This window comes from Emydura macquarii, unplaced genomic scaffold, assembly GCF_026122565.2.
Source record: "Emydura macquarii macquarii isolate MOO-44397 ecotype Brisbane River unplaced genomic scaffold, CSIRO-AGI_Emac_v2 contig_3603, whole genome shotgun sequence".
Lineage (NCBI taxonomy): Eukaryota > Metazoa > Chordata > Testudines > Chelidae > Emydura > Emydura macquarii.
The window spans coordinates 9,617,090-9,689,178 of record NW_027133740.1 but is presented as its reverse complement, the minus strand read 5'-3'; the positions used below and the strand labels follow the sequence as shown (position 1 = coordinate 9,689,178).

Here is a 72,089-nt window from a genome sequence, read left to right as displayed (position 1 = left end):
TGCAGCACATGTCCATTCAAACATCCCCTGAGAGCTAAAGGTATCTGCCAAGAACATATAAATAGATATGGGCTGTGGGAATACAGGATGCTCAGAGGAAGATGCAGGTATTCTCCAAATACCAACCTATAATACTAGAAGCCTTTCTAAAGCAGCAAGGGCTTATTAGAAGATAATTCAGTAGAAGATAGACTTCTGAAAAGTGGCACCTCTGGGAGTAAAGTGGCAGCAAACTATGCTTTTGAATCTGATAGGGAATTCATGTAATGTAATGGGGAGAATGTAAAATAAGGAGGATTGGGACAAGGCTGGGAAAGGGGTTACTCAGGTTCAGAGAAGCTTTTGCAAACACAAACAAAGCTTCCCCAAGTGTATGTGGAGATTTCCTCCTCTCACAGATTGAATCAGAGATAGCAGTGGGGATTGAATTCAGTATGTTTATACTGGGTCCCTTATGTACCTGACTACAAGGATAGACCAGGGGAAAAAAAAAAATCTCATGGCTGATCTGGAGAGGCTTATTTAGCATGCAAAACAGGATACAAATAAATAAAACTAATAGTTCCTTACCTGCAACACACCAGGAAGGTTCTCTTATGTTCCGAAGTCATCAAACTTGCACTGCCATCTACAGTATGGGAGATAGTAAATTGGAATTGCTACGCTGGGGCCTAATACAAAATGGGATATTTGCCATCATGCAATAGTCTCAAGAGCAAACACGGGCTATTACTCTACTACTGAGGGTTTTTTTTAAAGTAGTGTGCAGACCAGAGGGGTCCTGAGTGAGTCAGAGACAATGCAGACACTCAAACAGAGCTGGGCAAACAGAAAAACAAAACAAACAACTGTTCAGCAAAAATTTATCAAATTCAAGAGTTTACATGCTTTATTCGTTTCACACAAACAGTTGGGCAAATGTTGATTTGTGTACATGACTGAGGGAAGTTTTCTCAATCACGCACTAAAATAAATCCTCGATAGGAAATGAAATTTTCCCCACACACAAAAGCTTAATTCTTCAAAGAATTTAGTGCCCTTACTGTTAAATTGTTTCATTGCTGCTTATACAACCACTGACAAGCACCCTCAGTTTGGCCACAAAGGTTTTTGATGCACAAAATGCCCAAGTTACCCTGCCAAAAAATCTCAGGTATAGGATATTTCTTGTTATTTTGTTACTTGTGTTGAAACCCCAAAGAGCTCTGCTCTCCCTCCGGGACTGAATGTAGTGTGAAACTGACTAAGCTCACAGACTTACAGTACTTAATTTCACACTGTGGGCAGAACTGCAAATGAGGACATGATCTGAGTCCCGCAGAAGTTGCCATCACTTTCCTCTTTTGAAGACAGTGTTGCTGAGTTCAAAGGAGAGGAAAAAAAGAAGAGAGCTGGAAAGGAAAGAGCTAAGGGGTGGGGGAGAGTGGCAGACACGTACACAGAGAGGCGGCTAACATTACAGATAGGCTATTAATACAGATGAAATAAAAAACACCCCCAAACCAACATGAAAAACTGAAAGAGTTGTGCATTGAATAACTGTTGTATTTGCCTCACTTTGCAGTTCTGGGATCTTTCCAAGACAAAAGCAGAAGTCTTGATGAACTCCATGTGATAGGCTATTCTTGTAAAGTTTCCTGCTGAACTGTACCTATCCAAGAGACTTGGATTTTTCAATTAGCTACGGGTAAACTGGTGAACTTTGAGTACTTAGCCATGTCTAACCTGAGCTCGGAGTTTCAGGGGCATATATTAATACTTAACATAGGGACCACTGTAGAGATCAGCTTGGCACTGAAGTGGATGGATGAATTAGATACATACCAGAGCTAGGGGAAAGAGGTTTCTATGCCTCTCCTAAAATCTGAAACCAAATTTGGATCTCAATCCTGCAAATCTTCACTCACACGAGTAGCCCTAATCCAGCAATGAGGTCTGAGTTCACTGACAACAATTTAAATCAGGAATAACTCCTCTGAAGTCAGAGTTGCACTGGTCTAAGATCAGAATCAGGTCAATTAACTTAAGTGGGGCTACTGACTTAAGGCCTGTGTGTAAGGTCCTTTTAGTAGTGGCACCTTACCCTACTACTCCTTCCAGGTTGGCTGTTTCTTATCAGAATGGACAGGCTTCCTGCGGAAGGGCCAGTTAACATGGCTGCCCTTCCCATCTTTAATGCCTCTAAGGATATGTCTAGACTGTAATCATGTGGTATGATTGCCGCTTGAGTAGACATTCCCAAGCTAGCTTTAATAGAGCTTGCATAGGTACCGGAGCGATGAAGCCATGGCAGCGTGCACTTCACCATGGGCTACCCCTCAAAATAATGGCCTAGGGTTCCAGGTGGTCTTGGACGGCCCTCACAAAAGTGCACAATGCCACAGTTTCACAGCTCTAGTATCCAAGCTAGTTTTAATCTAACTAGGTCAGGTATGTCCGCTCAAGCTGCAGTTTCTCCTAGTGTTTCTAGTATAGAAATATCTTAAACCACACAGAGGATGAGGGAGGTAACATGTTGGCAAAAAGTGCAGCAAGGGGAGAGGATTATAAAACAAGATGAGCCACGGGCCCTAGAATTCATAAAGTTGCCTTTGCGTCATGGTCTTCAATTTACCTATCAACAGATTTATTGGTGCCTTGTTATTGTTTTTTCTATTGCCATGGTAACTGTTAAGCAGACAAAAAGGACAGAAACACAAAAAAGAAGGAAATAAGGCATAGAACAGATGGCTTATTTTTATTTAACAAGCCAAATTATTGTCCAGATAAAAATTCATTTCTACTTGGCTAAAAGGAATGGCTAAAATTTGGGAAGATTTTTGAGGTAACTTGCAAATGGAAAAAGTTACTTATTGTATAGGGATGATTTTACTCTGTGAGGGAATCAGTTGGAGGTTTGCTCTGAACTCCAAGCAAGGGGTAGCCTACTGTTGCAATGGAGCTGATCAGAAGACACATTGGGACTGACAGTCACCTCCTAGATCTGCCCCACTCCATTCTGCATGAGGAAGTACTCGGTGCCAGGCACAGCACACTCCCCCTGGCATGCTGGCAAGCTGTGCTTTACTCACTCACTTCCCTGGCCTGCTCACTCCCACACACGTGTGAAAGGGGCATGCAGCCCTACAGGGGCTGCCATCCTCCCACACTGATACCTGCAATCTAGATGGCCAGAGCAAGGAAATAAGGTGCCTTTTCAAACATTGATATTGTTAAAAGTGAAGAACTGTTTTAATATAAAGGATTTAAAAACACAAAGATGCTTTTTGATCCAGTAGAACCCCAACTGTTTGGATTCTCGTTAACTGAAGTTCTTATCCCAAGATTAGACATGTCCTCTGAGATCTGTAGGTTGGCTTAGCCAGGGTGGGGAGAAACAAAGTGAAGTTTCTGTACTGGCTGGATTTCCCAATGCCAGACATTTGACAAGAAGGAGAAGTCTTTGTATGCAAAGAGATTTCAATGCAGGAAGTAATACCTAGGTTGATTTTTAAATGGATAAATACTCCATTGACCCAGCAGCTTCCCTAGTCCAGTGAAAGTCTGGATTCCTGATGGTTTCAAGTGTCTTTCAAGATATCTGGAAAATCATTTCTCCTGCGTCTTGATACCTGTGATAATACCTAACAAAAACAAGGAGAGTTCTGTGGCACCTTAAAGATGTTTTAGTCTTTAAAGTGCCACAGAACTCTCCTTGTTTTTGCTGTATACAGACTAACACAGCTACCCCTCTGGAAAAATACCTAACAAGTATACAAATAGGTTGAGTATAGGAGACGAAAATGGAATCTAACCGAAGTGGCAGAAACGCCACCATTTGAGTCTCAACAATGCAGTGTTAGGATCAATCCTGTGTCTGAAGGGAAAGAAACAAATATTTTCTTTATCTCATTTCTCTGAGACTATGACTCAGCCATACCAGTTTTACCACCATCATGTTTGTTTGGATAATTCTGAATCTTTTCCCCACACCACACAATTCCTCCTCCAGTTCTCCCAAACTGACCATAAAAGATTAATCTAATAGTAAATACGACTATTTGGTAGGGTAACAGGGTAGCAATCCAGTAACATGTTATAAATATACTCAAAAAGTGGATTACTGGGTGAGAATAATCACAGCACCCATGACATGAAACATCTGAGTTCTTTGACTACTATTTCTTCCTATTTGTATTTCAAATGCACACACCAATGCATTTTACTCCCATTATAGTGCTTCTGGTAGGGAGAGGGGGAATAATTCTAAATCAAGTTAGTTCTTTTCTCTTTTTCCTTGCACTTCTCTTTGCTGAAGTAAAAAAATAATTAAAAAGTAACACTGCTTCCCATAAAGAGTCATTATTTCTCCTTTCATGTTACAATTCCTGAAGTTTGGTTGACCTTCTCCAGGTCACACTGCACATCGCACCATACATACGCATTATAGTTCAGAAATTGTATTATAGTGAAGGCAACTGAAAAGAATTAGGATGCATTTTTGCTTCAGTGGATGTGATAGACATAAAGGGAATCTTCTGAATGCTGCGTACTTCATACGTTCCAGGCTTTGGTTTGTTTCACAACTTAGAATTTCTACAGAGAAAAGTCAGCCAAAATAAAAATGACAGTTCTTAAATTTTGCATTATAGTTCTGTTAGATTTAAGGTTTGTCTTTTATTTTTGTGGCAGGAAAATAAAAGGAATAACATGCAGGAGAATTCTCTATATTATCATGAGTATACTTTGTGAGCTGGTTTTTATAGCATTGTGCTCGATGGATGTTATATTCTTTCCCCAAAGCAGAGCATACGAAATTCTGTAATGAGAGAAACTGCTGTTTTAAATAGTTTTAAGGTCACTGAATGGAAACCTACTGGCTTCAAATTTTTCTCAAAATCTCATCCTGGCAATATTATGCAACAGTGATGGGATGCATTATTTGATATGGATGCCTCAAGCGACTGAGAGGTAGCACACATTTGGAATTGTTTAAATGCCAGCCACAATTTTAATTGCTTAAATAAGTATCAATAACTGTAAAGGGTTAGAGCATAAGCACCTGAATGCCCAGCAGTATCCCAATCCAGGGGTTATGCATCATTGGCCATATAGAGCCACCAAACAAGGAGAAATATCTTTATCCCTACCAATCCAATCCTTGGGACACAGACAATTGACAGAATCCCCAATCCACTCTAACCTCATGAAAGAAGTGAAGGTGAAGATGTTCAGTCTGTACACAACCTTGAAGTCAACACCATGCATTGTACATGAGGTCCTGAATGAAGAATTCCACTGTTTTGGGGTTTTGTGACACACTTGCCTCTGCTACTACAATTTCCTCCTGAATACTCATAATATACCAATACAGCAATAAATCCCCATGTCAAACCTCCAAGGTGCCTTAGAGAAGCAAAAAACTCTATGCATGATAATCTGTCCTGTGGGAAAAAATTTTCCCCAGTTTGAACAGGAGACCAGCAGATAGCCAAAGCACTCAAGGGGACTCTGCACACATTCCAGAAAACCAGTGACCATAAACAAGCCACATTAAATAAATAGATAAAGGGGCAGATGGGAAGGAAGCACAGAGGCAATCTGAGTACTCTGCCGTGGTTTCTGCATAACCAATGTACCTTCCCGGGAGTAGGAGTGTGGACCAATAGCACTCATGTTTAACCAAACCAGGCCACAAAGGGGTGTGGTTAAAATTATCCTATTCTACCTCCTCCCTCCTTGAAGGGATAAGGAGTGCAGAGACAGGTGTTCCCTCCTTCTGGACATCAAGGGCCCCAGGGATATTTATTCTTCTATCAATCTCATTAAAGCCCCATCCCATTGAGCAATGGAATATTATCAAGTTATTACTTCCAGTCAGTCAACAGAATGACTTTTGATTGATGCTAATAAACTCAAAATTGCCTGCAAAAAGAGCTAAATGTGTAAAATTGTGAGCAATATGCTAATAACTAACTCAAATGATCAAATATTAAATGTATATTAGTACAGATTATGAACACTAGGCAAGATTCTTTTCTTAGTTACCTTAATACAAATCCAGATTAACTCCACGAAAGTCAATGGAATTGTTCATGATTTACAATGGTGTAAAAGAGCAGGATTTGGCCCCATGTTTTTAATTCTTTAGGGTAGTCCAATACTGGGACATCAGCTGATTTACCACATACCAAGATCACTGTAAGATGCTTTGATCTTGTTTTACCATAGGAAGGACCATACTGTGTAGCAATAATCTTCCCAGGTAATGGTAAGGTTGAAGAAAGTATTTAGGCCTTTGCAGAAGGCCAATACAAATAGCCCACGTAACCCAGACTTTACCTCTTCTGAATTAGTCTGACTTGCCTGGGAATTTTCTTTCTCCTCCTACTCCCTAAAATGTAACCACAGCTCTAATCATTAGCCATGATCCTTCTGCTAACACTAAGCCTTCAACTGATCAATCTTCTTACCCTCACATTATTGTACTTGACACAAGAAACCCATGATTACTTTCCCCATCAGATAAAAAGCATTATTTTAGAAGAGATGGGTGAAAACTGCAAGCAAGACAAGAACTAATTGGAGTAGTTTCCATCTCCTCCACAGCTTCTAGTTCTGCTTTAAACTGGATTTCCTTACCACGGCTCAAAGTGGTTCAATACAAACACACCACCCATGTCTCCCCCAACCCAGCCCTGGCCATATACCTATATTAGTAGAAGAGACCAATTCAGAAAGGAAAGATCAGTTTAAAAAAAAAAAAAAAAAAAAACTTTACTAACCACCATGTCAGCCTATTCTCAGGCAACAGTAACTCTATAATAAATTGGTTTATGACAGGTTTTCTGGCATTTTGCATATTCTGAGATTCATATTAGACATAGTTATTAATTCTGTAGTTGGAAAATCCAAATACCCATTCCCCAAAGAAGGTATTTGTATGTTAAATAAACATCAATTATACTTCCTTATATTTCTGAAAGTCAGCACTAATCAGATTAAAATTGTTAATCAACTTTTAATTGCACGCAATTAAAAAAGTTTCACAGCTGAGTTATAAATCCCTGAAAATAAAAAGTTATTTAATGGACATGCTAGCTGGCCCTTAATTGCAGTTGTGTAGTGGTATTACTACAGAGACAACTCACTCAAAGTTTTCAATATGGCCAGTTACCCAAGCTTAAACTCAATAAATAGGAACTTGCCACTTCAGGTATTAGTTTGAAGCCAATGTCAAACATAAATTATACATATACAAGTTTTTAAAATAAATTACCTCGTTTGTGTTCCTATGCTTCGAAAACCTTTGTTGGTACCACTTAAAATAATGTGGAATGAACAAAAAACAAATAAACCCAAAGAACCATTATACTCCTATGTTAGAAGGGTAGACTCACTGCTGGTTCCCCCTTCTGTTGGTGTTGTTTAGTAGGCTTCCCTCCTCAACGCCCCCTGCCAACAGTCACTCTGGTCCTGGGGTGATCTACCTGTTCTCATAACTCAATCCTTCATCCAAGTCACTAAAGTCTCTCCCATTTTGAGGTATTAGTGTCCCAAAGGGACAGCATCTCACATGGTACTAGTCTGCAGTCTAACAACTTCTGCCTCTTCAGGGCTCTTCTTCTATTCCACTCTTCTGTGGCCCCAGGCCTTTTCCCTGGAGTCTTTCAGTGAAACTCAAAAGTGAAACAAAAAACACAACAAAAGCAACTGCTGCCCGCCCTCCCTCCCTCCCTCAGACCTGAACTTTTAATCCATCCTGGGTTGACCCCAGCTCTCCATTTCCCACAGAACATTGACTCTAGTCTTGCTCTTAACCAGGATTCTAAACCCCATCTACCCCATTCAGCTGTCTGCTTGTGGGTTGACCTTCTCTCAGGCCCACTTCAGGAGTCACCTTGCACCTACTATGCAATCTCATCTGGGCCAGGAGATAACTCCCTCCTCTGTTCTCTACTACCGAGGGAGGAACTACAGAGTTCCTTATCCTCTCTTCTCACAGGCTCCTTCTAATTTGTGCTTTCTTTCTTGCTTTCTTTCTAGAAATCACCCAGTTCCTTCCCTAGCTAGGTTTCATCTTTAATTAAGCCTGACTCACCATCCAGGAGCAGCCAACTAATCTAATTGGGCTAGGGTTGACCTTAACCATTTCAATGCCATCATACCATATAAAGAGCAAACACATTTTCTATCCACATGACTTTATTTTAGATTAAAAAAACCCCACAAAATAATAAATAAAAGCAGATACTCCAGGAGGGAGCACAGTGTGTGTGTCCTTTGAAACATACTGCACCAGAATTGAAATCAAAATGACAGCTACCTGCATACTTTGAGAAAAGTAAAGGTGCTATCCACAGACAATCAAACTGTAATAATTAAATAGCTAAGGACATGGAGAAGGTGGTACTCCTTGGTGTCTAGCTGGTTGGCAGTTTAATTGTGTCCTTCCTGTTATGGATATTGTGTGCACTGTAGCTATTTGAGTAATATGTAATGTAGCAGGAACATTGAACAGAATTTATGAATAGACTCTTCTGTAAATTGCTGATAGTCCAATGGAATGTTAAGATTGAGAAGAACATCTCCATCAGACGGGAGACTCTGCTAATCAATGTACTAAGATTGTTAAAAATTAAATGAATGAAAAATAGGTCAAATCCACTTTAGTGTCCTGTCAGGGAGTAGAAATATCAATACCACCCACACATCCCTGCTGGAAGGCAATGTTTATATGGAAAACTTTCCAAAGTAGTGGAAGACACATATAGGTTGTAAATACAATCGTGCTTTGAAGACTGGTTGCTGCTGGCAAGAGCTCTTGTCCAGCTACATTTAGTAAACTGCTGTTTGCACTGAGAACAACTGTAATAGTGGCCAGCTTACTCACAGAACAGTGATTGCCAGAAAATAGCACTGCCACCACATCACATCACTGTTCACAGAGAGTATGAAAAAAATGGTTGCCCAGATTTTTTAAGTTATTTAGGTGTTGGTCTGGTTAGCATTACAAGGGCTCAGGGCCAGATTTTCAAAGTATGTAGGCATGCAAAAATGAAGATAGGCACCTAGTGGGATTTCTAAATATGTCTAGGCACTTTTGAAAATCCCACTAGGTGTCTATCTGCATTGTTAGGCATCTAAATACCTTGGAAAATCTGGCCCTACATGATTTAGATGAATAAATTCCATTTGCAAAAGTGACATAGGAACCTAAGTCAAGGGAGTTAGGTACATAACCTTTAAATGCTTTTAAAATGCCGGCTTTTAGGTGTTGCAATGCTGAGTGGAGAAATACCTAAATACCTTTACAAATCTAGGTCCAAATGACTGCACAATCCAGAGTTACAGCCATCCCAACTGTTTTCTTGATAATTAATGCCGATTTCACCAATGCTAGATTATGGCATCCCCCGAAAGAATCAAGGAGGAAGCAGACTGGAGGCGAGAAAACCTACAATAATAACTTGGTTAGCAGCAATACTGGAAAAGCAGTTACAGAACTAGAGCTGTACGTGATTATTCAATGGAGTTCAAATAAAATATAAAGTTTGCTTGAGTTTGCCAGTGGTGTTCTGAATATTACTAAATCTAACAAGAGCATCCTGAAACCTAAAGATAAATGAAAGACACTGAAGTGACAGGCTGAATTATTCATAATTAACTCTTTAGCCAACAGAATTGGCCCATTTTTTCTGTTCACAAAACACCTGTACCAAGAATGTACCTTAGAATGTATTCACTATTCTTAATTGTTATGACATCAAATCCTTCCCCATGAATACTTCATGCAATGTGCAATACAATGATTCACTATTTAAGCTATTTGTCATCTAAGTTACATGGCATTGTTCCTGCACAGATTGTTTTATAAATACGAGTTATTTGGGGAAAAAAATCATTTGGTCTTTGATTTTCAGAGGGTGAAAGTGGACTGCAAAAGGAAGCCCTTTAAGGGGGAGAGAAAAGGAGAGAGTAAAAATGAACAAAAAAGAAAAAAAATGTGTATACACATGAACCCCCATGTGTGTGTATATTGTGCTAGAATATAATCAGATCTAGGAAACTGTAGGACACTTTAAAACTCATCCTGTCCTTTTATACACATTAAAGATCATTATATTTTATTCTATGTAAATCTCAGAATAAATACCTGAGCTCCTGAATGACTGACAGCGTGAGAAAGCCAGAAGTTAGTTTTATTCCTTGTCTATCGGACTTTATATTTAATTTTCTTTTCTTATTTTGACACCAAATAATTACTCCTGTAGGTACATGGATAATGTTATTTAAAAGGTTGCGGCTAGCTCCTTTTTCTAACACATTTAATTGCCTGAAGCCTTTGGCTAGGAAGATCCTAGGGAGCCATGTAAAACTACATTGTTTCATATTTCTGTGAAATGCATTGATTGAAACCTCTGGTTTCCATTTTTCTTTTGTCACACTGTAATTCAGTATGGGCATTACTGCACATACACAGTGCTTATGTACCTTTGTCGGTCTCATTTTATTTACTGCATTAATGCCAGGTCTTTGGCATGGCTTAGAGAACCCATGCCTTACTGCTACATTGCTGCAACCCACCTATTCACACTCACCTGTAATTCGTATATCTACCAAATGCATTTTATGTCAGGCAGTCATTCACAAACTATACACCACAGTCAGCAAAGGTTTTTATGTTACTCCCATTGCATGAATTAATTTGCATGATGACCCCTGTACAACAGGAGGTTACGATGCAGGGGGCTCGAGGAGTGGGGGTAAAGGGGTCAAGGGCACTAGTTGCCTTCTAGTACATCCTCCTAATTGAGGGTAAGGGCCCAGGAAGGGACACATGCATCTTGGGGATGAACATATGGCTGCGCAGATGGTAGTGATGGGACAGCTTTCTCAACCTGGGATGCTGTTCCAGGAAGAAGGCCTTCTGGGAAGAGATGGGGAGGACCGGATAGCCCTCAACATAATTTACGACTGTAAGAGAGACAGCAGTGATGAATTTTCCATATCCCCTGTAGGTAGGACAAGAGGTAATGAGCTTAGTCTGCAGCAAGGGAGATTTAGGATAAATAAGGGGGGGGAAAAAAAATTTCTACCTCTCCAAGGGTAGTTAAAGTTCTAGAACAGGCTTCCAAGGGAGGTTGTAGAATCCTTGTCATTGGAGGTTTAAAAGAACAGGTTGGATAAACACCTGTCAGGGTAGTCTAGGTGTCACAGGCAGGTCATTGACAGCCAGACCTTATAGTCAGAGGCAGAGTTCACAGTCACAAGACAGGAGCCAGAGTCAGGCTGGGTTGGGATACCATGTGGTAAAAGGCAGGAGACAAACTGGAGGTCAGGAACGATGACTCAGATGCCAGGAGTCAAGCCAGCTTGGAATGCCAGGAAATCAATTTGGGGAAGCACAAGGCACACATGGTCCAGAACAGCATGAAGGCCAGCTGTTCAAATAGCTTCCTGTTTCTGCTGCTGGCTTAAATAGGACCAATGGGCCAATTAACTGCTCTAGGACTCCACCAATCAGCCATTGGAGCAAAGCCTCACACTGGAGCTGGGCTTTGTGATAAACTAGTGCCAGTCCATTGGCAAATGGAGGGTTAGAGCATAGCTGTCCTGTGAACCTCACAGGCCAGGGTTCAAGATCTGTGGGTCATGCCATCAGCTTTACTTTGTCCTGCCTCAGTGCAGGGGGATGGCTTGATGGCTTCTCAAGGTTCCTTCAAGCCCTCTGATATTAGTAATTGAATACACAACCTGAAAACAGAGGCTGGTTCAAGCCCAGGTATTGTACTACTAACCCTGCTGCACTATCCTCCCAAGTACAAAATTCTGATTTGAAGGTTCAGTTGGGCCTCACTGGAACATTTAAAAAGTGATATGTGGACCCTGCCTCATTCTAGTTATACCTTTATCAGAAAATGGATACATGTGTGCCTTTTTTCAGTTCTTGTAATTATTGCCACAAGAGCAAGGTATCTGAAGTTTAACACCCAGTATATTCAATGAAATACAATACCGTGCTTTATTGCATTGATCATTCAATATTTCTTACTGCAATCTACAGATTCCCCAAGGAAAATGGGGCTGTAAATGAGGAACATAGAAAAGAAAGAGCTAGAAGAGCAAAATAAAGAATTTTTAAAAGGTCAGAGTAGTCCAGTACAAAGAGTATATGAAACCTTCAGCTTCTATTAACTGAATCTTAAGTTGCTGTTAATAATCTTAATAGCCTATGGTCAAACTTCACCCATCATGAACAAGATTCAGCAGGCATAGACCCTAATGTAAAGAGACAGTGACAGAAAGGCTGCTTGTGCAGGAAAGTTTGCAATAAAAAGGAATATCCACAATTCCCCTTTCTTCTGATCCCAGAAGGTCCCAGGGGAGGTCAAAAGATGGGTGCCACTAGCCTCAAAGCCAGATGTGTGGCCAGAGAAGCCGTGGATGTCTAATGTATTTCCATCAGGGTCTTCCACTACCTTCTATAGTACTGTAGTCCCAGCAGTAACAATAGTGTTCTCTTTACAGAAAATCCCAAAGGCAATAATAACAATGCTGCCTGTGCTCCCTTGTGGTGAATCTGCTGGGGGATACGTGTAACACAGGAATTGCTATACTGGAACAGACCCATGGTTCATGTAATTCAGTATTCTGATTCTGACAGAGGCCAGGATCAGACACTTAAGAGGAAGAAGTTGCAAGAAACTCTAGAGTAGGCAGATGTGGGATAATCTGCCACCCATAAAAGACTTCACCTAACACCTACTAGAAATTGGTTAAAGCCCCGAAGCGTGAGGTTTCATAGCTCTATTCTAATTACAATATTCACTATAACAACTCTGGCTGTTCCTGATTGATGGGGGTGGTGACAAGTAGAAATGGATTTTAAAGATGCTTAGCACTGGCCTAGCTCTTCTCTCATTAAACTCAGTGGTGAAACTCCCAGAGATAGGCCAATGCTGCGTGCTTTGGAAAATCCCACCTGCTATGTAAATCTCCTTGTCAGCTTTGATGGTTCATGCCCCATCACTGCAGCTTTGAGTCCCACTAAGATGCTGTGGTTTATAGTCATACTGGTGTATTTTAGCTAAACAGCAACCACATATGTACTGAAATGGACTTTACACTGTAGGATATTTATTTCAGATTTTCAAATGAAAACTATGAAAACGTTTTGCAGGTAGTTTTGTTCTATGGTAGGATCCTGAGCATTATGCTTAGTCTTAAGTATTTACTGTAAGAAACAGTGTTGTCAGTTATATATATATCCTACATAATGCAGAAGGAATTAACTAGTGAATCTCTGTAAATGCCATATTTAAAAACCATTTTGAGTTATACTGAGGCAAATGTTCAGCAGACATTAACAGATTTATCATAGTCTTTTCAGAGATTCTTGAAAATGCCAGTGAAAGTTATATCATTCAATGATTAATGTAGCCCTTCAGATTTTCATCAGAGTTTACTTTACTATGGTTAGATTCAAAATTCTTTTTTATATATTATCAGACCACATGCCAGTATAGTAAGAACATGAGCATGTCAGAGCATGGTTTTGCATCTCTGCCAATCCTGGCTAATATTCTCCGTGAACTTATCTAGTTCTTTTTTGAAACCCTGCTATGGCAAAGAATGCCACAGGTTGACTGTGCATTGGGTGAAGAAATAATTCCTTTTGTTTGTTTTAAACCTGCTGCCTATTAATTTCATTTGGTAACCCCTAGTTCTTGTGTTATGAGAAGGAGTAAATAACACTTCCTTATTTACTTTCTCCACACCAGTTATTATTCTATAGATCTTTACCATATCACCCCTTAGTTATCTCTTTCCCAAGCTGAAAAGTCCCAATCTTTTTAATCTCTCCTCATATGGAAGCTGTTCCATACTCCTAATAATTTTTGTTACCCTTTTCTGTAGCTTTTCCAATTCCAATATATCTTTTTTTGAGATGGGGTGACCAGATCTGCACGCAAGTATTTAAGATATGGGCATACCATGGATTTATATAGAGGCAATATAATATTTTCTGTTTTATTATCTATCCCTTTCCTAATGATTCCCAACATTCTGTAAGCTTTCTCGACTGTCGTCATATATTAAGTGGGTGTTTTCAGAAAACTATCCAAAATGACTCCAAGGTCTCTTTCCTGAGTGGTAACAGCTAATTTAGACCCCATCATTTTACATGTATAGTTGGGATTATGTTTTTCAGTGTGCATTACATTGCATTTGTCAACACTGAATTTAATCTGCCGTTTTGCTGGCCAATCACCCACTTTTGGGAGATCCCTTTGTAACTCTTCGCAGTCTGCTTTGGACTTAACTATCTTGAGTAGTTTCATATGCAACCTTTGCCACCTCACTGTTCACCCCTTTTTCCATATAATTTATGAATATGCTGAACAGTACTGGTCTCAGTACAGACCCCTTTCACCTCTAAGATCATTAATTCAAGGTTGGTAGTGACAAAGATATCATCTGATGTTTGTTTGGTGATCTTTCTGTTTGATGATTCGGCCTTCATTTAGTTTCTCCATAATAGTTCCTTGTGTTCTCCTTTAGTATCTCAATCGTCCAGTGGTCCCACTGATTGTTTAGCTGGTTTCCTGCTTCTGATGTTCTTAAAAAACATTTGCTGTTATTTTTTGAATCTTCAGCTAGTTGTTCTTCAGCTTCTTTTTTGGCCTTCCTATTTATATTTTTACACTACACTTGCCAGAGTTTATGATCCTCCCTATTTTCCTCAATAGGATTTAACTTCCACTTTTTAAAGGATGCTTTTTTTTTTTTTTTTGCCTCTAACTGCTTTTTTACTTTGTTGTTTAGCCATGGTGGCACTTTTTTTCATCCTGTGACTAGTTTTTTTAATTTGGGGTATGCAATAAAATTGAGCCTCTATTATGGTGTTTTTAAAAGTTTCCAAGCAGCTTGCAGGGATTTCACTTTTGGCAGTTGTACAATTTAATTTCTGTTTAATTAACTTCCTCGTTTTTGTGTAGTTCCCCTTTCTGAAATTAAATGCTACCATGGTGTCCCTCCACCCCACCCCTCATGGATGTTAAAATGTATTATGTTATGGTCATTATTACCAAGTGATTCAGCTACATTCCCCTTTTGGACCAGATCTTCAACTCCACTTAGGTCTAAATCAAGAATTGCCTCCTCTCTTGTGGGTTCCAGGACTAGCTGCTCCAAGAATAGTCATTTAAAGTGCAAAATATTTTATCTCTGCATCCCATCCTGAATGACATGTATCCCATCAATATGGGGATAGTTGAAATCACCCATTATTGCTGTTTTTTATTTTTATAGCCTCTCTAATCTCTCTGAGTATTACACAGTCACTATCACCATTCTGGTCCGGTGATCGGTAGTATATCCCTACTGCTATATTCTTTTTATTCAAGCATGGAGAGTCTGTGGTACAGTTTGGTTCATTTAAGATTTTTACTTCATTTAACTCTATACCAGAGTAAAAAGACTAGATAAATACAGAGTTGTTTTGTTGCCACTTTACTAAAAACAAATTATAACCATGGATTTTACGTCTTGATGATCTGTATTCAACATGGACAAATTCATTATCTTCACAATATGCTCCAAATGTAAGTGCAGTCACCAAATATTAAAAGAAAAGCAAGCACTTGCTGCCAAACAACTGTTTGCTTTTTGTCTTCATTATTATGTTTACAATGTTAGACACTTGTTCACATTGAAAGCTGCAAGATCAAGGGCAAAGCTCTTTTCCCCCTTGTGGGTGTTTCATTCCTCTCCTCCACCATGATAATTGATGTTAAGACCTACAGAATGTTTCTTGCGTTTGCAAAGTGAACATATGTAAAGAAAATAGATTGCTAAACACAGATGAAAAAGTGAGATAAAATTATATGCTATCTCTGTGGACTTTTGTGCTATAGTGGTTCATGAACAGAGTGATTATTGGCATTTCAATATAAAACTGATGCTGTGAGTTATGTCACTATTGAATGGAAAAAGTAGAAATATACTTTGCAGATTTAAAAAAGCCACTTTTTCAATTCAGCCTTCCATTTTGTGGTCATTTGTGCCCCAAAATTAGCTACTTTATGGCCTGATCCAGACAGGTGCTGAGCACCTTTCATTTTCCTTTGGGTTCAAAGGGCACACAGCTAGAGCAAACCCTTTGGATTGGTCAGTTATATTCCAGGGTTTAGAAAGGCTTGCAACTAGCCTTTCAGTGCCTTAGCGCACTTAGACCATCTGACAGGAAGCACAGACCTACAGAGAGAACTCAGCTTTTGAGCATCTGGCCCAAATTCTCCGCTCCAGAAGCAAAGTTTTATGCAGATCATTTGAAAATATTTGGTAGTTTTATTGCAATTTGGAGACTATGATCTAAAAACTTTTTTTTTTTTTTTTTTTTTTTTTTTTTTGTTATTCTGTTTCTAATAGATGCAGAGAACAATGTCACTTTTGGAGAGTAAAATTCAAAGTCCCAAGCAGTAGCAACAGCATATATACATTGAAAGTATGCTATCTTCTTCTTTCAGGTCCAGTGGTCCCAGGAAGTATTGATCTATGAAGATAACAAAACTTTGAGTGATCGGAATAGTTTTAATCAAAAGAAACCTGAATAAGAAGACTGTTCTGAGTGAGGGCTGTTCTCTCCTATGTGGTTTGTTTTCATAGTTTATTTTACATTGAAATCATAATGCTCCCACTTTTGATTTCTTCCTACAAAACACTGTTGGTTCCCTGAAATAAAAATTAAACAACAGACTGAAGAGAGATTATCTCAAAGGAAAGCACTTATAAAGTGTGGCAGAGTCTTCAGTGCAAAGAGAAAAAAAAACTACTCACACAGTATTTTCCATTATGCTTTTTATAATCAATTTTTGGGGAGGGAGTGATCATGTTAAATGTGACTTGCAGGTATGGTTTCTTCCCTTCATAGAGGAAAAGGAAGGGCCATATTGTATAGTCTTTGCATGACACAGCTCCCTTTTAGATTAGTTGGCACATCCCATTGAGAAGGAGTATACCTGTCAATGTTGGGGAAAACAGTAGAATTGTATAGTCCAGCCACTGAGCTATTGCACCTTTCGCCTCTAAGATTATTAATTCAAATCCACCTTAGATGGGGGCAACAGAGATATCACCATCTGATGTCTGTTTGGTGATGTGTCTTACAAGAGTCAGAAATTGAAGTCAGTTCCTAGTGTCTAAATGGAAAAAAAAGCACTTTTGCATAAATAGGATCTTTCTGTAGATATGACACAAGTTGCACTCCTGGATCCCCACCCCATTGCTCATTAGGGCCAAGATCCTCAGCTGCATCCAAGTTGCACCTCATGGTGAAAGGGGGCATTAAGACATCTTTATTCCCCACCCCAAAAAAATAAAGTTTTGGTGATCTCTGACCCTGGGAACTGTGCACACCACCACAAGCTGAGCATCCTCAAAACTGTACTATTTTATGCTCAGCTGCTTATGAACCCAAAGCACCATTGTGGCAGTTATAGGTTGCCAGGGAATAGATGGCTCCAGCCATAATGCCTTTCCTTCAAATATTCCTCCTGAGCTGGAGGCTGGTAGAAGGTTGTGTAGGACCCACTGCACTGGCCTGACCCTCCCAGAAAGTCCCCATATACTGGGAGAGATCCTCTACTTCTACCACCATTAGCAGACCCATCTGTTCATCTTCTGTACCATTCTCCTATTAAACGTTTAATTTTCATCTCCCTTGATAACAATCGTGTCTATACTTTTTATAGCTAGCTAACACAAAGATTCAACCATAAATGAATGTGCTTTTTAAGTCAACTTTCTGTATGCTAGTTTCCTTTAGCATGAGACTGCAGCTTGGCAGCTGTTCACATTTCCTTTAGTACTGCTTACCAGTGAACCTAAGTGTGGTGGAAGTGATGGTCACTTACTAAACACCATCAGTTTAGGTTGCAGTCCTCTTATCATGAGTAAGAAGTCACCACACTTCTCTTATTTCAAAATTCAATGTTTGCACTTAGTGTTTAAGGAATAGGCAAGGTTTCAAATGCGTTACCTCATGGTTCACATAACACTAACAATGCTTTCCTTCTTAATTTAGTGCAACATAATGGCAAATTAAGACTATACGACTATAATAGCATTGAAGGTGGTTCCTGTATCAGGCTTTTTTTTTTAAATGGTTTTATATATAATTAGGGAAAACATGTACATATTATGGAATTAGGTAAGGCTATCCAGAAAAATTTCACTTTTTTCAAAAAGGACATAAAAGTCAGTCAATAATGTGATCATTGCCTCCAAGCAAGAAAAATAAATGCCATTCAACTTTGTTATAAATAAAATAATAATAGCAATTACATCACTATCAATTATGTTTCATTTTCCATTGCTGTGAGTCGCCTTCAGCAAATAGTTATCTATATGTAGATCATTCAAATATGAACAGCTAATGGATTTAATCACCTGCTGATCTTCCAAAACACTCTACTTAATTGTGTACCTTGCAGGAAAAGAAGAGGCATTAAAAACTAGGGAAAACTAATCTGAGAATAAGAATAACCCAAAAGTCGTGTGTCAGGTCAACGCAATCTACAAACAGTGAAAGCTATATGGGTCGTGCTCAGATTGTAATTGAAATAAATACACACCAGCTATAGGTCAGAAGCAAACTATTTTAAATAGAAACAGATTAAGTTGTCTGCTTCCACCTCATAGTTCTTACAGTAGATTTATGGCGGACTGTTCTTTCTGTGCAAATCCACACAGGATATCACCATGACAAAATACTATAAACAGAGGGTGCTCTCACCATGTATTATGGGTCTGTCATCAGGATGACATTATCACCACAGAAGTGTGTGGGGAAGGAAGCCAAAGAACAGAGCAATCTTTAAAATAGAGATGTATCCATATTTGTTTTAACAGAGTTTTACACTCATTTTACTTTCAGTTCCAGAATCCTTAAGTTTTGCAGGCTCTGTGTTTCTCAAGTGCATTTAAAGTCTTCTTTCTCCCTTTTGGGAAACCCAAACTTCAAGTCTTTTACAGGGGTTCAGACTCAGCCTATGCCCAAATTTTCCCTGGTTCAGTACCTTCCTTTCTAAGGATCTGTCACATTCTCCTGTACTCTGCTGTGCTCCAATCTAGCGTTCTTGGTCTACTTGATAGGCTCCACACTCCCAGCTTTTACCACACTATCTCTCAGGAAGCAATAGCACATCCTTCCAGGAGCTGAGTCTTCCTATGGGCTGAACTTGGTCTGCCTTATATAGGACCCAAAACCCTCCCACTCCCAGAAGCCTCTGGGGATATTGTAGTTGTTTAAAGCCAACTGGACCACCTACAACTGCTCGGGTTTTTTTCTCCCCTCTTCTCCCTCCCTCTATGTGACACTACATTCTGTCACAAGATCCAATCCAAAGCCCAGTGGCTGAACTCCCATTGCCTTCACTGGGTCCCTGTGGGACCCTATGCAAGAGGAAAACCAGACAAAAACTTCTAAGCATGCCCTTGTCCTAATATGTGACCAAGACTCATCCTAAAGAACATAATTGTAAATTATTACTGGTAAGAAGGATAAAATGTCAGATTGATTTTTATGTACATTTCAGGACTCCTCTTCATTCATCCATCCTTTCCTGATGTAAAAGCACATGTGATGATAATCATAAAAACACAATATCAGGTTTGTGAGGGATGTAACTGCAAATAGGATTCCACAATCCCCACTTGCAATGAGGGGCATTTAGGCAGCAAGTTGTTGTCACAGTCACTAAAAAGATGTATTTTTGAGAAGGACAGTCTGGTGATTATGGGTCTGGCCTAGGCTTTGGGAATCTTGGATTCAAGACCCTGCTCTGCCACAGACGTCCAGTGTAATCCTGAACAAGCCACTTAGTCTCTGTGTCTCCGTCCCCCATCTGTAGAATGGGAATGATAGCACTTCCCCACCTCATAAGGGTGTTGTGAGAATGAATACATGAAAGGCTGGCAAGTATTTGTGTACCTTGATAATGGGGGCAATGTAAGTACCTAAAACAGTTTTGGGGTTATTTAGGCAGATAGGATTGAAGCACACACACTTCACTGGGGAAGCTCTATGAGAACTAGATGAAAGTGCTCTCCGAACCTTTTCTGCACAAAGATCTGATTGGATCAGCATAGATCATTTCCTCACAGTAAAGGATAAGGAATAGATAAAAGTGCATCATTTGAAAGGTACAGAGTAAGGCAAGACAAGGAAAGACAGGACAGGATCAGTGCAAGGGTGTGTAGTGGAAGCTACATGCCAGCTGTCAGCATTTCTACATTTTGCTTCTTTGATTCAGAAAGTACTCACCACCTCTGTCAGAGATTTAAAAGTTATCATGGCAATTGGCAGCATGGCTTTGAACTGCAAATGAACCTAACTGGTAAGATACTAGCTTCCAAACAGAGAGATCAACCTACACCACTTCACTGAATACTAAGTAATCAAAGAAAAAAGCACTGAGCTTTGTAATAAAACAGCCCAGTCAAAAGACACAGGTAAAGGTGTACCACAGGCCTATAATTCTCTTTCTAATCTCAGCATGCATTAGAAATGCAATTTTCGAAAGTCCTAAGTGAGTTAGAATTGAAATTCAATGGGATTTGGCTCTTAAGTGTTTAGGCAAGAGTGAAATCAATCGGCATTCGGTACCTAAATACTTTTGAGGAGCTGGACCTACGTCACTTTTAAAAATGAGACTTGGGTGCTTTTGAAAATTTTAATCAATGGCTCCTAAGTAGAGCTGATAGGGAAATAGCCCATGGAATGGTTTTCCTTTGGAAAATATTGATTTGTCAAAATTAACATTTTCCATGCCCTGGCTCCCCAGGGACTCTAGGGAGGTCAGACTGGCAATTTTCAAAAAATTCAATTTCTATTCTTTTGAAGTAATTTTTTCAAAGTGTCCCTCCTGTGAACAATTTTGAAATTCATATATATGTTTCCATTTGAGAACCCCTCCCCCCACACACACACAAATGCAAAATTTGCCATAGAGGAAAATTCTGGTTCTCATATATTTCTACTCCTAAATCACTTAGGTGACTTTGAAAATTTTACCATATTATATATATCCCTATAGCAACTTCAAATAGCTCTCTCGGATTACAAAGCCTAGTCACCTTTGTGCTTTATGTTTTTACACTGCCTAGTACAATGGGATTTGCATCTACCACAACAATAATAAATATTGGCCATCTTGGGATACGCCTTGAACACTGGCTGGTTTGCTCTGGTCAGCAACTTACCTCTGCACTTACCACCACTTCCTGTGGGCCTTTCTGTTAGGGTATAAGTATATAATGTAAGTTTTTGTAAGTATTTAGGCCTGTGTATTTGCTTGAGATGGGATTCTGGGCCTCTGGGCCTGCCTGGAAGTCAAAGTCTCTGAGCTATACATGTTAGCAAAAGACAAAGACACAGTCCATTACACAATGCATCTCACTTCAAGAACTGTGATTCTCCAGCATGACAGAATAGCCGTATAATATTCCATACCTATTCTTGTTATAACAAAAATGGTGGGTCCGTCGTACACATAGCTGAGCAGAGTTTGTGCATTTTTAGTGTTACATTTGATTATTCCACGTTATGATCAAGTGCGTTTATAAACACAATGTTCAGTTTCAGTTCCTTCCCCCGCTTCTCTTTTAGCGGAAGTGTATTTCGCTAACTTGATGCATAAGCATGCTTGATTACTAATATTAGCTTCCTTCACTTTGTCATTTAAATATAAAAAAATCAGGATGAATGCAATCCCTTGCTCTCCCCAACAGAATTTTGTATGAGGTAAACCCTATCATTAAAGTTAAAATTTTACCAAAAGCTGAATCACTTCTCATTGATTCCCCTTTTATACGTAATATTTCATGTAATCATAATATTAGTTTCCATCAATTTCCCTATTTTTCACTACTCTATCCGGCACATCATATAATATCTTAATGTTTGGCGTATCTAAAATTGGCGTATTGGAAATTAGGCCTAATTGATGGAGATATTAATGGGAGGATAGGCTATTCCAAACATCACTCCCTTTTATGGTCCTTAAACAAAGACAATGGGAGAAAAATTGGCCAAGCTTCACCGTCTTGGCTGCCACCTGCCATCTCCTGGACCTTCACCTTCCTGATCCTGGCAAGTGTCCTGACCAGATCAGCCAGGGAGAGGGACCCAGATGACTTCACCACCACCACAGGCTAACACGTGAACACCACCTGGGATGAGAGACTTTGTCTCTCCCCATTCACCATTGTGTCCTTTGAATTTCCCCTATCTTATTTTTTCTCTTTCCTAGCTCTCTCCTTTTCCCCTTTGTCTAATAAGAGTATAGATTAGCTAGCCAACAGAGTACATTTTGCAACACAGTAGTAAGCCTGTGACCAGAAAGAAACAACTAAAAGAAATGGCCTAAATAGTCTGATGCTGACACAAGTTCACTAGGTCTCGGAGTGGCTGACAGAGTGTGTGCCATGCCTGTATATTTTCAGCAGTGAGGTTGCAAGTGAAAGTCAACCCCAGAGACAGAAGCTGCATTTTCTGTCTTTGCTGTTCTTGTCTCTCCACCTTTTGTGTGTTTTTGTTTTATCTTATTGGAAAAAAAAACAGGACCAGACTTTAAACAACAGCAACAACTAACTCGACTCCCCCCCCCCAAAAAAAAAAAGAACTGTTACTACCACCTAAGAGGTTGTCAAAAAAGGGTGGTAGTGGTTTGGGGTGAAAGATGGGGATCCTTCTACAGATTCTCTCCAGCTAAAGGGAAAAGGAAAAAAAGGGTTGTTTTCAAAATCAAAGCCTTACCTAATTATTTACATTTCAAGTGCTTCAACTGTTTTTCTATATCTTTAATAAAAGATTATAAGGATTCTTAATGGTGCGTTTGCCGTGATACTAAACAGATGGATGTATCTGTATACCAAACCCCAAATCTTGTGCAACACTGTTTAATGTTGGACAGTGACAGGGCTACATTAACACCTTTGACTCTTTAGGCCCATAGAATCCATCTAAATTAATACAACAGTCAGAACCTCAGCTGATGTAAATTGGCATAGCTACATTGAGTTCAGTGGAGCTGAGGATGTGATTGTATGTGCCTGCATGGGGTACAATGTCTCCTACTGGGTCGCTAACACTCCATACCACTCCCAACATGCCTAATCCTCTGAAGGGTTTGTAATGAGATGCTTGCCTCAGGCTCAAGATTTGATCTTTATTCATTTTAGATGTGGTAAATTTTTCAGGGCAGGAGTATATAGATAAGGGATGGCCAGATACGCTGTATTAAAATCTCATTTCTCTGAGTAAGGAGAAGAAAACTTGATTCTGAAAACAATGTACAAACAAATCACAGCTGAGGATATCTTCACCATTGCTGAAGCTTCCAATATGTCACTAACTTTTACGCTGCAGTTTCATCTGTTGTTAACAGACAGTCCTCTTTGATTTGAGCCATGAATAATAGAAAAAGTGTTAATAGCTAAATTAGATCACTTAAAAATAATTCAGTGAATTTAGCACTGATAAAAGGTGCATGGAGATCTCTGTTTACAAAGTCGATCCAGTATGGGCAGTGAAAAAAAGAGTCTTCCTCCAAGTGCCATCTCCTTGTCCAATCTCAACTGTCCTCCCCCTTACAATGCTTCCCACTGTCCCCCATCAGCCCATCACAGCTCTCAGTTTTGGGCTCCTTGTCCCACCTGCTCCCAGACCCAGTTCACTCCTACTACCACCCCATCCCCCCGGTCTGCTCCTTGTCAGGCAGTTTAACTCAGGCAGTTTCCTCCTCCACACTGCCTGGGCACCAGCAGTAAACACGCTGAAAGCACAGGAAAAGCTCTATTCCAGGGCCTCAACAGCCCCCAGAAGCAGCAATCATAGGGAAAGTTCTGCTCAGCCCATGCTGCCCTGGTCTGGACCATACTCAGGAGAAATGGATGAAGAGAATTTAGATACCAAACTCTACTGAGCATGTGTGAACTGAGATATTTAAAAGATTTGTAACTCAATCAACTGTGAGTAGTTTTTCCACAGGCAAACACACACACACACCTTACACCAGAGCAACCCTTCTCTTCCCCCCCCCCCCCAAAAAAAATTTCAAGTTCCTACAGCAAAGCATTCAGTTGCTAGAGCTATAAACAACTGTTGTAATTTTTTTTAACAAGGGCAAAATAATATATTTATTCCTAATCTCATTGCAGAAACAGCTGAATTGGTTTTGTTAAAAGTTTTCAAAAAAGTCAGTCTGAATGGAAAACTTCAGCCCTAATAGTTAAAGTTCAGCACAGTGATAATCGCTTGAAAACAGGGTCTTATAATGGGAATTGTCAGACAACCTTCACTACAGGCAGTCCTGCCAGTTCCAGATATACTGGTTATTATTATTCTAAATGAAGTGAATCTTTGAACATATAGCACAATGCACATTCCCTTTGCACCATTTCTCTTTTAACCCAACAGTGGTAAATGTGGTTTACATTCTGCTTTTATAGGATACTATGAATCTGATTTGCTGATTCTTGTTCAGTTTCTGGCTTTGCAATACTAACATATTTAATTGAACTGCCATATTTTGATAATGCATAAAGGAGAAAATGAAAGCAGCAGTAGCAAAGTAGCTATGGCAATACTTTGTATTCATAAATTTCTTGTAATACAATTAGTCTTGGCAGATTTATAGTTAAAAAAAAATCAGTTTGCTGGAGAATATCAATATTTATTTTAAGCATTTTTCCTATTTTTAGCTATTTAAATTTTCAAGGTGCAAAATTATGGGTTTTAACCTTTTTTCAATTATTATTTATTTAAAATGTAACAATCATAGGAAATTTAGGGGGTCAGACATTTATTTAATGATGACAATGGATGTTGAGATTCAAAAAGTTAAAGTTTAAAATACAAATTCTAAACATCACATGTCAAAATTGACAAAGTGAATTGCCTTAAAATCCAACTCTGATAAGTTTCCAAGCACCATTTTTCTTACTTTGGCTATCTATAAATTTTAATCATCAATGAAAATATTGTTTAATAGGTTTGTGTGTGTGTGGTGAAATCAACATTTACTGACATTTACCGATAAAAACGTAATCCTTCCATGCTTAAATCTGATGCAGTGTTGAAATTGCCTGTATGATATTTACTGAGCTCAAGATTTGCGCCCAATTGATTTATTTTTCTCAGGTAAACTTTATAATGGCTTGCTATTTTGAGTCAATATTTCAAGAGAACAACACGTACTTGTTTTCATCTACAATGTAACACTTTAATGAGGCTTGTTTATTTTCATTGTTTTCTGGGTAAAATTGAATAGAAAGCACATGGAAGTTGCTCTTGAAAATCTAACATTGGAAATTATTCTTCATATATGCTATTGATAACTTCTGAGATTCAGGAATATTCATCCCTGGTGTTAGACATCCATGGGCTTACTCCAGGGAAGAATTTGGCACCTTATCTTTTAAACAAGATTTATCCATTGTAACGTTGTGAAGATCGATAAAAGAAAATACTTTGTTATGAAATATAGTTACCCTGCGGAATTCACTGAGATAGGGATATTGAGGTGATCCTTGCAATAGCACTGGCAAAGATATTATAACAGCTATCAAGCCTCATGCTTTAGGGGATAAGCTCCTCTCCATCTGGGGTCAGGAAGAAATTTCCTCTACAATATGGAGTTTTATTGCTCAGTTGTATGTGCATATGGGTAGGGAAGATCCCAACATGCAAAGTTTGAATACAAATCCAAAGTTTGGTAAGGGCCATCTCTAGCCTGGTTGTATGCCTTTCTGACTCAGCCATGTTCAGAGATGGAATATTAAATTGATCAGAACTCTTAATCAGTTCCAAAATACCAATTATGATGTCCTGATAAAGTATCCTGAAGAATAAAATTAGTAGAGTTGGTCTGTAATTTTCAATTTAAAGATTTGTTCTGTTTTTCCACCTGCTTTAAAAAGTTAGGGCTGTTTATTCCTTGCTATAAATCCCAGTTTACAGTACCCTGTTACTCTTATAGTTTATCTGTAATATGCAATGAGAAATTAGGATTCCGAAAAGCAATATTAATGAGTTCTGAGCAATATTTTTATTCTGATAAACTACCCAGGCACTACGTGCAACAGCACAGGTAAAATGGATACAACTCACCCACTAAGACATTGCAACTGTGTGGGCACATAGCAGTTTAAATTAAAGATAATTTAGGTGCACACTTCCAAATATATCCATCTATATTATATGTGACATGGAATACTCTAGTATATATTGCTCCTATATAAAATGTATTTCAAGAGTACCTTATTTAAAATTAGTTCTGTCAGCACAGTGCTCTACAACACTGCTTCACTTACTGAATTCCATTTAAGACCCTGGGCCAAAGACAGCTTGGGGCACCTCTAGGTGGAATTCCACCCATTTGCACCAGGGAGGAATTTGCCTATCTGCATCCCCTTTGGTTTAAGATCCATTTGTTATGTGTCTTTGAGTTATTTAAAAGATCATTCCAAAAGAAGATCATCTTCATCCCTACCCAGAGAATGTCCTGTTCAAAGAAAGGTATTTTACTTATTTCTGAATAATTTGGCAAGATCTGAAAACAAACTAGCACTTCACCGAAGCCTTTGAATACATGGAATAGATCAGTCCATCAGGAAATTCTGAGTAAATGAGCTCTGCACATAGGTTCTCACAAGTATCAGGGGGTTGTGATGAGACAAAATTCTCCCTCTTCCCTTCAGGCTGTACAGTAGGTATTGGGTTGCTCTACAAAGTCTAGTACATCCCACAGGTTACAGCACTCTGAGATGTGAAAAAAGGGGGTAGCTGATGGATTCTCAGATTAGCGAATCCACAGAACTCTCATGAGTGCACACAGAGTTTAGGCAACAATGGTATGCATACATCTGATACTAATAACTATATTTTATATCAGGATTTGAGGTAAAAAATATAAACCCCTAGAAGAGATTACTCTGAGTGTCTAATTGCAAGTTATCTCATAAGCCTATGTTTATGAATTTAAGTGTTCTGTTTCCTTGTTGATTGTTGGTTGCCACCTTTCATTAGTGATGGGAAGCCAATAAGGCAGAGGACTGGCCCATTCCCGTACCAATGACTTTGTAGAAACCTCCACTCATCCTTTCACTACTAAAGGGAGAGCTTTTTTGTCCTGATCATTTTTTTTTCTAACGAGGATTCTAAATGATGCTGTTAGTGTGTTTCACCATCTTTAGTAGCCATTGTCTTTATTATGGCAACACAGCTCTTATTCCAAGATGAACACAAAATAAAAGAAAAAAATTGCTGCAGCAGTTTCACCATCACCCAGACCTAATAGAGAGAAAAGAAACAGGAAAAATAGAGCTGGAGGTATTGTATCATAGGTGCTACATATATACCACATCAGTGAATATAAAGAGCATTGAATAAAACTATTGATTTCCTTGAGATTTGCCATTTCAGGACTTCATACTTCTCTATTTTAACTGCATAAACCAGATTGCGTCCACTTATTCATATTGCATCTCAGCACACAAAGTCAAAGCTAAATACGTGAGCATAGTTCTCTTGCTCCTTATGTACTGTGTTGTCTAAGATACTGGTGGGCTATAATGGCTGCATATATTATGCAGCTACCATGTCTGATTTCTTCATCCCATTAGCTGTCAATAAACCTAAGTTAGCAGTGGGGCATTTTCTTTTTCATTATGCTGTTGCTGAATTGTGCATTTTACATTGGATAACAAGGGAGGAGTATGATTTTTTTTAAAATCATTAGTCAGTAATGTAATTTTTATATCTTCTCCTTAGAATATTGTAGCATAATGGCAATGATTCTGCAAGGTGTCATGTGCTCTCAACATCCAGTAGAGTAAATAGGAGTTAGGGCTTCCAGCAACATTAAATATGTATAACCCCAAGCAAAGATCCAATCCAAAGCCCATTAACTTCAATAACTTGAGCCATAGACATGACCCCAATAGCAAATTAAGAGAAAAAGCACATAAATGAACCATTTTCACACAGTACAATATATCATCATTTGAGTCTAGATAAAGTTGTAATTGATTCAACGTTTGAGGCAGGTGACAAAAAGCTCATATAGTTACCACGATAGCTCTGGATAACCAGCCATGCTAATACACACTGAGAGAACCATCATGACCAATGGATGAGAAAATTATTACAAATACATTATAATGATCTTTGCCACATTGGTCTACAATTTTATGTAGTCTATTTATCTATAAGGATGCACGTACTGAATCACGTCCAAGATAAGACTACCATAGGATGCTATTCTTCAAAACTGCCACTGATGGCTAACACCATGGCATGTAATGTATATTAATGTATTTGTTACTGCAGATATGTTGGGGAAAATCTGATATTAAATACAGAGTAGTAGCCAATGAGTGCATTTGTTGTCATGGGTTATATTGTTTCCTGCAGCATGAGATAAGGAAGCACAGTTTCCATTATCCCGCAGCAGGTGAGCATCATCTTGGGTGACAGCACAGATAAAAATCCTCTAAAGATATTCACTTCACTTATAATACGTAAGTTGCAGTGAAGGTCAAGTGTAACAGAACTTTAGTCATATTCCTTGCAGTTTAAAATCTCATTATGATATTTTCACCAATCCCTAAAACTAATGATTCTTATGACAATGCTAAGGTTGGTTTGTTTGTTTGGGGAGAGAGAAATAAGAAGTTAACACAACATTCTCCAATATTGCCTAATTCAAAAGTATGGCAGCAATTGAAATGGGACATTTTTCACTGTCTTCAACATTTGCTAAACTAGAAATTTGAGCTTTGTGCCACAGCCATAGAGCATAACTTTGCTGACCTGTATGTTCATTTATGCAATATATCACTTGGGAAGCACTCAAAAATTAACCATCATCTCAGCAGCCATGGAAAATTTGCCTCTTCTTGACAATCTGCATCCTGCTGTGCAAAATTTAATTACTTCAGTGGAAAAAAAAAAAATCACATCCAGAAAGCGTGATCCATGGCAATAATGTTTCCCATAGAATGACATCAACACTTTTGGTCCTTCTTTTTAAATAAACATATATATACAGTAACATTGAGTCATTTCTACCAAACCAGTGTACCATCACTGTCTGCCATGCATGCTCCAGGCTGCAATTGGGGCATTTAAGTGAGTTGGGTATATGCAGCTGAATGTATTTCTGTTTCTGTCTAGGCATTTACATGGCCACTGTCACCACAGTATCTGAGCACTTCACAAATATTAAATAACTTGTCCTCACAACAGTCCTGTGAAGGAGGGAAGTGTCATTGTCCCCATTGTAGAAATTAAGGGTAGATTTTCTTTGTGCCTTTGAAAGTTTCACCTGTGGTTACTTGGTCAAGATGTCAGTGTCTGTCCCATGCAGCCAAAGGCATAGTCCAGTATACGGGTACTACTGCCCAAGGAAGTTGGATGCCGTAGCCTGAAACACAGATTACAAATTAGTGATATGAATGTTACAGTAGTGCCTAAAGGCCTCCATTCTGCTATGCACTGTACAAACACAAGTCCCAATCCTGCAATGAGTACTGTCAATTTCAACAGGGCTCCAGGCTGGCACAACTGTGTCTACATGATGCTCATTGACGGGTCGGGGCAACAGAACGAAAGAACAGTCCTTGGCCAGGCAGTTTACGACCTCAGTTAAGCAACAGCAAGTGTAAAAACAATTGGTGTGGGGGAAGGGAAAGAGTGAAGAAAATAGCAACAACAGCACATGTTAACTTAGACCAGCTATGTGCCAACTTGGTGGATTTGAGTTAAAGTTAGATTGGGTTTTTTAGTTATAAGAGATTTTGTAAATTTGGGCTCCGCTAGGTTGTACGTAAGTGTAAAATGGATCCCAGGTGTACAGGACTGAATTGACCTTTTCCAAAATGGCTACCTCTCTGTTACAGGACTGACTGTGATGCTTAAAACAGTGCAATTTTCTGAGAAGCTACAATTCAGTGATTACCCAGTTACTCCTGATAATAAACTTACTTCCTAAGGGCCAGACTGTGATATTGAACATGACCCATAGGAAGCCATTTTAGAAGGTCATCAGATGCCACAGTGATAGGTGAAATAAAAAAACCAAAAGAGAGTAGAAGTTTAATTAGGTCTGGCTAAACCTCAGGATATTTGAGGTTTTGTAAACTTGTCACACTATTTTTTGAGGGGGGGAGGGAGGCATTTACCGAAACTACTGTATTTGGTTTCACAGGACCCATCTATCATTTAAAATCCATGGGTTTTGTGGGGTTTTTTTTTTTTTTTTAAACATAAAACAAGGAAAAAAGAAGAGATACGACAGTGTTTCTAATTGAGCTGGGACCCCTTGTTAAAATTTTGCTAGCACACTGAAGGGAGAATTGGAGTGATTTCCATGCTTCTGATAGAGATCCTCTACATATACTCTTTTCTCTGAGCCTGGCCCTGATGCTTGGGAGGAGCTCCCCATAAACATCTGCAAAACTAATGCATTATCCTACTTCAAAGCTTCCTTCAAACTCCTCTTCCACAATGGCTACCAAAAAAAAAAAAAAAAGAAAAGAAACTTGAAAATGGTTAGACAGCTAGTGCGCTTATCATTCTGACCAATATTGTTTCATTGTTTTTAACATTCTCCCATCTGTCTCAACTTATTCTTGGACAGTAAACTCTTTAGAGTAGATATGCCTTTTTGTTCTGTTTATACAGAGCCAAGCACAGTGGGGTCTTGGTCCCCGACAAGGGCTCCTGCATGCTACTGTAATACACATAAATAGTGCTACTACTTTCTACATCATCTCTAATAGGTATCCCTCAGACTCTAAAATATCTCTGAAGAATAAACTATTTGTCTTTTGAGAGAACCAGATTGCACTGTGTGTCAGATGTTTACAAAAATCTATCCCCACGTGTCCTCTCCAAATTACATGGTCTGTGCCACGTTATCAGTGTATGCTCCATATAATTATCTGGTACAAAAATCATAGCATTTCAACAAATGCACTTAATATTAACTTTTTGGCAAGTGATGCCCTATGCATGGTTAATAGTCATGAAAATAATCTTTGTTTAAATGAGGAAGTAAACGATCAGATTTCTTAGACCGTAGCACCTCCTCTCTGTAAGCACACTCGCCCAGGGTACATGGATTTGTTATAAAATAAAGGAGATATTTTCAAAGCATACTGGCCCTGTAATTTCCTCACAACTTCTTTATACCCAGTAACTGTCAAACTAGGGTTTTTTTGGTTTGGTTTGGTTTTTTAAGCAGAAGGTTTTGGATCTGGTGATCCTGATTTTCTTCTCATTTATGATGCTATGAGACAGGAGTAAGTCCTGAAAGAAGAGAATCAGACTCTAGTTTTAAGGTATTATTAAAATCAGATCTAGAGTCTAGTGCCCATTATATTCAGATTTATGTAATAGTCCCGTATACAGCAAAAAGGAACTCAGGCTATTAATTTTTGCAGGAGTATAAATTTAAGAGCAGACCAAAGATTAGCAAAGTATTAAATTACCTGTTTGCTTATGTGGTGCAGTTTCATATTCAAAGGACTATACCCTTGCTAGCTGCAGACCAGTGCCAGTATTTGGATATACTGGGCTTCTGAAATTTAAGAACTCTGATATCCCATGAAAAACAAACTGGGATTGCTAAATAGGGAAAGAGAAATACAGAATAAAAGGTGGGGGGATGGGCTCAAAGTTTAGATGGATCCAGCCTTACCCAGCGGAGCTTGTTCAAGGCTAGGGATTTGAGTTGGCCTATCTGAACTGAATGCTAAAAAGGTACAATTGCATGGAAACAAGATAATTGTGTTTAAGAGTTCATCTGGTTCTCCTGCTTATTCCTCCCCTCAAGTCAATTTTATTTTATTTTCTGACACTCCCAATGGTGACTACAGAAATTATCACAATGTTACATACACATGTGGAGTAAGCAACAGGATAAGGGTAATGTGTAAGGAATAACAACGAGAGTCCTGTAGCATTTTAAAGACTAACACATTTAATTTTTGCAGGCATAAGCTTTCGTGGGTTGTAACAAAAATTAAATGTGTTAGTCTTTAAAGTGCTACAGGACTCTTTTTTTTTTTGCTGTATACAGACTAACACGGCTACCCCTCTGGAACTGTAAGGAATAAGGGCTTCATTTCTATGCAAATAACCTAATAATTTAGGAAAAGGAAAAACATGACAAGTAGATTATTCCAATAGAATCAAAGCAATAAGTTACAACTAAGACAATGAATGAGTACCCAATTTCGGGAGGGAGGGCTGCATGGCACCAGTGCGATGTCTTGCGTTTTGACATTTATGACACTAGCACTTCTTGTGAGCTGTCCTGAGTGGAGGATTAAGAGCAAAAATGATCCACAGTGGAAGCATATCTTTTTAGTCTACTAGAGAGTAGTTAGATGCTTGATATTTACTAGATTTATGAGCTCAGTTGACCATTATCTTTGGATATAACCTACAGCTATCTGAACAATTAATTGAGGCTTTCCCATAACCGACTCAGTAGGCTAGCAATAAGCTTTCTGTGAAGTTTGTTCTGGTTCAGCTAGTAACTGCTCATGTATACATAGTATGACTATCTTTCCCCATATGCTGATCTAGAATTATCTGATTGGAATGTTCTAATTGTGATAGTGGAACATGACAGATTCCCATAACGTGGCCATGTATCAGTAGGTAAATTCACCTTTTTCTTCGTATATATTGATGGCATTTACAGCTGCTATCTTATTGACTTTAGCCCAATAAGCAGAAAATACTAGTACAATTTCAGTTGAATAGGAACAGAAAATACCTGAAATATATTCTGATCTTCTGTAGCCAGGATATCAGCAGAGTGGCACCTGGGAAGTTGTATCCATTAATAGCTAGAATCTTGTTTTCAAACATACAAGCCCCATTTACAAAAAGCATCACAAGTTCTGCAGGCCAGGAGAAATACAAGACCTTACACAGTCACAGAGCAGTGAAGCAGGCCATGGGGCCTGTGTGTATGGGACAGTCTGATGGCAGCTTTACCATCTCTGTCTTTTACAAAATTATTAAAATAAAACCTTTACATATTAAAAAAAGGGGGCTTTTTAAAAAAGAATTGTGTAAGAGTAACATCCATTGCTCCCCATTACTGCTTCACCACTCATTGTGAGGAGCACGACTACCCATCTATAGCCAATCTGGGGGAAGGATAAGCCTGATCCATAAAAGCAGTTCCTTGCTGAGCCCCCAAAAAGCAGTTTGACACACACAGCACAAAACCGACACTTTACTAAATTCCATATGGTGAGCCATTTTTTGCTTACATACATTAATGCTCCTGGACTATCACCTCAACAGGTAATCCATTCTGCTTATTAATGATTAGTGTATAAAATAACTTCTTTAATGTGAGTGGACAGAAATCATTTGCATTGCTAAAACAGTATACACGGAGGACACAGAAACTGCTAAACACTCTCTCTCTTCAAAGAGTTTCTAACCAACAAGGATTATATTGCAAACTGTCACTGTAGCATAGCAATTTATTAGTATGAATTAGTGCCATCTAACTAATGGCTACAGTGAGAGTTAAAGTACCAAATTTAGAACTGAATTTCAAAAGAATACAGTTCAGATCCAGAGTTTGGGATTGACTCAATGTAAAAATAAAGAGAAACCATTTGCAAAATTGGATCCCAATCTCAGTTCTACCTCAAAGTTTGGGTATATTTGGATCCAGTGCTTTGCACCTGCTTCTATCTCTCAACGTAACTCACATCAGTGATACAGGCTTTTTCCACAATATTTCAGCACTTTTGCCTCCAGCCGGAAACCAGTCATGCAGAGAAAGTATGTCTAGTGTATGTCGCTATATAACTTATGACCTGGGTTTTTATAAGACTGGAAGGGACCTTGATAGGTCATGTAATTCAGTCCCCTGCACTTATGGCAAGACAAAGTATTATCTAGACCAACAGTTCCCAACCTGGGGGGCGGGACCCCCTTGGGGGGATACCAAAGATTCCAGGAGGGTCCATGAGGCTTCAGTAATATTGAGGTCATTTAGCCCCCCACGCTCCACGCTGGGTGCAGCAGCCTGAAGATCCGCACCGGCCGGAGTGAAGGAGCAGCCCCACACCAGCCAGGTGCCCTACTGCAGAGGAGCAGCTCTGCGCTGGTGGGGGCCTGGAACAGTCTCGGCCAACCCACCAGAGCCTGCCTCCATGATCCTCAGTGCATGAAGGGTGGGAAGAGGTGGGGCCAAATGAGGCGTGCAGTGGCGGCTACATCAGGGAAGGCTTAGCTTCTTACTCAGGTAAGAGTCATTTATTGTTATGTAATTTAGTGTTATCAAAATATGAGTTTATAGGAGTTAGATGTGTTTGTGGCAGGTGAGGGGGCAGGGCAGCGGAGTGGGTGGCGGGGGGAATGTGTTTTAGCTAGTGTTAACTAGTGGGGCTTTCACTCAAAAAGGTTGGGAACCACTAATCTAGACTGTCCTTGACAGGTGATTGGAGGTTTTTAAGAGCAGGTTTGACAATGATGGAGATTTCACAACCTCCCTAGGCAATTTATTCCAGGGCTTAACTACCCTGACAGTTAGGAAGTTTTTCCTAATGTCCAAGCTAAATTGCGTTGCTTCTTGTCCTATCCTCAGAAGATAAAGAGAACAATTTTTCTCCTTCCTCCTTGTAAGGATCTTTTATGTGCTTGAAAACCTGTCATGTCTCCCTCTCAGTCTTCTCTTCTCCAGACTATTTTTATAATTTCCAAATCTTCCCTGACAGGTCATGTTTTCTAGACCTTTAATCATTTTTGTTGCTCTTCTGTGGACTTTCTCCAATTGGTCCACATCTTTCCTGAAATGTGGCACCCAGAACTGGACACAGCGCAGAAGAATTACTTCTTGTGTCTTGCTTACAACACTCCTGCTAATACATCCCAGAATGGTGGTTCTTGGTTTTGGTTTTTTCCACGCAACAGTGTGACACTGTTGACTCATTTAGCTTGTGATCCACTATGACGCCCAGACCCCTTTCTGCAGCACTCCTTCCCAGGCAGTCATTTCCCATTTTGTATGTGTGCAACTAAGCGATCCTTCTTAAGGGAGTACTTTATATATTTGTCCTTGTTGAATTTCATCCTATTTATTTCAGCCAATTTCTCCAGCTCATTTTGAATTTTAATCCTATCCTCCAAAGCACTTGCAACTCCTCCCAGCATGGTATCATCTGGGGAACTTGATAAGTGTACTGTCTCCATCATTATCTAAATCATTGATGAAGCTATTGAACAGAACCAGCCCCAGAACTGATCCCTGCAGCAGCCCCCTCAATACGCCCTTGCAGCTGGACTGTGAACCAATAACAGGTTAGAAAATCTTTCCCAGAGAGTAGTTATGCATCCACCTTATAATAGCTCCATCTAAGTTGACCTTCTCATAAATGAACTAGGGAAACACATGAGAGTGTCAAAAGCCCTACTAAAGTCAAGATATACCACATCTACTGCTCCCTGCTCCCCCCACACAAGGCTTGTTACCCTATCAAAGAAAGCTATCAGATTGGTTTGATGCAATTTGTTCTTGACAAATCCATTCTGATGTTACTTATCACCTTATCTTCTAGATATTCAAAGTGTACACACACACACACACACACACACACACACACACACACACACACCCCTTTTAAATGTCTAGGAATCAGTTCTCTGCTGAGACATTTGCCATTCTGTGGGCTAGAATTAATATATCGTTTGAGTGAGGAGATACAAACTGTACTTTTTTAGGGAATCTTTACTTTTGTTTTGGTGTTTCCTATAACCTAAAATAGCATTTAGCCTGAACATGTATGCTTGCTTTTTGTATCTGGAGAGGAATGAAAAACAAAACAAAGCAACCATCTATATTCAAACATCCAAAATTGGAGTGAGTAGATTTGGGAGGAAGAGTACATGGAGAGGAGTTCTCATTTTATGTGAGCTAATTCACCCATCTCTAGTGTTATCAAAAACTTTTCAAAAGGGACATTTGAACAAGTCCAGAATTGCTGAACCTGCATTCTACCCCGAACCAGAGAACGTCATACTCATTTATCATTTAGGGCAACATAATGAGAGCAGCTGTGAATGCCATTCAGGCAATTTGCTTAGGATGATGTACTGCAAAATGAGAGGCGTACCTAGGATACATTACCCTTATAAGAATGCATGAAGACCAAGGGTTAGCTGGTGTATAAGTCATTTATAATGACATATGGGTTACAGTGCTGGTTACCAAGTAGATGGTTAGGTTGCATTAGCTTTCTGATGAAAAGTAACTATTACAGAATAGGCTGTTCATTTCTGAGATCCACAGAGAAATGTGACATTTGCCAAAGCAATTAGTTTGCATTCACAAATATGTCAATTACCCAGCAGACATTTATGTGGAAATTACTAGAGCTGGCTAAATTATTCTTTGTGAATAATTTATCCATTGAATTTAGCATTTTCTTCTGGTTTGTGAATTATCCATGAACAAACTGATTTTTGTAGATTTTTTTTTTTTTTTTGGTTATTGGTAATTCCTGTAAATACAGTTCAGCCTATGGGCTGTCCACAAACTGGTCACTTCTGCTGTTTTCTACTTGTGGCATGTGAGTGGTCACCTCCAGTAAGTCCCATGTGATTCTTTCTGCTTCCTGACTGAACAAGTAAAATAGAGTAGTGACTAAAAAGGAACTAATAAATACAATTCTTGTCCATGTACAAATACCCTTTTTTTTTTTGCATGCAAAAGTGGGCATTCACACAAAAAGCAGCTCTTCCCAACAGTCACTTTTGTGTTTGTGACTAGAGAATAAAATGCGTCAAGAATACAAGCTGTTTGGAGTCTGAACACATTACTCCACCTTATTTTACATCTGTATTTCACCTCCAAAAGCAGTTAGGGCCCTCACAGTGTACTTAAAACAGTCCATGCCGGAAAAGCTTACAGTCTAGCTTGATATGACACAAAGGGGGAAGCAAAACAAGAAGGTTAAGAAGGGTGAGGATAGAAAGAGCTGCAATAATTAGCTGGTATGCACCAGGAGGCAGAGGGAGCAGATTTTATTCATACCAAAAAAAAAAAATCTCTAATGACTCTTCCATGTATGTGTCATGAGTAAGTGGCTCTTGGGGAAGAACTTGAATGGGGGAGAAGCCAGATACATGAGCTTGCATTTCCCGAGTAGGAGGCAGCATGGAAAAGAGTTCAGAGACAGTTATGGGAGAAGCACATAATGGGGGCTTTGAAGCTACCATCACTGGTGGAGGGGATGGAACAGAGGACAATACTGGGCTACACCTGCCCGTGAAAGGCACACCATAGCCACACTGCAGCGGGTAGCTAATGATATCATCAGTGAAACACTCTGGCAGAGGGGAAGCAGTGGGGAAAAGGCTTCGTCAGCTCCCCTCTGCCAGAGCCTTTCACTTTGGCAATTAAGGGCGCTGGTTGGGGGAGGCATCAGGGACAGGCTGAGACTGACAGAGCCCCTTCCTGCACCAGGAAAAGGCTCTGGCAGCGGGACATTGCAGTGTAGATAGGGAGGCACCACATGGGTGAGTAGAGAGCACATTGTGTACGTACTCAAGTACGTACCCACACCCATTAGCATGTCTTTATTCCACCCTCCTAAGCAGTGTCTCACTGTCTACACTGCTATTTTTACCCAGGCGATGGGGAGTGTGCCCGTATGTACTTGCGCTACTGCTGAAAGAAGAGTGCAGTGTAGATTCACCCTAAGGAACAGGATGGGATGCGGGCGAGCAGCGAGAGGCAGAGTTACATGAGGGCATGAAAGCAAAGCCAAGAAGTGTAAAATGGGATGTTGTGGAGATGAGGAGGCCAACAGAGGGATTGACAAAGAGGTAGGAAGGGCAGAAGACCGTGTTCTGCAGCTCTGAGGAGGATAAATGCAGGGAGAGAGAGGCAAAACCTTATTGTCCCAGATAACACCCCCTTATGTTAGGTTAGAGGGGGGCACTGCCTCAGTTTCCTCTAGTTTTGTCACAACTCTTACCAGCCACCAACACCTTACAGGTTGCTTCAATTACCTAGCCCTCTGGCTAACTCACATTTAGCTTCACCCACAGGATATCCAAGTCCGAAACAAACAAACCCATATCTTTGCCCCAGTCTCACACTGGGCCCAGCCCCTTCTTCCCGAGAGATCACTTTTTCTCTCCCGTAATTCAAGTACTCCTCTGTTCATCCACTGGGCTCAGCTTTCACACTTCCATATCTGCTCTCAGCCCCTCCTGATCTCCTTTGGGGTTACTCCCTGCTCTTGTCTGAGCAGCTACTCCAAGGTCTTCCTAGCCGGAGTCTTACAAAGGCCCCCGCCTACCTTGTGTTCTCCTCTAGCTCCTCACAGCCTTCTGTTCTGCTTTCCAACCAGCTCCCCACTGCTAGACTTCCTCCTTCTTATATCCAACCCCTAACTCACATGTAGTAGGGCAAGGCTAAATGAACAGGGCCAACTAGCTCAAAGCCTCTGCTCTTAAAGGGGCAGGATGCCAAGTTACAAGCAGAAACCGTCACCTTACAGCAGTAAAAGTGTTTATTGAATGAAGACAAGTCAAATTCAGGAGACAGTTTACCAAATGTAAGATATGAAGCAGCTATTTGGCAGGCAAAGCTATGCAAACATCCTCCTTCGTACTCTGTGAACTCTTGTTTTTGTTTAAGACAAGTGTTTGAAGGAAGTTTATCAAGGCTCCAGACTGCATGAGTGATAACATTGTCAGAGGAAATTTGACCCCGAGCAGCCCATCAAGGACCATATTTACATTGCTGTACATTCCTCAGCATGATGGGGGGGTGGGAGAGGGGGGACTCCAAGACCTCTACAAAATTCCACTAGGGAAGTAAAGGGAACTTTGGGGTAATTTCCCAAAATGAGAGTTTACCCTGTCTCTGGCTACTGCTTAAATCATCCAGGGCAGAGCCCTGTGGAGTTCTGAAGCGCAAGCGTTTTGCCTTTGAAATGCACACCAGTTCAGGGATTTTCAAGTAAAACGTCCCATCAATGAGCTTTTGAGCCCTTCTTTCCATTTCATTTACACCAGCTAGGCACTGTAAGCAATAGACTTGATTCTCATCTCCCTTATCCCAGCGCAATGCAACTAATTGAAACAGTTTGGGTCTTATGTGGGCAAATAAAATTACTTACAAATGATCATAGTAACTTGTAAATAAAGTTTTGTTTCAGTCATGTTACCTCTACGTTTGCTTTTCACAGATATTTTTGTAAGTGAACTTTTACTTTGACACCGGGATAGAGAAAGTGAATTAGGACATTCCCATTTCTTCCAGGAGAGCAGAAGTAGTTTGTCAGAGCATCCAGTCAGGAACAGAACCACCACCATGTGACTTAGATGGCCTCTCACTCAGTTTGACCATCTTGTTTAGTGCTCCATAGTTCTTGTGTGGGTTCTCTACAGAGAGGAGTTCTACTCTATAAACAGGTACAACACTATGGGGCTGGGCCTACACTATTGAAACCAATAGGATTATTAATTATTATTATTGACTCCAGTAGGAGGAAGAACTGGCTCTGTATACAGAGTATACATAGTATCACCTCCAACCAATGAGACAAATAGCTCCTAACAATGAGTATTAAACCAGAATGCTGGTGTTATTTTACGTAATACAGGGTTAAAAGTCACTGAATTGCTAAACGACTATGTTTTAACCACCTTTGTAGCTTACAATGGCTTAATCAAAGAAAGCCCTTCCCCCAAGACAATTTGCATTCAGTGACAATTTGTATGCCAAGTTTTAGCATGATGCAAATTAAGTGGACTGAATTCTGAACTCCTGAATAACCGAGTGTACAGTGGAAATGGCAATGAATCCTTAGTTACACATCATAAAAGTGATACTATAAATACAAGACATTGGAAATGCAAGAAAGGAATGCATCTGATATGGTGTATAACTTATGGTTTGCTATAATTTCATCATACTTCAATAAAGGGTGACGATTTCTTTTTACATAGTGCATCATTATACTTAATTGTTTTTACAATTGCTAGCTAACTTGAAGAGAGTGCAAATCATTTTGTTGATCAGGAAAGGGATTAAGACCATTAATGGTCTTAATCACCTGTCTCCTTGACAAGGCAAGACATATTTGTGCCATTTTGAAGTGACATTATGGGATTGTACTGAAAACAAGTTGACAAGGTTTGTGGCAATATAGCTCTACAATGGCAATGTAACGTGACTAGGAGCTTTCCAGAGCAGTGTGCAAATTAAAGATTCGTTAACGGAACATAAATTCTTTCCAAATCGGAGGTTTAGTTCTTGCCTTAGTTACTGAGCACCTTCTCTTCTTCGGGAGGTTATTCATTCTTTACCTGTAAAATGCAAGCTATTTTTGTCTTCCCCATGTTCAGAAATACCCTGTTAAAAAAGAAAAAAGTTGCAGAATGCAGTAGATATGGATCGTTGGCATAAAAATAATTAGTCTCTGCATCTAAAGCCTATATGCTGTGCCATTCTTTTTCTTCAGATAAGAGAACACATAGAATCCACTGTTAATTATCTTTCGTTCCTTATTAATGATTTTTTTAGGAATATTATCACTTTTTGACTTGAATGATTAGCCAAATGCAGGGCCCTGAGGGTTGTTTCAGTTAGATTCAGTTATCCCTCCTCCTATCTTTGATAGGCTGTATAAAGCTCTGCTTCCCTGAACACAGCAGCAATCAAACAGGAGGCAGTTTCTTTGCTCACAGCTCCAAGCCTCTTTTTTTGGTAGCACTCATCCCAAAAGCTCTCAGCCCAACCCTGAGAAAAAAAGCTAACTAACTGTTTTTCAGTGACTTCCTTGCTACCTTCAGTCTCTTTCTGCCTGTTCTTCATAGGAAGACCTACCTTCCCAAAACATTACCCAATGAAACCCCTTCACCCACATGTGCCTGTGTTTGGGTGGATTTAGCTATTGTTTCAGTTATTTCTTAAATTTATCTCAAGAAAAGGCCCTGTTATACTTCCTTGTTTCAATGGAGTGAACTGCAACCCATAATATTTAGCACGTTTCAGTTATTTTCCATTATTTGAGTCCATTTTGAAAAAATGCCCATTAGTCATCCTGTATCAATTAACATTTATAGATATGCCACATTCTAATAATGTGTTCAAAGTCATTTTCACATATTCTGTGTTCCGTTCTTGTAACTTAATATACAGCCATAGGGGAAACAGCCTAGAGCATCATTAAATGCTCCATGAATGTATGTCAGGAATGCCTCTCAGCTTAGAATTTGGTTCAGTCTTTAAAGAGAGAATGGACAGACCACTGAGTTAATTGCACAGTGAGTGGCAAAGCTGGGTCCAGAATCCAGGTTTTCTGAGATCCACTTTACCCTCAATCACCCCAACACATAGAGGAAGTTTGCTCGATTGCTGAATAGGCCACATAGATCCAGCAAGATTTTGGCCTGTATATTGGCTTTGGGGCCTTCTGCATGCTTAAAAATGCAGCTCCATTACAAGGGTTCCTCTAACTGATGATGCCTATCTCTTGCCTTCAGAGGGTTCCTCAATGTGAAGAGTGTCCAGATGCAGCATTAATTGTCTGGCAGCTTTTCCACTGGTGTCTGGTGGAGAGGGTGGGAATGATGCCCAGTCCCAATCCATCCACTCACCAGCTTTTGAGCTCTTACCCCCCCTAAAGCCACACCCTCCTCTGAACCCAGGAGGGGGGGGGGGGAAGTCCTCACAGAAGGGTCCCCAGCCACTGCTAATACTAGGAGAATGATGATAAGGTCCTTGGAATTTACCCTGCTGTCAAGTAGATTAAGAATTCATCTTTCAAATTATTCATCTCTGATCTGCAAGTCACTTCTGTGCATTTAAAATTAACCTAATCACATCCCTGGGAAGAAGATACTTTAGTTTATGATATCTGGGAGTTGATGGATAATACCTTCCCAGAGAACTATTGTAAACACATATGACAATCTCGAAGAGGAATTAAAAGGGCATTGGGAAAATATTAGTGACTGGAACCATACTTTAACAGACTCTGTAAAAACAACAACATCTGCTCTTTTTTCCCCCACATGTTAAATGATGGTGGGGTTGGGTTTTTTGTTGTTGTTTTTTAGATCACTGCAGGGGACACAAGAGGTGTTAGTCAATGTAATTTATCTAAATCTTTAATTCTCTGCTCTTTACTCAGGAAGGGAAATATATTAGCTTTCTAAAGAGCATCAAGAGTAAATGTTAAGAGAATTTTTTTTAATATTGTAGGTTTATGATCAGGTATTGAGGCAGTTGATAGTCACACGTTCACAATCCATCACTGCCATCATTAAATGGAACTGCATTCTGCTAGCAAAGGGACAGAACTCACTTTCCAATGTGCATAGAACTAACAAAAACTAGAAGCTGCAGCCACATATGAAGAGTCCTCTTGCAAGTCTTAAAACTTACTCAATATGAAACAGAGCCAAAGACTTACCTTAAGCCTCCAAGGAGTGCTTTATGTACTAGGGTTTCCTCATTTATGCGGTACAAGCTGAGCTGTGTAATCGGTACCAATGTCTTTACAAGGGCTCTCAAACTTTTTTTGCTGGGACCCCCTTTGAAAATATTTCAGGCTGTGATGACCCACCCCCCATGCCATGCCATGCCACCCTTACCAGCATGTGTGGGGACTGACAGCTCATGACACTACCCATAATAACCTCATGACCCCCTGTTTGAGAACCCCTATAGTAAGCAGGACCTCAAGTTTAAAGCTGTTTCACATAACCTCCAATTTACAATTAATATTTTTCACCTTTTCGTCCCAGCATGAAATGAACACTTAGGCAGGAGTAAGCCATCCCCTTGGGTATACAGGGGCCAACAGGTTTATGCTGATCCCTTCTGTACAACCAATCATGCACAAAGCTGGCCTCCTCCCCTCTTCACACCCCTGGGGAGGCTAAAAGCCCAAGATGATGGAAGGAAACAAGCATGTGGGGGAGGGTGCAGGGGCAATTCTTAAAGTGGTCGAAGGTTTTCTTCCCACTGTGGATTAGCACAACACCTCAGAGGCGTTGGGAAGTGGGGAGCATTTTGACTGCTTGGAGATTCTTTTCCATAGCTAGCTTGAAGTTTAAGGGAAATGAAAATGCAACACAGGAGAGTTTTTGAAGCTATTCAGGTATTGTGAATCAATATGGTACATCATGGTGGATGTTTAGGCCAATAGTTGAAAGTCTTAAATTAGGTATCTAAATGCACATCTATATATGGTCTTATTTGCAGGGGTCCCGAGAACCTACAGACAGTAGGAACTGGTCATATATGGTTTCCTGTCTTCTATGGCACCTTCTATCAATCATATTATAGATATCTATTAATTATTTATAAACCTTTACGAGCTATTTGTAAATGTATCCCTGAAGTTCACAAATGTCACACTTTATTTCAAGCCCAAAGTTGCCACTTTTCCTCTACAAATGAGGCTTTTTGTAAAACGCTGTCAAAACATCTAGCTTTCTAAAACCACTGTCCACTCCCTATTTAATAGCTTTAAGAGCTCTTTTTTAAAAAAAGAGAGAAAGTAATTTCTGAAAAGTGAAATGAATGCAGTACCAAATGGTGTGATCTTATGAACTATGTTCAAAGAAGCATAAAATTATATGCATTTGAAGGTTGATTAGATTTGACTTTAATGCAGGTACTGTATGCTAAAACATTCCCTCCCACCCCACCCTCCCCTACAGTGACATGATATACAGTGGAAAAAAAGATGCCAGAGAAATTATGTGAACATTTGTAATTGCAAGACATTTTAGTTAATTATTCTTCCAATTTACCAATGACCTAATAAGTCACTAATTAAATAGTTTTGCACTATATCTGCTTACCTGGTTCCATTATTGGCCTCTTGCCTGTTTGTTATATGGGACACAAAAACATTAACACCCATTTAAGCAAAAGTGCTTATGAAACTGGTGGAGATTACACAGGCAGCCATTCACTGAAAGATGTTATGGAGCCTATAACTGGCTGCTCAGAGGTGCTGTGCCCAGTGCCACTCCATTCATTCCAGCTTCCCCTGTTGCCCAAGAAGCCTGGAGATTTTAACTTGACCAGACAGCACTTTCCGTCCTGGCAATAAGATTGTCCCCAAACTGTTCCAAATACATAGAGCGTCCAGAAGGAGTTTGACAAGTTTATGACAGGATTATCTGCAATGGCAGGAGACTGGACTCCAAGATCCAAGAGATTCCTTCCAGTTATGTTTCTATGATTCACAGAAGCAATAACTGATTGCAACAGTTCTAACTAAAATCCTTATTACTGAACAAGTTGTTTTTCCTCAAGGCAAAAATAAGTGTGAAGAGCAATTTACTTCGTTTGACCATTACTTCTGTGAGGGAAACTCAGCTAGCTGCGAGCAGTCCTGATTAGAACACTCCAGCATTCCTTGAAAGGCACCTAAATTACCTGACTTTCTATTGGCACATGCCCAGTTGATTCCACATTCTATCATCTTTTCTAACAGTGATTAAAAGGAAAAAAAGTCACTCAGGGCACAAGGTAGAGTCCAGAGGAAAATCTCCTTCAGCCAAAACAAGAACAAAAAATTAATTAAATAAATCTTTATTCAGCTTAGCCTTCCGAGCACACCTCATCTGAGGGATGTCACTCATCTCAGTGCCACAGTTCCTTATGTTCCATACAAACTTTTATTGTTGAAAATCCACATCATAGATCAGTTATAAACAAGAAGGAAGCTTATAGCAGTTTGATGTTTGAGTGAGAGGGGTGTGTGTGTGTGTCCCCGTCCGTCCATCCTTTGACTCTATCACACACCCAGGCACTCGAGCTTTGGCAGGTTGAGAGGTGTGCTTCAAAGTTATTTTTTAAATTGTCAAAATTCCATTTTCAAAAAAAAAACCCACCACACTTACGTGGCAATTTACAGCTTCAAGGAAATGCAACCTTTCTGGTTATACCGCCCAAGGTGTGCAGCGTCCTGCTATGAGGTGAGGGATTGAGTCCATGGGCCTACAGTCTTTCCATATATATGGTAATCGAAACAGGGGAAATATTGGTCACTGTACTCTCTCTCCATTTTCATTTATTTCATCTTTTCCTACTGAGCTAATATAGGGTGACTTGCTTCCTTCTGAAAGTCCTCTGACAGCTCCCACCAGGATGCCAGTTATTTGCAAGGTAAGAGAGCCCGGAGGTCATGCATCTGTTCAGGGACTCACAGGTAGCGCAGTGAGTTAAGAAGCCTATGAATCTGTAGCATTTGGTTTAGCCTAGACAAATAAAAATCACTGCTTTGCTTTACATTTCATGCTGTGCTACAGTTATTAACTATGAGTAGATCTTCATTCCTTGAACAGTCCTATTGATTTCAATAGGCATGCTCACAGAATAAGCCAGTACACAGCACAGCAAAGTATGGCCCCAGAAGGTTTCAAAACCAATTCTGCCTCTTTTACTCCCTTCTAAAGAAAGGCTCTGATGGGGAAAACTGTGGATGTTGATTTTTGTCCAGGCAGGGATAGGTTGTTTCTGGAACTCTGTTTTTCTGTATTTCTATCGTCTCTGCCAATCAAAATGCACCCAATCCCTGCAGCCCTTATTCACATGAGCCCAGGTTGTAGGATCAAACTCACTATTTTCCCATACTGAAAATGTATTTGCTCAATGGGCCAGATCCTCAGCTGGTGTAAATCAATATAACAAAGTTTGAAGTCATTGGTGCTACTTCATCTGGTTATCAAATCCCTATATATAAGAGAAATAACTTAATAGCTGAAAATGCTATAGCATAGTGTAGTGTTAGCACAGCATTTGGGTATGTTGTCAGGAAAAAATGTACATATTGTATACCATGAAATTCAATCCAAATTGTGTATTTCACATCAAGAAAATGTAGCATTTTACATGAAAGCCAAGTGGCTGAAGAAAAAGTGCAATGCAGCTGCAGAGGTACCCAAAAGCCATCAAGGACTTAGTGCTTGGAAATAAAAACTGAAAAAATGCAGCAAATTGTGAATATCCATCAAAAAAGTACATTCACTTGACATCAGCATCTCCAGTCTAGACTACAGTTTAGGACTACTGGTTGCATTTTAGGTGGAGAAAAGAAGCTCTTTATTCCCTTGCCACACCATATATATCAGCAGAACGCCAGCTCCAATTCTTAGTGTGCTAAGATTTAACAGAAATCCAGTTTGGGTCACTGTGCTGGGATATCCATGTGGGTCTGTAGGAAACACTTCAAGGTTCCCTTGCATCAACCCACCCTGCCCACTGAAGAAAGCAAGGTTCTGGCCCACAAATTTCACAGACCACTAAGATCCTGTGGGTCTTGATTATCTACTAGGAAGCACAAAGTCATCTACATGCAAATATTTTGCCTTCGCAATACCTCTGACCTGACCTGCAGTAAATCTATCCCCACTCCCTAGCTCAGCAACACCATTCCTCTTTCCCTACTGCTAATGGGACGTTTTCTACATACATATTAATTATGTACAATAGAAGTGTTTCATTTTGCATCTGAAGAAATCAGATATTCACATGATCATTTATATCGGTGTGAGATTCTATGAAAACAGAAAAATTTTGGTTAAAGTGTTTTCATGAATTTGAGGAAATCACTCAAACATATGTTTGCCACAAATATAAACAGCTCTATGTGGGAGGAATATAATGCAACATTTTGGCTGTACCCCAACAGTCGGTAGTATTACAAAGATGGGCTATGTTATCTAAATTATGTACATTTAAAATAAGTCTACTTGAGCTCAAATGATAAAGTTATTTGGCAAACAAGTTAAACAAAGTATTTTAAATTCTACAGATTATAGAGCCTTTCTCATTTAAAAAAATCAATGAAGCCTAGAAGCTGTGAAATCATACATCACTGTAAGTAACTACAGCTTTCCTATGCAAGGAACATAAGAAATATTAAAATTATTCCTAGAACAAAACCAGAATTATTTGATTTGATTTACAGCTAAGATTATTTCTAAACAGCTATTCAATTTCTACATTTTATACAGCATAAATTTTGTATTCACCGTTTAGATTGCAGTATGATACATAGATAATAGTCTTGCCACCAAAACATTTACTTAATCTTACTAGAAAGATACATGCCCATTTTCCATTGTCCTCAGGTATGTTACAAATAATTCAGTTCATAAAACTGATCCAGTGAATTTATAGTCACCAATAAATAAGGAAAAAAAGACTAAACTTTGCTTAAAAAAGGAGAAAACCATGGATATAAATAATCTTGTCTCAGTAGTTTATTAATGTGACCAGTGTAATGTGCTAGCAATACTGAACTATTTACTGGTGTGTGTGTTATATAGTTTCCAGCACAGAGCTCTTGAAATGAACTTCAGAGATGTTGTGAGTAAGCATTTTCTTATTTTGCCACTGAAGAAACCAATTACAACAGCTATAAGAAATATAATTGCATGAAATCGTATTAAATGAATATTAATACTCCAACAGAACACAATAGAATTGTATTTCCAACTTTTGCCCCATTTTGTTGTTGGATGATCACTGCATAGCAATATGTTATGTGAAATGTCCTGGAGAATTAAAAACCTCTATGTCAAAATATTAATTAAAATACGCTGTATTTCATAAAAATGATATTGTTCTAGAATGGTAATTTACAGGAGAGGGACTAGATATTGTGCAGAACACTCGGCTTTGCTTTTTCCTTTCCAGGGGATAAGAATTTAATGATGGGGAAGCAATGGTACTCTACGAACGGTCGGGCCACAACTCCAAGTTCTGCCCACAAATCCTAAACAACCAGTGCCAGCTGAACAACATCAAAATTGTGATAGAAATTTGTTGAAATTTCAATTTAACCAAAAAAGACTGAACAAAAATTAACATGAAACTTTCTAGTCATCTCTAAAAATAACTAGGATGTTGCTGCTGATCAGTGAAAAAGTTATTCTTGGCAGCAGAGTTAACATCCCATTGAGATGAATGGTGAACACTTCTCTTTCCATGTCTAAACTGGCATTTTGTCTACATTAGAGATTTTTTCCCCCCTAAATTCCTGATGGGGGTTTGTGATGGTATGCAGAATCCCTGGGGTATAGTCTAGGAGATGGGGTACCACTGAGCCCTCTATCTGGCCATCCTGGGCCCTCTCACACTGTGATGCTGTGACTAACCACAAACCTCTGGCAGGTACCACACTTACACAGTCATCCACAGGCAGGGACCACACCCATCTTAGTTCAATGAATGCTTTCCTCAGCCATTCACAAACCAACAATAGAGAAGCTCCAGCTGACTTCCCAGCCTAGGACTATACCATCTAGCCCTGGTCAAAAGCCTGACCCATGAAGTTTGTTGTCCAATTCGCCCTACCCCTTCCCTTAAAGGAGAAGAAACATGCACCAGCTTTTGTTACTGCATCATTCTCAGTCATTTTCTTACCTCTATTTCCCTTTCCTGAAATAAGCAAACAGAAAAAAAAAATAAACCCTGGTAACTTTCTCTTTAACTGTTTTCAGCTGCACTTAAATTTCACTTAAAATCTTTACACCAGTGTATGAAGTATACATCTCACTCAGAGCAACAAGTTGTGCATTTCACCCTTGTTTGTGCACCAAGATGATGGAATGTTCAACCCCTGGGATACAGCCTGGGAGCTGTGGAACTGCTGGGTACCCTTATCAACTATTTAGCTTGGGGTGGGCTTTCCACCATACTCTGGCTCAGTGGTTCCCAACCTTTTTGGCTCAAGGGCCACAGATATCATTTTTACAACCCTGAAGGGCCACTAGTCTCTGCCAGCAGCCCTTCCCGCACCCCCACCGCAACCAGACGGAAGGAGTTCAGCGAGGAGGCTGTCTCCCTTCTCACTGATCTCCGGTCTCCCTGACTGCAGCAGGGAAACTACACCCATCCTTTAGCCCTGTGCACTCCACCTGGGTCCCTAGGCAGTGGCTCCCTTCTGCAGGCAGGGGGATGGGAGTGTTCCCCCTCCCGCTCCCCCCCCAGCTCCAGCAGGGACCCCAGCGCCCACTGACCCAGGCAAAGCATTTCACCATGCTCCCTGCAACAGCCAGGGGGAGGGGAGCGCTGATGTCCCATCCCCTTGGCTACAGTAAGGAGCCTGCACCAGTCTTGTAACCCCACGGCAATGCACTCTGCCTGGGCCTTGGATTGGGAACCATTGACTGATGACATAAAGATAGGCCCTCTAGACCCTGTTATCACCCAACCTGAGAGCAGGTGGTGCCACACACCCAACTGAGTTACCAAGAAGCTCTCCATGAGCAGACATGGATACAAGCCCCAGCTAGTTCGCTCCCAACTCTACCTGCTTAACCACCCCAAAATATCATCAAAGATTTATCCAGTTTAAGCTAATTAAGTGCACTTCCCCTTTTATGTGGGGAAGTCATGCAACTGCTTTTTGAGTTTGAGCAGAGTTTGTCTCAACATTTCACTCAAAAAACACACTGGTTAAGGTAAAACATTAAACAAGATTGACTACAGGAAAGTAGTCTTTAAGTAATAAGTAGCGAGTGTAAAGAGAGTGAAAGTAGTTACCAAAAGAAATAAACATAAAATCATAGTCTAAGTTCTACATACTAAACGGGATTTGAATTAGCAATGTCTCACCCTTGTTAGCTGTTACTGGCAGTTCCTTCCCTGTCTGGGACTCCTCCCCCCACTTCAAAGTCCTTTTGTCTTTCAGACAGTCCATCAGGTGTTCAGTTGTGGAGGAGTGGAGCGAACTATGTTGTCACTCCCCTTCTTTTATGGTCTGTTCCAGCTTGCTAGAATAATCAGGCTTGTGACCAGAGTGGAAGGTGTGTTGTCCCCATTGGTCAGTCAATCCCCATAGCAAGTGTGCTTCCTACAGTGAAGCCTTTATTGTAAGCAACTCCTGTTAGTGTAATCTATTCTTGAATGGGTGAGAGAGAGAGCTATTAACGCTGTCTGGCCACTCCGTGGTTGTGCCTGAAAGGCTGTTTGTGGGAGTTTCCTGCCTTGCAACATGTTCCAATTGCATATTCAACAATGTTTCATAACTTCACATGAAATGGTAGCACATATAATCTGACAAGATAGTAATATTTAGTAGATCAAGGCTTTTAAAATATTACTAAACAAGACATACCTTGTACAGAACATTACTAACATTACTACTAATTACTAATTACATGACCGTGGTGCATATGGAGTTTCTGGGGTGTTGTTCTCAGACAGAGTGTCAGAGGGTTCTTTCTAATTCAGATGCTCTAGTGATAGCAACATTTGGATCCATAGTTCAGACCAATCATCCGTTGGCATCAGCATTTAACACACTACATCATATCCTGCTCACAGCAGCCCCAACTGACACAAAGCTTAACACACCAGTAGCAGCCAAATGGGCTGTGTTTTCCTCAACCTTACTAACAATAATGGAGCTGAAACAGTATTAGCAATGTTGGGAGCAGAAGGGCAGACAGAGGTAGATGACACAACGAGTCCCAATTTAGAGAATTATCTTCACAACAGAAAGGGCTACCAATTTAACACTTAAGACAAACATCTTCCTTTAATTGAAAGTAGCAAGGCTACCATAAAAGTGCTTGGTACCACTATAAACTAGCTCAAAATCTGTCTCATCTCTCACATGGTCAGACTTTGCTGATGAAAAAAGGATATTTTCAGGTGATTTATTTCAAAGCTCCCAAATCCTCTTGACCATCCCTGATGGTCCACCAACTGAACTACTACAGACCCATTTAGACAATCATGGCATTTCTTTATTAAAACTGATAAATGGTGATAGTAATTTCCCCAATTAAAAGCTACATGTGAAAGAATTAAATGGCTCTAAACTCAGAGTCCCTCCATTCTCACTGAGGTGATCAGCATCCTTAAAAGAAGAATGATTTATATCATAATTAAGGATGAACAGAATACCTCTACAATGTCACTGTCACACAGTGTGGCCACTTATTAAGCATCTCCTTCTCCCCCCCCCCCCCCCATAGCTAGAGGGTCACATTATAGGCACCCAGCCCCAATTTGACTCCTCTTACACACTCCAGACTGCAAAGGGAGACCATGTCTTCTGTGACTCACTCTTTCTGGGGCTAGTTTAATACCAAATAAAGTTCACACAGACCTCAGAATACTTCATCACAACATAATCCCAACAATCCTCAATGAGTCCCCAACATAAAAAAAACCCCATAATTCAACAATTCATACTTAGGTCTGGTCCTGCAGCCATATCCAGGGCACTTTCTGTCAGCTGATTCCACCTGAAGCTGCTAGTTCCAAGACCTTTCTGGAGCTCAGCTCTCTAGTGCTGCTTCCTTCTCTTATCAGTGTTACTTGGTGTCAGAGCTCTCCTCTCTTCCTGTCAGAGTTGCTACCTTTAACAGCCTCCACCATTCTTTCCCCCCAGCCCACTTCTGCTACCTGTTATATGGAGCGCTTGATTCCTCCCATGTGAGGCTCATCCTGTAATCAGGGCTGGCGGAGACTCAAGATTCTGCAGCCCACAGTCAAGCCACCCTATGACAGGCACAAATGCAGCACACAAAGGAGAATGGAGAGGAACACAAACCCATCAATCTGATTTGGGACTCCGAAGGGAAGATGGGAAGCAGGATGTCACTCTCCCCCTCCGACCTGTGGAATCCCTTTATCAGAATTTGGGATCTCTGGATGAAGAATGGCAAGACTAGTGTGGGAGAGGGAGGGACATGGCCAGAAGTTGCTCTTTACAGCATGATACTTGTTCCAAAACATCTAGAACAATCCATCATAAATGAATGTGGACCAAAGAGCCACCTCTGGGAATCTGGGTAACCATATCAATCTAAAATTGCCTTTATACAATTGCACTCCATCCTCCAAAAATGTGTTCTATGGAGCAAGTAGAAGTAAATTTGGCTGGCGAGAAAGAACTAGGTGCAGAATGAACTCTTCATCATATTGCCTCAAAATAAAAAACAGGGAAAATAAAAATCACTCCTCAAATAGCATCTAACTCATTGCCTGCTAAGGAGCTTTCAGACACTGTGTATGAAAGTGCTATGTAAAGTTAAATCCTATTATCTTCTTGCAGTATAAATATTAGCAAGAGAGAGAATACATTAAAACATATTGGATAGTGTTGACCTTTTGGGGTCTTGCCAGTTTGTGAATAGGGCAAAAGCTTGCTAAGCTGTTCCTAATGCTGTTCTTTAATTCCTTAGAACATCCCTCTACCACTCAGGGCAGTGAGAAAGAACCTATTCACTGACAATGCATGCCTGGCCTTTCATTCACAGATTCTCAAACTTTTCCACAGAATGGGCCACATCTCCATAAAGATATTCATATAGACCACCTATAAATAAATCCATAAATAGAGGGATATAAGGTTTTTGTTTTCACCATGCTCACAGAATATATATATAAAAAAAAAGGTGAGTGATTTTGTGGGAACTTCCCAAAGCTTTCACTGGTGGTCTGAAATATAGAATGTAGAGTCATAGATTTTGAGGGCAGAATGGACAGTTATGCTAATCTAGTCTGACCTCCTGTATAATACAAGGCAAAGATTTCTGTATCAGGCTCATAACTTCTATCTGATACAGACAGACATCAACCCTTGAGAAATTGCAGCCTATAAAAAAGAGACATTTTGGAGACAGCCCTAAGGAAGGTTGAGAATGGAGCAACTACTTCACCCTATTCATGGCAGTGGTGAACACATATGCATATTTCAATTTATAAAACCCAGACAGCACATATTCCCCAGGACTCTAGGTGCTGATATAAGATACAATATAATTCTGAGTCCACACAATGGGCTACCTATCTTGTCCCCTAAAGAAAAATACATGCCCTCCCATCAGAGCAGTCATGTCACTAAACCCCTCCTAGCTATAGCCATGAGAAGTTTACTCTGGGCCTCACCCCAATCTCATGAAAGTCAAAGGGAGTCTTTCTATTGACTTCAGTAGGATTTGGATCTAGCCACTCTTTGAGATCCTTAGTCATCATCAGCTAGTGATATGCTGGTTTATTATTTCAGGGTAAAACATCATTGCAGTATCTTGTAATAATCAAGCTATTAATGTGAGACAAAATGTGTGATTTTTTTTGCATATTGTTTTATCATAAGCAACTTTATGTGCATTGAGCTTTAGTTTCTGAATATACAACTTCCTAATAAAAATACCTCATTCATTAACATTGTTAGTAGCTGCAGCATATACTGCTCATACTGTGAATTTCAGACTCTTGTTCCTGTATAGCAATTGCTGATTGCTAATGTTAGCCATAATGGCTTTTGAAGTGTATTCAAAAGGTTGGATAAAAACTGTTATTATTTTCAGCCTACACCTGCACTACTTAGTAGTGCACTCATGCCACCTATTGGCAAATTCCTTATGAGTCACTACTAAGTTAGGATTCCTGTTGGGCAGAGCAAAAATGTTTTAGTGATGAAGAATTGTATGGTCTGTGTTCAAAATGGAGAAGTAGTATGGGGGGAAAGGTAATAGACTCCTTTCATTTGCATGAATTTAATTTCCATTAAGGGAATTTTATCCTTCTGTTGTGGTCAAGACAGTAAATAGATAAAGTGAATAATTTCTTTGGAAGAAAATATCTGACATGAGACCAGAAAGGAGAAACAGGTACTTGTGCTACACCCAATCCGGTCTTGATAACAAGTACTTGGGCAGCGTTACTTTTACAATCATTGTTACATTGTCAAACCTACTCTTCATATGTGGTGGGAGGGTGTAGAGGGCAGGTGGTGGTAGTCTGTCTGTCCAAATGAAGAAAAACAAGCAGCACTTACAGCATTTTGCCAGCTAGCTAAATGGTGTCACCTGGAGTGACACCCTTAACACAAAGAATTCTTAGCACATTTGAGGAGGTGTAAAACATTCAGACACAGCAGTTTGAGGAACAGTGGGTCAAACACTCATCTCAATTATATTACATGAATGTAAGGCCTACAAAGATTCTCCACTAAGATAGGCCAGATGCAACAGAAATTAGAATCTTAGCTAGTGACTTTGAAGAGAGCGGAGAGTAACTACTATCTGAAAGCTTGAACTAGAGCTGGTTGACATTGAAAATTCAAAAAAAGATTTGCCCTTGACGGTGTATTTTGCTGTTGCTGCCATTTAAATTCCTGTTCAAAAGTATAAATGCTTGTAAGTAAAATAAATTAGTACCTGCTTTACTCATTTTTCCCAGATAAATATCTACTCATACTTGGAGTCCATTCTTCCTCAGTCATGCAGAATTTGAGCCACTGCCCGTTACATTTACAGTTTTATTGTGGATTTCTTAGTGGTGATGTGCTAATAAATAACAACTGGAGTATATACAGTGACTTTCCATCTGAAGAGATCCAAGTACTTTACAATAGTTATTTGTTGCCCTTTGAGGCAGATATTATTCTACTGATTTTACAGATGAGGAAAGCAAGTCAGTAAGCAGGTAGGCAGCTCTGTTTGTTGGTTCCCTTATCCCTGAGTCAGCCAGTCCCATCCCACTAAGAATCCTGGCTCCTCATTGGCCTCGCAAACTATCTGTATAAATCACTCCACCTGAAGCTCCTTAGGGGTTTGGCTAGGTGTTTCTAGTCTATTCTGTCTCCACTCCAGACCCTAAGCAATCTGGAAAATGATGCCTGGAGGCTCTGGAGTCATTGTTGCTGTAGCCAGGAGGATAGGTGCTGGCTCTCTTTGTTTGAGTGATGCAACAGTTTGTCATTGTCAGAGCTGGGAGTAAAATGCACGAGTACTCATTGATACTCATCCCCTGTGCTCTAACCACTAAACCCCAATCCCTTCCATAGTTATACTTTTAAGATGAAAAGGAAGCACAGCTGCCAGTCAATGCTAATTAAAATGGGAGTCCAAATTCTGCCACTTGCCTGTGATTGGATGGATTGCAATATGTCTATTCCAAGAATTCGCAGTAGCCACTGAGAAGATAAATGTAACACAATGTAGTCCAGTGTTTCTAATGCACCACTGTCCTTCTCATTCAAATGCTAGTTCTTTTCCTTCCTAAGTCAAAGAGTCAGATCCCCAACGGGTGTAAATCAACATAGCTCCACTGAAGTCAATGGAGCTATGTGGGGCTTATACCAGCTGAGGATCTGGCCCAAAATATGTAATTGAATTCAGAAATTTACCATGGAATCTGGTTGCTTAAAATTATTGTGATGAGTTTTTCAGGCTTAGTAGGTTTTGTTCTCTGGATTCAATAAGGGTTTCCATAGTTCTCCATAGAACAATCTTTATTGTATAGTCATCTTAGGGAGTGTTTTCACTAAAATGACCATAAACAACGCTATAGGAGGAGTTTGCTGTAGAATGCAGAACAGATAATGTGCATTACAAAATGCTGACCATTCAGAAAGTGTGTGTGTGTGTGGGAGGGGGAAGGGGATATCTTTTAATTCCCAGTCTCCGGTACAAGGATGTGATATATTCATGTGTGTGTCTTTTATGAAGGTTTTCTGGTCACTAGCTCAGAGATCACGGATGTGTCAAGCGTTGCTGTTTCAGTGTTCTTTTCTGTTGAAAACTGGAGCGATGTTGGCATAAACCCTATGGATGTCCTTCCTTGTCAGTTCTTTTCTGTGCTGATGGAAACATTTCAGCACCCCTTACACGGCATGGTCACCCTTTAACTGCACCATAGCAAAGATTACTAGCAAAGGAAAGTTCAGCCTTTGGAACAAATCTCAGTGGAAATGTGCAGACATAGCAAATGTAATGAGTGCTCTTACACAAGAATCCTTTGTAAAATTGCCCGCTCGACACTAACTTTCAGCATATCAGAAATGTCACATTCACAATTTCATCGGTGAGTCTGAAGATAAGAAGATATTGTTATTCAGTACCCAAGGCAGTTGGCTGCTTGCCAGTAATTTTAACCCACCACTTAACCAAATCCAGAGCAGTGAGAGGTGTGACAGAGTTTTGAACTGTGGCAATTATGGCCCTCCAAACTATGAGCTCACTGCCATTTGGTCCTTGGTTTTGCTCTTCATTGTTAGCTTAATATTCTTTATTAGGCTAAAAGTGAAGAGAGGGGCAGAAACTGGACCACTGACTAAGCCACCCTGCTGTCATCATTCAAACGGTTGCCAGTGTGAGCGCCCAATGGAGTTCTGAGATAATGTTCAGGGTGGTTAAGAGCTCATCGGGAACAGGAATTCCTTTGGAAGCAGGTTAGCTGAAGGTCTGGCAAGTCAAAGAGACACAAAAATAAGGGGAGTCTGTACTAAAATCCAGTCCACAGAGTTTTTATTTTGAGGAGATCATGGAAAAAAGAGTTCAGATTATAATTTGGGACAAAATAAAAGTGCTTCACTTTTAAATCCTTTTTTCCTGTTGGTAGATGTGTTTATATATATATTTTAAACCAAATAAGGAAGTACAAGACACTTACCTAAATGTCACTACATTTCAAAAAGAAAATGAAAAAAAATAGTGATATCTGTAATGTTAAAGCTGCAGTCAGTAAGATCTGGCTTCTGCCCTCAGACATCCAGGTGTATTGGATGATGTAGGAAGACACACACACATATACATACACACAGACTGATATTTGTGCCCGTGGACCGAAGGTCTGGATCATGACTTTAAGGTGTTCACCCACTACAAGAACTTATGTGTGACTTAATTAATGGTACTCACTAACGCCTGAAGTGGAGGGCTTTGCAGTCCTTTATAGGGATGAATTTCACCCTTAATGTACAGAGGATATAAGCAATATCATAACAATACTCCTAGCAGATTTCAAAATGGTTTCTTGGAGAACCTTAAGTGTTTAATTAAAATCAAAGAGGCCCATATAAAATTGTCTCTGTGGTAATTATCAGCAATTATTCATAATGCACTCCCTCATACTAACAAATTCACAGAGAAACCGATGTAGATCCCTTAAGACAAGGGATATTATAGTTGATGTAAAGATATTGTATAGTACCTTACCATATCAAACTAGAACTTTGAGTTTATCACTGTATTTTCCCCTCAGTTGGAAGGAAAGATACATGTAGGAGATATAAAATGTTCACTTATTTCCATTCCAGGGCAATGTAGAGAAACATAGCTGACTAAAGATCTGCTCACTCAAGCAGATTTATGAACTTGCTGGGCAATGACTAAGTTAATTAAGCTGACGCATCATTTTTGATGGAACTGAAATTTGCACATATATATTTAATAACGAATAATTGTAGGTCATTGCTTTAGCAGAAAAGACATGTACCATTGTAATGCTATCAATCTTCCTGGAAAATAATAAACTAAGGTTATACATACCAATTAAAATTAATTTTGTATGGAGAATTTTAAACTGCAATAATTGTGCCCTTTTGAAAGGTAATAGTAATCAAAGTTTTTATATTTTTGATCAAATGCTCATTGCACAGTGTTGTGTTCTCCCTTGGATAAAATGCTGTTTGGAGAAAATGGAAGTTTACTTTTTCTTGCAGTCACCAGTGCTAATAAGGTGCTGAATTTCCAGCTAGAAAGATGCTAGTCTGTGACTTTGCTCCTCTCCCTCCCATGAATTTGGGGCGGGTTTGCAAAAAAGACAAAATGCAGTAGGTGCACTGCCCTCTTCCCCTTCAAATCATCAACCTTTTTTTTAAAAGTGGGGGTTTTGGGGGGCAAGAAATAATCACATCTTGGACATCTTTTCATTAAATAAAATAAAAAATAATAAATGTTGCAGTATGTGCACACACAAATAGACACTTAATGATCTAATCTCAGTCCTGGAGTAATTCCATTTATTTCAGTGGATATACACTAGGGATAAATTTGACTTGCCATTTTTTTAAAACAATAGTAGAAAAAACTGAAAATAGTATGACAATTGCCCAGATACACCTTAAAATGAATGTACTGCAATGTGGTTATGAAGGGAACTTTTATCATACTCTCGGTGGGTAGGTTTGTATGATGTGACCCTGGAAATGTGCTTAGCTACACTACAGAGGATTTCAAATCTCTGTTTCAAATCTTAACATCTTTGTATAAAGGAAGATTTCAGCTGTGGGAATGTAGCTATGTACCTTAACTGTTTTGAAAACCTGCTATAAACCCTACGTATTTCACAGGTACCTACATACAGTTTAAATGAAGCGTAAAAAAATCCTTTGAGATAAATAGAGAGATACACTGCAGTCAAAGTTAAATATATTCTTGTAAGAGCTTGTCAGCCAACTCACACCTTTGACTCATGAAAATCCTGGAGCATCTGACATCAGTTGGCCAAAAGATAGCAAATAGAGTGGTTGACTCCCCTCCCTGTGATACCAGAGCCCTCCCTTTGGGGAATCCAGGAGACTGTCAAAAGCTGGAGATGACAATGGAATTAAGAAATCAGAGGGCATCTGTTGCAAGTTACTGGTGAAATGATATGAAGAAATGGAATTGGGGGCAAGGGAATGGAAGGGATCTGGCTGGTTAAGAGAAGGAAGATTTACATGGGGAAGAGAGGAAGGAGAAGGGAGATACTGAATAAGAATCCAAACCAAACGAAACTTCCAATTCTTCTGAAGCTTTCCACCCTTATAATAAGTACCTGCCAGATGGAGCATACGGGGTAGGATAATATTTCAGAGCATCCTCTCTAAATCATGCTCAGACTCAGATTAGGTTTCCATCTGTCATGAGAACATGCCACTTTTTTTAGCAGCACATTCTTCTGTCCACAGAAAATATGAGGAAAAAATCATTTCAAATCATTCTGTTTTGAGGAGTCCTTAACAGATTGGTCTGTGCATAGGCCTTGAGTCAGATCCTAAGCAGTCTACATCACCGACCAGTGTCATTGATTTCCAGTAGGAATTGCATCTGGTCTGCACCTCTCACCATGTGGCCCTTTATTTGCTAATGAATTACGACCCATTCCTGCAATCACACACTTAGCTTTATTCTATGCAGAATGTATATGGAGGACTGGGCCCTTAATTAGCAGCATTCTAGCTAGAACACAATAATTTAATGTTGTTTAATCATTTGCACTTCAATAAAGCATTTGTACCACTTGTAAGACTTCTGGCATTAGAGGGTTTTTTATATCAAGTGAGTGGAGAAAGAGGGCAGACTACTTAAAAAGAAAAATAACCAGCTTGTGGGTATGAGGAGTTGAGTCCATGAACAGTAAACTTTCTTACTCACGCCCTGGCTTTAGAGGGTTATGAAATGGAAAATGCTTGCTAAACTCCTCTTGGGATTGGAATACTTTGCCTTAGGCTACTTATGCATTTTATTTGATTCTCTAGCCTGATGTTGGGTAATCTGGTGACTGCAGAAGGGGTACAAACTAAGAGCTGCCTAAAATTCGTTAGATCATCATGGATTTATCCCAGATTTCCATTGATTAAATGAGGTTTGGATCGGGCCTCTTCTTCAAGAGTCTTTGGATACTTTGATCTATACAATATAATGTATGTTCTTTTGCTGCAGTATGGTAGGTTTTCACCCATTTTAAATGGCAAGAGTTCAGTCTGTCTAGCCTTGGTTTCTCAAAAATAAATAGACCATTCCTAAGCCGTAGACAGACCCACATGTTCACGTCAACTCATCTAAACCCTTGGGGACATTGTATTTACATACATAGGCACAAGTACAATCTGGTCGGTAACCTGTTTGTTTCTCGTTTTGTTCTGCTAGTCTGGCTTGAACCTTGCAGACAGCTGATGCACATTAATGTGAAACTTAAAACTATAAAATGGGAAGGGAGAGCATTCTAATAGACCTGTACGTACAAGTCATAAAGCATTGCCAGTGACAAATCTATGTTCTAGAGCCCAGAAGGGAAAATTCTAAAAACATGAGCATTGATTTAATTTTAAAAGGGACAAGAATATGCATAAATTTTACAACTCTTAGGGCAAGTGCCACCATTAAGTGTATGTTGGGGAATATGCCGAATGACTAATATTTACAGACCACTGCTTTATCCCATGTATTAAAAACCATACTTCATCTTATTAATAATTCTATTGTGGTAATGCCTAGTGGCCACTTTTAGGGATCAAGATCCACTGTGCTTAACACTGTACAAACACTAAAAAAGATGATTCCCTCCCTGAGGAGGTTACAAAATAAGTAGGACCAACAATAATATTTCAGGTTGAGATTTTCATAGAAGCCAAAGGGAGTTAGATGCCCAACTCCCACTGAATTAAAATTCCAGACTCATTCTTTAGATTTTTGGTAGATTTTTGGAAAGTGTAATAGAACTAAGTTGTTGTGATTCCACAGAAGGATAGTACATGCAAATAGATTAGCATATTATTGGTATATCAGAGACATCTGTCAAGTTCAAAAGCTTTCAGATACTGTGTCAAAATTTGTACCGCTACTTAGATAACAGGTTGTAATACTTGTTTACTGCTTTTCTCAAAGATCCTTATGAAAGTAAGATATATCTCTCATTAGTTTAGCCTGCTGAGTCAAATTTGAAACAAACAAACAAAAAAACCAAAATGGAGGTTATGACTCAGCACAAAATGCAACATTATAGACTAGATCTTCAGCTAATGTAACTCTACTGACTACGGATGATCTGACACTATTATTATAAAACATGTATATAAGACTGTAAATTTACACAGTACTTTACAGAACATAGGTCAGACATGTTTCTGGTCCCAAAGGTTTACAGTCTAAACATATTCTTGAATTGTTCAATTGTACAGAACAAGAATAAACAGTTGCAAAAAATAACCAAAATATTATCCCTGTGACTTCTGAACTTATCCACAATCAAAATAATAAATTATAAATACAAATCTCTTAACATAATTACAAATGCATGGATAAAAAGGATACATTATTTAAATAGCATAGGTCAGATCCTCAGCTGGTGTAAACTGGGGTAGCTTCATTGACATCAAATGACCTGATTCCCTACCCCATTTTTCAAATAGTTATGGAGCTGGTTTTGAAAAAAAAAATTCAAATTTTTGAAAAACGTCTACCAACTCAGAGACACAGACTACTATCTCTCCTTAGTGGAGAGCTGGTGGGAGGAAGAGTGACTTTTCATCCAAAAATTGTCTTAATTTATCCACCCACTCTCTTTTCATAACACCAGAATAAAGACGGCCTGGAGGGGGAAAAATACAAGCTACAACCAAAGTGCATACAGTGATCACAAATAAACTGTACGGCAATAAATAAATCATAAGCAATATTACAAGATACTTTTCAGGAAAATGAAAGAGCTTCACTGTTAAAGCTCTCTGATTTTCCTAGCTTTTAACAGGAGGTTCACAGAGGAAGAAGATGGTCTCCAAAAATCCCTTATGGAAAAGACCTCGAGAAATTAATTAATAGAAAATGATCATCTTTCTTTTTATTTTGTTGGAACTCTAAAATATTAACAATGAGTTATATCCCAGTTATAGAATCCTATAGAATGGATTTTCAAAAAACACAGAATATAGGTTTTCAAAGTAATTTCAGTAGAACCCTACTGATTTCCTCCCCACAAAATTTGAGAAGATGTTTTCTTGAAGTTGAAGTTTTTTTAAAATTACTTATCCTCAGATCAGCTGGCTGAATGGCAGCAGAGCATATCTGACATTTGGGTCTGAAAGAAAAAGTTGTTATGTAGTACAATTTTCTATTGCATGGCAGTACTTTGCAATAATGATCAGAACCTTGATTCAAGTGAAAAGAAAGTTTACTTTTATCTTTATCAGTAACTGTTTATTTTAGGGGAGGTTAGTGCTTTCTTCCCCTCTGTCTTTTATGAGATAATTGAATTTTATGTGGCTAATTTATTGAAATTAAATGGTACATTTCTCATGCCACTATTACTTCCATTTCATTGAATCTACACCTCTTCTCTATAGCTTGAGCAACCATTCATCCAGTCCACCCAAAAGAACAATTGCAGGATTTTCTCCTTTCTCGTTGCCTACCATTAATTTCACTGACATGTTCTGGTTTTGGCAGTCCACAAAGATTTCCTTAGTGGTAACTGCATGGAGTCCAATTTGTTCATCACTTCTTTCCTTTTCAAATGCTGCTTCCTGCCTTTAGCATCTATTTTCAGTTCCTGATTTTAATCCCTGATCCTTGATTTTTATTAATCATGTCTCTAAGTTCTGTGTACGTGGTGGAGGTTTGCTCGATTTCTATCCCAGCAGTGCTTGCTGTTTCTTTCTTGCTTTTATTAACCTGGAAGATGGGTTCAGAAAAAACACAACCCCAGACCATAGAAAGGATTACATGCTATGGTTACATTGGCCTTAAAAGTATCTAGAGAAATAAATTACATAGATTACAGAGAGTGAAGTAGATAGGATGAATGGATAATACCTTTCACTATGTAGATATTTTTGCAATTTAAAAATAGTTTGTACTAATATTTCAGTGTGTAAAGAAATCAATTATTCTCTCCGCTCTTCTTCTAAGATTTTATTATTTATTACTATAAAATTATTCTTCAATAGTCTTGTTTTATTAAGCTTTTGTATCTAACTCAGTGAAGAGTCACAAATGTTTTGAATCAATTTAATAGCAATAATTTTACTAAGTCTAGAGCAAACGGCACAATTTAAAAAAATAAAAATTATGGGGCACATCCTCTGTATGTGTAAATTGGCATAGCTCCATTCACACCACTGGAGCTATTCTGATTTACATCGGGTATGGATCCGGCCCTACACACATAATTATGACCCTGACTCAAGAAAACACATAAGCATGTATTTAAGTTGATCTGTATTCAGGGAAACACTTAACCACATGTGTAAGTGTTTTCCTGGATCAGGATCTATAACTATAAACTACATTGCAGAGCAAGTAAGTAATACCAACAGGCTGGATCCTGCTCCTATTGATGTCAGTGGTATTTAGAGCAGAGCAAATTGATTTTTTGGATTGGTTGGCCCCAAAATGGAAGTGTTTCAGTTTTCCATCACCAAAACAAAAAACCAAAAATGTTTTGTTTTCGGTCAAACAAACTGTTCTGGCTTGAAACAAAACGTTTAGCTCAACCCAAAAAGAATATTTGGGGGGGGATTGCATTTTGTTTGTTTTTGGTTTTCTTTTAAATAAAACCATCTAACTTTCTAAACAAAACATTGATTCAAAATGAAAAGTTGAAATGTTGTTTTGAAAATATCAAAACAAAATAATTTCACTTTCTTTTTTCCCATTTTTTTGGCCAAAATTTGCCAAATTCAACCCAAATTTGCCAACAGTTTCAGTCATCCCAAAATTGCATTTTCTTAGCAAATAAACTATTTGTCCAAAAAAATTCTCGCAGTTCTAATAGCAATGGAGATTTACCATTGATTTCAATGGCGCAAGATACAACCTATATTTGCATATTAATTTAACTGACAATGAATTACAGTATCTCACACGCTTTAGTTGAATTAAAGAATACACATGATTATATGAATGAATAATAATATTTAGCTTTCATGTAGCACTTTCCAGCCAAGGAACTCAAAAATCTTTACAAAGGAAGGTAAGAATCAGTACTCTGCTTCAGTTAATTGAATGAATACTAAATTAATAGCTGGGGATATATACTAATTAAATTTGTGACTATAGAAGATCAAATTTCTAGCAGTCTCTAAGGCAGTACTCTCTAAAATCTTGGGTTGGATGATGAGGCATTTCACATTCCCTTTGAAGAAAATATAGAGTTTGTTTAGTTTGAGAGCATAACATCTGATGCCATACAAAGATAATATTATTCTTTTTATCTCAGTGGCATTTCTTTTTTTTTTCCCCCACTAATGTGACTTAGAAACAAAACTGGCTTAAAAGCAACCCAAGACACTTCTTAAAAATTACTATGATAATGCTAATATGCCCTTTAAAATTGAGGCCAGCTGGGAAATTGAAAGGGTGACAAGTGAAACCAGCTTGTATTAGGCTGTCACGATACCAGTTGTTGGCATGGCCTAAATGACAGTAACAGTATCTGGAAAGCGGTTGATAAGGAAATCCTGTTACAATGCTGTGCTAGTTTCTTTATTAAATTATATCATATATGATTTTATTTGTGCTGTTTCTTGATTTTCTGACAAATTGATTTTTTTCCTGAAATGCTCTTGTGCTTAAACAAATGCGTGAGAAGTGGCTTTCAGCAATTCTCTGGTGAAAGCAAAATCTAATGTATGCTGAATTAATTTGATCACCCAGGGGAGTTCTTTCACAGGCCCCTTCAGTTCAGAAGACTAAAATTCATGGTAACAACTTAAGGTGGAATTTTCAAAGGTATTAAAGGAATTTAGAGCCTAAGACAGAGATCCTCAAAGATATTTAAGCACCTAACTCCCCATTGGATCTGAGCCTAAGTCTCTTAGGGCTGATTCACACTTATCGTGCGATTCGGCAGCAGTCGATGGGAGTTACGCGAAAAGAGTAGTTTGCATAACTGACGTCGACTGCTCAGCTTCCCTTCTGCACTCTGTTCTCACTGTGCTGAGCCGACGGGAACGCTACGCTACTTGACGGGGTGGACTTACTCAGTCGACTTCCTGATCGATCGGTCAGTGAGACCTGCTCACTCAATCGATCAAGAAAGATCGATCTGGCAGTGGCGATTTTGCCGCCGTCAGTCTGAACATAGCCTCTGATGTCTTTGACTATTCTACCCTTATGTGTTACCAGAGCAGCCCCAGAGCAGGAACCCAGACAAGGGCTCATTCTTCATAAGACAATGGAAAGGGAAGAGTTGCAGTAACAAAAGGAGATGTTCAGTGCAGAATTAGAGCATTACAATACTATTCTTGCCTGAATTGTTTCTGGAGAGAGAAAAGGAGGCACATGATAAGCTAAAGATCAGAGTGGTTCATAAACGGAAAGAAAGATTATTGTAAATATAGACTGAGCTTAATTTTACGAGCATGAATAGTCTCGCTGATTGCAACATTGAAGATGACTTTCCATTTTAATTTAAATGACCCCCTAGTTTCTACTTTAAACCAAGGTTTTCAAAAGTACTGACTAGTTTGGAGTCCCTGATGCCCAACTTGAGAAAATAAAATTTCTATATAGTGCACATTGGGTATTTTCTATATAGTGCACGTTGGGTTGCTGATAAGGCAAATGCTATGCAGGAGCATAGTAGGGAATATAGCCCTAGTCCAGCAAATCCAATAGGACTATTTAAGTTCTCTGAATCCACAGCCCAAGCAGGAGAGGTGGCTGTTCTTTTCACTTTTAGTTAATTCTCTTTTTTGTGTTTTCAAGTGGGAGAATGTGTTCTTGTCACCTTAATTGTTTTTTCTCTACTACAAATTTTTCCTCTGACTTTAATTAAGCTGTCCTGTAGTTCACACATTTCATGAGCTTGGCATGGCTGTCACAACTCTGTCACAAGAGGGTCATAATATCCATCCCACTGCTGGCATTTATATTCATGCTCAATAAATACAGTGCCTGACATCTAAGATTTTCACAGGCTTTTTCTGCTGTAGAATCATCTTATTATGCTGTCAATAAAATGCTAAAGAAGAGATTACCTGAAAATGAATCCACAGCATTTGTCCCTTCTCACCAGTCAACATGCCAGCTAGTGGCAGCATGAAAGAACCAGCTATGAAAAAGAATAAACAGAAATTAAATTGGTAAACCACAGTCAAACACTCCATAACGTATCTCCAGGAGCAAATCTCAGGTTTATAATTCACCCTTAATGGTGCAATAAAAGATATGCAAGCTAGATGAGCTACCTTTATATAAATATAGATATATGTACACACATGTGTACACACACACATTATATGGCCTGAGAGGTTGAGATGTTCAAATACTTCGATGGCTGACATTAAGTGGTATCTAAGCAGCCCATAATCATTCATGTATTTATCCTCACACAGCTCTGTAAAATAGTGGCGCATTACCCCATTTTACACAGGCACATAACAATTAGGTGACTTTGCCCAAGAAAACTAAGGAATTCTGTGGCAGTGCCAAGAACTGAATCCATTTTCTCCTGAGTCATAACCCAGGTACTTAACCACAAGACCATTCTTCTTCAGGGCACGGTTTGTTTCAGATATGAAAGTGCTGTGGTCTTTAAAATGTATTTATTTTTTCCCCAAGAATTAGATTTTGCTGGTTTTTGCTCAATATAATGTAATGTATTTAATTTATATAATCAAATATATCTTTAACTCTTTTTGTAAAACAAAAATACTAAATTATCATACCCCATGTCAGATTTGATTTCCTTTATTGTTCTGAGTACTGAGAGAGAATGGATTCTATAATTATCAAGACTGAATTGTACTGGATGACATCTAAAATAGAACCACAAACAGAAATGATACTGTGAATGATACAGTTTAACTACATAATTGTATGAGTTTTCCTGTAATAACTATGTGCTTGTAGTATGAGATCCTTTCACATGCTTAAAGCTGTATATACCTCTAGTTGTTGAATTAATTCCAATTAAAGTTCTTTTTTAAAGAGGTTATTACCTCACCAGTTAATTTGCTGTCACAGCAACTTGTAACACCTAAAAGAAGGCAGAAGAGTTATATTTATGTGCCAGTTGACTATTAAGACTGTACTTATTGATATTTAGCAGCTATGTAATGGGAATGATATGACTCTATAAAATTGAAATTACAATCATATTTCAGGCACTCAATTTAAAGAATGGCCCAATAATCTCCCTAGGAGTTTTATGCATTACCTCAGGCATATCTTTGCCCCTCTAGATTTTATCCTGTCTTTGTTGAAATATTGGGAGCACAGCAACAGTTGTAATTCTATCTACAGGTCTCTTCTCCAAGGCTAAATGTTGGTCTTTTTCTCTGTAACAGCCTGTGAAAACAGATCAGCTGGATACAATATTTCCACGTTCTTGGAGTGTAATTTAACACCACATCATAATTCCTTAACCTTAACATCCTTCTTTGAATTTTCATGGGACACTCATTCAAAGTATTTGCATATATATAGCACAAACATGATTTTCATTCCCACTGCAGAATCTTGTGCCATTTCCCATGAGATCATGTGATGAACTGAAATGCCATGAATCATTGTTGACACTAGAAATAGTAGCCTGCAGCCTGGATAAAGTATGTTAATAATGTTATACAATTATAAAAGCAACGTTAACGTGATTCATCCCACCATGATATAGACACTGATGGAATTTCTCGTATGCTTGTGAACAAAATTGCCACCAACCATTTTTCTTTCTGGACATTTCTCATCCCTGCACTTACAATTACATATTATCAGGAAACATCCTAATATTCCATGCCAGTCCTTTTGGGTCTTCCAGGAGATGTCATTTTGGGCAGAAACTCTTTTGAATTCAGCTATTAAATTACACAATGTTTGTGCTGACATAAACCAGTCAAATAAACAAGCAAACCAGTAGAGCCCATCCTTCTTCTCATAAGTGTTTAGCTTTCTTTTTCAAAGCACCATACAAACATTAACTAACAAAAGGGCCTGTGGCCCCAGGTTTCCTTTCACTGAATGTCCCAGCGTTCCTTTGCTCTGGAGTGCATAGGAATTGGAAAGTCATTATTACTGTGTTTCTAGAGTCAAATGATTGGACTTAGGACCAGGAGGGAAAGGAACAAGGGAAGGAGAACCAGTAAGAGTGAGACTGCAGGAATTGGGAGCTACTTGTTCAAGGAGACCTGTTGTAACTGCTTTTCAGAGAGCTATGCTATATAGTTTACAGCACTATATCAACAGCAATTTTCCTGCAGCTGAACCACAAATGACATGCTATTAAATTGGCTGTTATATTACAAAAACCTTCAGTGCATCTCTTTCATCTGTACTTAGTCCTCTTGAAGCTTCAAAGGACATACTCCCTCAATACTGAAGAATAGTTCTCCTGCTGCATTCGCGTCTATGGCCCAGGTATTCAGATAGAACTGGCTACTCTTTCCCAGAAAAGACCCATCAGTTTCTTCTCCCCTGATTTCCCAAGATCCCATCACATCATATGAGTCGAAGACCTTAGCTTCCATATTCTACAGGCATCTTCCATTCCCAGAGAAGATCTGATCTAATCCATCTCTCAAACATTTGCAATTACACCCCTGACAATGTTGTTCATTGTCTGACATACTATGCTCATTTTTACATGCACTTTTCATTGTTCAAGTTAATATCCTCCCTCCACTACCTCCACCTAACCCTCTCAAAAGGTTCAGAAAAGCGACACAAGTTCATCAGTGCTTCATGTTTCGGTGCTCATTCAAAGTGAACCTCATGAACTTCGAGATTAATCACCCAATCCCCCTTATTATCTTCAAGGGACATCCTTCTTTCCCTAAAGCAAGAGAGAAAGCTTAATTTTTCCTCAGGATTGTTTTCTGTTGCTCTCTCTAACTCTCCTTTTTTAAGTTTTATAATTTGAACGATAAAAAGTGGATATAAAAATGAACATAATATGTCAGACAATGAACAACATTGTCAAGGGTTTAATTGCACAAGGTTTATAGATGTCTAGAGCACAAAATACATGGCATACTAAAACAATATTGTGTTTTGTCTCTGTTAATGTGAGATAAATTACATATAATCTGAGAACCAATAAATGCAATTGGAAGAAGACTTAGGAAACTCACTCTTGCTTTATTTTTGCAATAAGCATTCATTGGCATCAACCCAAACCTCAAAGTTCAGACCTGGAACTGAACTTTCCCAAGAATAGTGTGTATTCCATAGGGTCCCCCTGACTCCTTTTTGAGACCCTAAAGAGGGCTTTCTGTCAGGCATGGGATCCTTGCAAAGATGGTGGGCCAGGGCCTTGGAGCTAGAGCAGAGGAGGAACAGGGCCATCCTATGCAACCATAGGATTTGGGTGCTGGATTCTCTGATAACGCCACATGTTATAAATCCAGCCTTTCCGCTCCACATAACAGAAGAATTCAGAGGAAACTGTGCAATAGGAATCTAATTACATGTTCATCCTCCGTGGCTCTCTCCTGCAGATTCTTCCTTTGGGAGGTAATGAATCACCTCCTTCTCCCTTTCCCTGAATAACGATAGCTGTCCACTTTAACACAAGGAAATCAAATCTCATGTTTTAGGATTTAAGCTGATCAGACTTTATGTTGGTTGTATCAGGAGGGAAGTTTCCATCCTGCACTCAAAGTACAGCCATACACAGTTGCTGCCTGTGGGGCAGCATTTCACCCTATTTGTATTATTTCAGTATAGAGGGAGGGGTATCTTTCGTTGAAAGAAGATATTGGTCATTGGTGGAGGCAGGATACACATCATATCTGGCACTGCATATCCTATTTTCCTAGTTCCAGAGGGGTAGCCGTATTAATCTGTATACAGCAAAAACAACAAGAGTCCTGTAGCACTTTAAACACTAACACATTTCTGCAGGCAAACATGATACAATCAGACTGGGTCTGAACAGGGACTTGGAATGGTTCTCTCATTACAAGAAGTAATTGTCACTATTCACACATTCTCATCTTCTAATCAATGGTTGTGAATAGGCCTCATCTACTCTAACTGAATGGACTTTGTTAACACCTACCTTCCCCATTGTTGTTCCTTACCCTTGGATGTATATATATACACCTCTTATCTGTGATTACCATTTCATGCATCCAATGAAGTGGGTTGCAGCCCACGAAAGTTTACGCCCGCAGAAATTTGTTAGTCTTTCAAGTGCTACAGGACTCTCCTTGTTTTTGCTATTTTCCTAGCTATATCTGGCAAGGCTCATGTTCTAACCCATGTCCCTGTTTACTTACTGGTCATTTACAGCACCAGCGGTTTTGACTTTTTTTCGGGTTTCACTTTAGTAACTTTTAAAGAATACAATTAATTATTTGCATTCACGAATACTTTTGTTGCATCAATCAGAGACATAAACCTATTTGGCTTTATTTCTCTAACTTATTCCTTGTAATGCAAAGGGGTCCATCTCACAAATAACTTTTCTTAAAATTACAGTATTTGCTATTAAAAAGTCAAGCTTTTGGGTTATTGAATTCCAGGGGTGGCACTGTGTGGCATGGAGGAGCAGATCCCTTGAGCTCCTGAGCCATCAGCTAATATCCATTTCCATCCAGAGTACAAGACCCCTGACTGACCCTCCTCAATAAAGGAAGAGATACCACCAAACCTCTGGAGAGTCAACAGGCAAAGATTTGTCTACTGAAAGCTCTACAAGTAGCTGAAAAACAAAAAGAAAGGAGATCCCCTACCTCCTGAACAAGAGGGATGCAGCTGAGGGCACTGTATCTATGATGGTCCTACTGGGAAAAGTTGCTGCAGACAATAGATATCAAGGCCATGATACAACTTACTGCATCCTCAATTAGCTCTTCTCTGCAAGCACTGACAGAATGGGTGATTGAAGCCGAAGGCAGAATATCATTGATGGACTATCAGGTACAAGGACTCTTTGCCCAGGTGCAGAGAAGCCTTGCAAACTTGCTTCTCTTAAATCTAAATGGGCAGACCTCTTTTGAGGGAAGGTCTCCCCACAATAATCTGAGAATTATAGAGTTCCTGAAGGAGCAGAGAAAGGCAACCCGCTAGAATTTGTTCCCCAGCTCCTCTCAGAAGTGCTCAGCCTGCCAGATGATTCTAAATTTGATTTAGAGAGAGCAAATAGGTCCCTGGCGCCTAAGCCAGTCTCAAATGCCAAACTTCATGCACTGATTGTCAAATTTCTCAGATTTACTGTAGAAAAATAAATAATGAAGTTAGCTCATGGGGAAAAAAACTGATTTGAGAGATGCCACAAAATAAGATAACAATTTTTCAAGGTTTTGCAAAAGATGTGGTTGAACAGAGCTCAGGCTTTAGAAAAGCAAGGGAATTTGCCATGCAGTGAGGGCTCCAATTTTTTATAAAGCTCCTAGCTCAGTTTCATGTCAAGGTTGGTGAGAAAGTGCATCTGTTCCTAAAGCCACAAAACGCTAGAATAGTTAAATAGCCAGCAGTGATTGAGTACCTGTTCTGTTTTATCCCAAGTTTACTTCCCAGTTGTCATGTCTGCCCTATCTGAATTTATGAACTTACCAACTTACTTTGACTAACTAACATACTTATCTGAGTTACCTCTTCTGCTCTGAGCTTATTCTTTTTTAACTTTTGGGGGACATACTTCACACCTCATCAAATAGTTGAATGGGAAGCACCCTAGCAGAGGACCTCACCCATCCCAGGCTGATCTCATGTGACTGTGGAAAGGATTTATTTAAATTGTGTATTAGCAATATTAGGTATCCCTGCTCCTGTATTTTTGCTGAGGAATTTATGAAACATTTGACAGCATCCCTAAATGAACAGATCAACATGAATCACTTGTTTGTGATTATTCAAGGCCTGTGTGTTAGCTCAGCTCCCATGTACACCAAAGAGAACACTAGGGAGTAGCATAGCTCCCTGGTGCTCTTTAGAAATGTCGAGACTCCACTTTTTGGTGCCAATAGGAAATGCCCTTTTTCTGGAGTCCTCAATGCCCAGCAGCTTGACATCCCATATGTTGGACGTATGAGACAGCTATTCCCCTGCAACACATCATGGAAAGCTTCATGGGAACTGAGCATTGTAGCTGTGCCCCCTATAGACCGATGGAGAAGAAAAGAAGACCAGTGTGGGCTACTGAGCTACAAGGACAGTGATTTGTGCTCTCCAGTGATTTCTGCTTCTCCATTTCCCTCCATGTCCCCTGCCTCTTCTTCCCCCATGTCCTCCCTCCACACCTTTCTTCCCTAATCTCTTTCCCCTGGTTTCCCAAACCCCTCTCACTCTGAACCCACCCTCAATCTCTGCAGTCCCTTCCCCCACCCTAACACCTTGTGTTAGCTCAAACCCCAAGTACAGAAACATGAAGTTAGTATCTCCAGATTTCCTGCAATCTTTGATTAATTGTAGCTATGAACTCAATAAGCTGGGCTGAATTTGCCCTATTTCAAGTCAAGCAGGACTTCTGGGAATTGGGAAAAAAAGCTGGTAAACAGCCAAAGACAAGCTTTTGCATGCAAAATCACAGCCCTCCATAACAAGCACGGTAAATTATGTATATCAC

The 72,089-nt window shown here is 39.4% G+C and overlaps 1 long non-coding RNA gene across 1 annotated transcript; it reads right to left on the bottom strand.

Annotated features, from left to right (window-relative positions):
• Positions 1-16,026: 16,026 nt before the first annotated feature.
• On the bottom strand, positions 16,027-54,471 carry LOC137145639 (uncharacterized). Its single transcript, XR_010917698.1, has 3 exons — positions 54,254-54,471; positions 29,373-29,471; positions 16,027-16,537 (listed from the first exon to the last, which is right to left on the bottom strand). It is a non-coding gene; the product is annotated as an uncharacterized lncRNA (long non-coding RNA).
• Between the last annotated feature and the right edge of the window lie 17,618 nt (positions 54,472-72,089).